This window comes from Mus musculus, chromosome 19 (assembly GCF_000001635.26).
Source record: "Mus musculus strain C57BL/6J chromosome 19, GRCm38.p6 C57BL/6J".
Lineage (NCBI taxonomy): Eukaryota > Metazoa > Chordata > Mammalia > Rodentia > Muridae > Mus > Mus musculus.
Genome location: NC_000085.6, coordinates 59647049 through 59707996, shown reverse-complemented (window position 1 = coordinate 59707996; position 60948 = coordinate 59647049). Strand labels below are relative to the sequence as shown.

The window sequence follows — 60948 nt, the reverse complement described above, 5'->3', positions numbered from 1 at the left end:
TTTGCTGACCAGCACCACTTATAAGGTACACCTTTGTGGTGAGGATATCATGTGAGAGCCAGAGCAGGAGTGTCATAACTAACACTGCTGCCTCCTTTCAGTATTGGCTAGTTTGTCCCTCCCCTCAACCCCTTACCACCCCAAAGACGTAAAAGCACAGTGTCCGTATCTGACCAAGCTAGATTTGGCATCTACTCTGCAACCTGTGCCTGACCTACCTTGCAAAAGTCTTTGCATTTTATCTCGCAGTTTCTTCAGGGTGCACTAACAAAGGAAGAAAAGCTACATCAGAGTTCTTGGCTGTTGACATTACTCAGCCTTGGAACCACCTTGTCTCTAAGAAATTACCCTGTCTCCAGGAAATTCTATCCTGCATGGTCTATCCCCCAGGAAGTCTGACCCAAGATACACAAGTCCCTCAGCTCATGACTCTGGTTGTTAACCATCTCACCCACCTCACGAGCCCTGTATTGTTCCAGTTTGGGTTCCCAGGTAAGGAGAAAGAGCTGCCTACCTGTTCAACAGCCGCCCTGCCCTGGGGAGAAGCTGCTGCCAGTTCTGTGCTTTGGGGACTGGAAGAGGAGACAGTCCATTGAGTGACACACGTGAGTGCCCCACCCTGGGGGAATTCCCAAGAACAGATTCCCGGCTGATACTTTTAATGATGGAAGGAAATGGGAACATTGGGTTGACTAAATGGCAGTTTAGGCCTGGGGGTGAGGAGGGATCGAGCTGTTTCCAGGGAGCTGACACCCTGTAGGTTAGCTCATTGTGTAAGTTTCTGGCCATTGTTATGGGAAGAGAGGCTTAGCCGAGGTTGGAGGTGGATGTCTTGGAGGGCTTTCATGAGAGGCAGCTCTGAGAGTTCATCTCCTCTCTTGCCCTCCTTCTCTGAATGGCTGGTTCAAGAAAACAAGGAGACCCAAGGCCTCTTCTTCTCTTCCTCAACCTGGGGTTAAGAGCAAGGGCCTATTGCTGGACAGGCCTCCTTATCCCTGATCACTTACTATCCCTTATCACTAATTCTCCAACCTTGGCAAGGGCCTTGGCCTTTGTGAGCCTTCACACGCACCATCACTTAAAAACTGAGGCAATGGTAGCGTCTGCTGAACATTCTGTGAGAGAGCACAGGTGACCTATGAGCACAGAATAAAGGCTCAGGGTGTGCTAAGTGATTTTTTCATTAAAATATTAATCTGGCCCTTTAAACCTTTAGGTTGATCTGGCAGGACAGGACCCACACAGTGAACTTCCACTGGTAAAGCCATTCTGCCAACTGAGCCAGTGGGAACTGGACCCCAGCACCCTGAAGGGTATGCAAGAGAAAGGCTCTGAAGTCAGTTTGACATGATGGACTGGGTGAGAAGACACTATAGACTACAGAGAAGAGCGAGCTTTGGAAGGCAGGTGGGGAATGCGTCGCGTGTGGGGAGGTGGTGGATGGATGAAGTGTGAGCAGAAGATTATGGGCTGCTGAGAGCTAGCACGGGGTGGCAAGGAGGGAAGAGGCAGAAAGGAGAGGCAAGAACTTGGCCAGGATCAGCCAAAGGATCAATGGTAATGATGTGCCAGCTGGGAGCAGGCACATGGGAAGCAAGAAAGGGAAATGTGAGCTATGCATCTCAATATGTCTGAGAAGCCAGAAAAGCAGGATGCATATGTGTGCCAGCGTGTGTATGAACACGAGTCCCCAAAACACAGACAGCAAAGGGTGTCTGTCCTCAAGGATGTTGGGAGTATAGTGATGATGATAACCGGGAACAACAAAAATACCTCCTCACTACCTGCTTATACACCGGCCCCACCGTGCGTACACCTCGATCTCAAAGCACAGGCGGAGTCAGCACCGTGATGTCACCAGTTTAGACATAGGAATTAACACTCAAGGCCACGGCACTGTGAGAGCCTGTGGCAGAATACAGCTGACTTGCCATGGCCCCAAACCATCCAAGGCAACAGGCATTCAGCCAGAAACCCAAACTCCCCACTTGACATTGTCACAGAATAATTGTCTTGTTATTTGAGACAGGGCCTTGTTATGTAGCAGGGGTGGGCCTGAAAGCCAAGATCCTCCCGAGTTCTACCATGTCTGACTCTCAAAATGCTTTTTAGCAATTCTACAGGAATATAGTATAACAGTTACTGGTAGGGTTTGAGAAAAGTGGTCCTGGGGAGGGCAGATAAGTGAGGCTTGGTTTGATCTGTGCATATTATATACAGAAGTAGAAATATCGCACTTAACCCAATCATGCAGGTTGTCAATGCATGTTAACAAGTATTGCTGGATGTGTATTATCAATACAAAATGAAATAAGACATTAACAAATCTTCATTTCTTGGTTGAAAGTAAATAGCCAGAGACCACAAGAGTCAACAACCAGGGTTTACACATGAGAATGAATGGTCAATCCCCCAGGAGCCATAGGATCTCAAAGTGACCCTGACATGCACAGAATATCCTTGAAGAATGAAGACACTAAATGTCTATTAGTGACACTTACTTTAGTGCAAAGGTGGTCATTAAGATTAAGTGCAAGACAGAGCTACCATGTCACAGTGGTATGATGCTCATTTCTCTGACAGGATGTCCTTAAGGGTTTATTGCACTCAGTGTGGAGCAGTATTCTCAGCCTCCTGTTAAATCATAGGAAATTGGTTGAAGCAACCTTTACAAGGAACACAGATTTGCAAACTGAATCAAGCTCAGATTGCCCCTGACTGTGGTAACACTTGTTTCCCAATCTCCACCCATTATATTCATCGTTGAAATTGGACTAATTGGTGGCCAGACACTCCTGCATTGTGATACTTGGTTGAGGTAAAACACTTCAACCCTGAGTCTTACATTTAGCTGTGTTTACTAACACCAGCCCTGGTCAGCTGTGTTGAGGGCTCCCCTCCTGTTGTCATTTCCCAGTTGGGGTGTCATATCTTAGTGTTTTACCTTCCCTGCGCCCTTTGAGAATCATAGGGCATAGGAAGCAGGGTATGAGAATAGTAGGTGGATTGGAAGACAGAGAGCCTGTCATGTATTGAGCATGGATTTGACCATCTGGTTTTGAGAAACCAAGCTCTCAGGGCTGCTGTAGGCATTGAATGGGACAGCCTATGTCCAGAGTCCAACAGAATCCTACCTGGTCACTAGTGTGTGCAAGTGGGGCTGTCCTCCTAACTTGCTTCTTAATGCTATAGAATCAGCTGAGTCTGAACTGGAACCCATGTGTTTTGAATACATTATGCTGCTGAAATATTCATCCATTGTGTGTAGAGAGGGTACGTGAGGGTATGTGTTCAGGGAACACCTGATGTGGGGGAACTCATGAGTACAGGTACACTTGCTCATCTGTGGATGCTAGGAGCTGAAGTCAGGCGTCTTCTTTAATCACTGTCTCGTGTTTTTGAAAGGGTCTCTCATTGAACATGGAGCTCACAGATTTGGTTATATCAGCTGTCTGCCAACTCCTGGGGATCCTCATTTTTCTTCTGCTCCTCCTACAGGAACACACCTCATGGGAAATCCAGTCTTTGGGCCTTGTAAACTATCTCCCTATCCGCATGTTGCTGTCTTTGCAGAATTGGGGACAGAGGTATTCATCTGAATCCAATAAGGAATATATCCCTACTAGATGTCACATAGCAACCTTACATAGTCCCTGGGATAGTCACTGCATATCAACTGACAGTTAAGGTCCTAAGGGGTAGGGACTATAGATGTTGGCACCACCTCCTCTGGACATTTAAGGAAGCCAAGTCAGATGTTCAGCTCTGGTCTTGGGATCTTAACACTCCATTTATTTTTCTATTGGCCAGTGGTGGGCATGCTGTTGGGAGGAGGAGGTAGGAGAGAGGTGTATGTCCCCTTTCCACCGTGAGAACAATGTGTCTCCTATATGCACAGTGCCCCCTCACTGAGGGAATAATGGCCAAAGACTGGAGACATCTTTGGTTGTCACAAATGGGTGGGACTGCAGCTGGCATCTGGTTGGAAGAGGCCAGAGTTACCATTAAACATCCATTTGAGGACACCCAAAGTCAAAAATAGCAAAGCTAAGATATCAGTAGTGTCAGGAAACACTGCTTTAAAGATCCAAAAATGGACCTGAGAGGCATTGAGATACCAGCAACTTAGACATGTTCACATTTAAAGAAAGGCAAAGACCCAAGGAGACCTCCATGCTTAGTGTGCACCACTTGGGACTGTGGAATGTAAGAACTTGACCAGCACTGGACTGTCCAGGTGATCACAGGCAGTCGCTGCTACCAACACTCTACAAACACACTCCCATCTCAGGATTCTGATCCCTGATGCAGCCAGAGCAAACATATCAGGAAATGGGTCAGGCCTCTAGACAGTACTTACCTCAAGCTACAGTAGCATTCAAAGTGTACCGTGTGTCCAGGCCAGCCTGTGCTACCGTGTGAAACCCTGCTTCAACAAAACAAGACCAAGGTGCCATGAGGTTCCAGGGAGAATGGGTCAGGGTGCCTTCCAAGTCAGTGTTAAATGCATGGAAAGACTAGGGAAGCCACACTCTCTACAAACGGTTAGTTCTAAGAGGGCATGGGTGAGACCAGGTGCTTTCATTTCATTTGAGCTGCCAAATCTCCAACATTAAACAGGTTTCTATCACTTATTTGGATATAATTTCAAACTTTAAAAATTAGCTACTAAGACACTTGCATAAGCCCACACCCAGATTTACAAATTGGGTGCATTTTTATTGCATATGTCCTGTTAGCCCCCTGCCTCTTTTCCATTAGATAGTAAACTGCAAACAATGGGAATATTTTTGTAGGTGAGTGGCAGGTGCCTAGAGGGAGAGGCTCTTAACCTTGATGGTTTTGGAAGAGTCTGTGCCTTGTTTGGCAAAAAATGCCCCTTGACTTGGGTTTGTCTGTTGTATCCTGGGCACTATCAGGTTATGGGTTTAAAACAGGAACATGTAAGTGTGTTCTTCTAAGTCATCAAAATATATAAGACAGAAAAGGCAATGGAAAAGATCCAGTTTGACCTTTATATGAGGCTCCCTTGCTGCCAGCCCTCTCAAGTCTCATTTGTACCAACAAAGGAGCTTGGTTCTCTCTCCCTATCCTGCGTTCTGACTGTGTTGAGAGTTGATCTATTTTATCCAATCCCCTCCATTTGGTCGCTGTGTCTGGAATACTAGCTCTGTCCTAGCTTGGGCTATGACTATACCCCAGGCATATGAGGCAATTAGCTTCTTACTGAATTGAATTATGGCTTCATGCCTCATCCTGGCACATTTGTGGAACTTTCTGGGGCCACACATGGTCTTTTCTACCTCTCCCTAAATGCCCACGTCATAACACGCTATCAAAATATCAGTCACACTGACTGGTGTCTCTTTTCAGCCATGAAGAGGCCTACCCAGAGCCCAAATCACTGCTGATGCACATGTCCAGAACACATGACATTTGCACATCCACCCAGCATGGGGGAGGGGGTGCATTGCACCCTGAAAGGTCTTCTTGAGAGCTGGCTTCTCTGAACTAATCAGCATGGGATATAATTCTGAAGAGGCCAGTTGCCACAGTAGAAACCTGTAGTCTCTCTATAGTGCCCCTGTCTCTCTGTCTCAGTCTCCCTAGACTTGGTACTACCACCCAGAGCACATGTCTTAAATCAAACTGGCCCACTGTGCCCAGCCTGGTAAGTTCTGTGCCTCCTGCATCTAAGGAGTGAGCTATCATAGGGTTTCTTTTTATTTGACTAATGTTTGTCTTTTTGAAATCTTTGTGTGTGTGCATGTTCATGTATGTGATTTCAGTCACTTATGTTCTGTGGAACAGGTGTGGAGGTCAGATACACTAGGGTGTCAGGGCTCACCTTCTATCCTATTAAGGCAGGGACTCTCATTTGATGCTAAGTATGACATGCCCAGCCCGTGAACTTCTGGGGTTTCTCTGTCTCTACCCTCCATCTATTCATAGGAGTGCTAAAATCACAGGCATGTACAACCAGTTCTTGTTTTTGTCCCTGTGGGTTCGGGGAATTTGAACTCATGTTCAAACACTGTAGTGTTTATCCACTCATTGGTGTGGGTGTGTATGTGTGTATGCATGCATATGTATGTATGTATGTATGTATGTGTGTGTGTGTATGTGTATGTGTAGATGTATATTGTATATGTATTTGTATATGTATATTGTATATGTATGTGTATGTGTTTGAACTTGCCTGTGCATGTGGGGTGGACACTGAATGTCCTGCTCCACTCCATTCTGTCTTATTCCTTTGAGACAGTTTCTTCTCTCTGGTGACCAGCAAGCCCCAGAGATCATATTGCCTTTACCCTGTTCAATATGGGGCCCTGCTTTTTATGTAAGCACTGATATTTGAACTTATATTCTTATCTTTGTGCACAAAGCACTCTTACTCCCTGAATCATCTCTCTGCCCCTCCTTGCTTGACTTTGGAGAAAGGCTCTTTTATAGTTTAGGCCTGCTTCCAACTTCCTGTAGCTGAAGCTGGCCTTGAACTCATGGTCCTCCTGCTGGCACCTCCCCAGTGCCGAGACAACATGCCTGTACCACCATGAGTGGCAGCAAGCATTTCATTAAGTCACAGGAATTTGAATGTGGCCATTCTTAAGCTATCTCTGGCACGCAGAGCCTTGCATCTTCATTTTGTAACTACCGGTTTTTCTGGTAACATTCTTCACTTTTAACTCTAAGCCCATGCAAAGTAAATGGGAATGAACTGCTTTAAATTAAAGGGAAGAAAGAATTAGATTTTGACAGTTTAATTGCGTTCTTTCACCAGCCTAAGTTTCTAAACAAGGCACTGTACATATCAAGTACACCAACTGTATTTTTAGATTCTCTTACAATTAACAAGAGTCCCCAAAGGAAACAAATTAGACTTTGTGTCCCACTCTTGGCTCCTCAATGGTAAGACATGGTCTCAGAAGGCTCCGAAGAGCGATGCACACCCAGTGGTAACTGCGGGATGGTGGGTGGAGTGCAGAGTTCCAATCCTTCATCTTTTTATAATCAGAAAACAAGCAGATGTCCCATGTCTTTCTACAGAGTCAAAATGAAATAGCACAGTCATGGAAAAAGTGTCAGACTCTCCATAAACTAGAATTTGAGCAAAATATACCTCTCTATGTCACCTAGCCTCTGGTATCTTGTTAAAGCAAATACAAAATAAGCTAACAATTCAGCATTGATTGAGTACCTTCTGTATACAAGCACTTTGCTCCGAGGTAACAAACTGAGACCAGATCTTGCCTTGCAGGAGTAGAGCTGAAGAGACAGGAGATGACCTCCTGAGAGTTCAGTGCAGGGTCAAAGAGTCGTGAGAATGACAAGGAGGGAGTCTGCTCAATTTGGATAGCTTCATATCCACCCCTCACCCATTCTAGAAACAAGGGAATTACTGGTGTAAGGTGTGAAATGCTGGTGAACAACAGGCTTGAACCCTGTTCTCTACCTCCTCTTTCTACAATGCCTCGCCACTGCCAGGAGCACTCCATGTGATTTCCCTACAGTTAGCACAAATGCCAAGGGAATATTGAGCAGGTGCGTGTTGTATTCACACCTGGGGATTAGCGAAGGCTGCAGGTGCATTGTGAAGCAATTTTAAAGGCTTATGTTTTCAGCATGAGGCTCCTGAGTCACACAAGAAGAAGGGGAGTATGAGCACTGAGCCAACAAGACAGGGAGCACATGGCCAGAGCTAGAGCTGCCTGACAGAATTGCATTGGCCCTGGATATTTTCAATCACATTAGATGTGACTGTGCCCCTCTGTCCTAGAGCTGCATGGGCTTCTCCAGGAATAAAGATGCCTCTGTGTGTGTGTGTGTGTGTGTGTGTGTGTGTGTGTGTATGCATATATGATCTGTCTGTCTGTCTCTGTGTATACATATGTAGTCTGTCTCTGTGTATGCATATGTGTGTCTGTGTGTATGTATGTCTGTATGCATGTGTCAATGTGTATGCATATGTGTCTGTGTGTATGTGTCTGCCTGTCTGTGTGTATATGCATATGTGTGTCTGTGTGTATGTGTCTGTCTGTCTGTGTGTATATGCATATGTGTGCCTGTTTGTGTGTATATGCATATGTGTGCCTGTCTGTATGTCTGTCTGTCTATATGTTTCTGTATGTGTGTAGGGTATGTGTGTATGTGTATGTCTGGCTATATTTCTATGTGTCTATGTGTGGTGTGTGTGTGTATGCATGTGGGTCTGTGTGTGTATGTGTATATGTGTATGTGTGTGTGTATTTGCTTCTGGAAGCTAAAGATCAACCTTGATGCTTTTTTAGTTACTTTCCACTTTGTTCTTTTAATTTTGTTTTTATGTGTGTGTGTGTCTATGTATGTGTGTGTGTGTGTGTCTGAGTATGTTTATCTGTGTATGTATTTATGTCTGCATGTGTATGTATGTGTGTCTGAGTGTCTCTGTGTGTGTATATATATATATATATACTCAGACATATATATATATATAGTTTCTGAGTGTGTATGTGTATATGTGATTTATGTGTGTATATATCTATGTGTATGTATGTATGTGTGTATGTATGTATGTATGTATGTAGTGTGTATGTGTGTGTATATATGTGTGTGCCTATGGGAAGGGTGTCAGTGGGGGAAGTTGATGGTTCTTATTGTTTGTTTGTTTGTTTGTTTGTCTGAGTTTTCTTTGCTTACATGCTTCTTGGATTTTTGTCTACTTTGTGTAAGTGTCTCTCACTTTTAATGGGAACTAAATGGTTTGGCCAGACTGGCTGGCTAGTGAGCCCCAAGGAGCCACCTCTCTGCCTCACCAGCTCTGGGATCAGTACATGCCACTACACCCAGCTTTTAAAATCTAGATTCTGGGGATCAAATTAAGGTCTCCATGTCCCCAGCCCTTTCAGCACTGTTTCCATACATGTGCTTAATTGTTCTTTTTTTACTTTTGACAAAATAACTGACACAATGAGATTCCACCTGCAGAAACGACAATGAAGATAAAATTCAACTAAAGTAGAAGTAGACCATTTTGTCTCCATTGATAGGGAGAGCCTGCTGACCGTGCTGCCCCTCTACTCCGTGGTCTGATGGTACCTGAGACCATCTCCTTTATTTGGCTCAGAGAAGCTGGGTTCCTCCAGTTTCTTTATCACTGTTAAATATGGCTAAGAGGTAGGTAAGATAAAAATCTTACCTTGCCTTCTGAGCAAGTGAATTGTTGCTCACCAAAGCCTTCTGCCACTGCCTGCACCAACCAATCCCAGAATCGTTTCTCCTAGGAATAGCGGCTTCCTGCACCCTGCTGGCCAGTTCAACACCATTCCACTTACACGTCAAACTCACTCAGGCCTGTTAGTCTGACCGCCCCACAGGCCATCAAAAAGAGGTACCAGATTCTATTATAATGTCTCTTAGCACTTTCTGCACTTCTGTGCCTTGCTGGTGGGATACCTGGCTGAGTGACAGGGGACTGCAAATGGGATTAGAAGCATAACATCACCTTGTCTCTCCCTCCAGCCGGGGGGTGGGGGGGGTGGGGGGGGGTGGGGTGGTCACATTGAGTGATCATACACATCCTTAGCTTCTCCCAGAGGTCTTGTGCCAGGTCTACAACCTCCGAAGTTCCACTCTGGCGGATGAACCAGCAATCCTCCACTTGGGGCTGCCACCTGGGGCTGCTTAGCTAGGACAACTGTGGAAACTGAGTCACATACATGAATCAGAGCATTTCTATGTTCTCGAACCTTATTTCTGCTTCATCTGTGAGTCATGGTGGTGGTGTTTGTGCTTGGGTGAGGGTTTTTTTTTTCTTTTCTTTCCAGTGTCTGCAACAAAAATATGTTAGTCTAGAGAGTGGGCAGGCACATGGTTCTCCTGTAAGCTGAGGCCAGGTTGGGGGTGGGGGTCGGGGAATAGCAATATAAAAGAGAAAACAACAATAGTTTGCACAAGTCACTGGGATTCATCTCTGGGATGGGAGGGGGAGGAGAAGGAAAGAGACCTGATTTGAGTCACCAGCCTTGCCTACCCAAGTTCACCAGAGTTGACAACTTGAGGTGTACTCTGTGCCATTTGGACCTTGCCCGCAACCCTCCCAACTGTCCCAAGCAGAAGAGAATAGGCCCTCAGCTAATTACCCCAGAGGCCAGCTTTCTGCTCCTTTGAAGAGCTTGCTTTGATGTGATGCAGCTCTGCTGCCAGGCCTGGCTGTGCCCAGATTAAGCACATAATGAGCAATTATCAGCCAGGCTGGAGGAGCGTGGCTGAGGCAGCCGAGTGGAAACCTGCCCTGTGTCTGCCTATTCTGAGTTTCCTCTGAGTCCCTTTGGGCTGGAATAATTCACTTACCCACTTCCCCCTGCACCCGTGCCCTTGGTACGGTTGTTCCCATCTGCAAAATGGGACCAAGAAGGCTCTGGAGATTACACATCACTGGAAAAGTGGAATGCTGAGACAAAATCTGCAGACTTGTTAGGAGGAGCCCTGGGCCTAGGGGCAGCCAGTTCCTAGTTGATAATCTGTTCACTGGCATTGTTAGGGTGCTGTCACAATTATGCACAGTGGGGTGATGTTCCTGGGGTCATTATAAGAATAAGGCATCTGAGGCACTGGCTGTCTAAGGATACATTAGGTCTGTCTGTCTTAAAGACCATTTCAATGGCCTTTAAGTTAGAAGAAATTTCACTAACTCTTTTAGGCCCTTAGGGATGGGGTCTGGGAATGCTGATGTGACTATTGGCCATTCTGACTGCTTACCTCAAGGAATGAAAGGCCCAGGTCTTCTAGGAGCCTTCTGCTCCTGAAGTGTCTTTTGTCGCCACCAGATTGATAGTCCCCCAGTAATACCCCTGTCTTTTAGTGCTGACCTGTGTCCAGGCCTCTAGCTTATCCAATGTATCCCTAATTCCCATCACCTTGTTCTTGAGTTCTTGTTCTCTGACCTGTGAAGGCCCACAGATGCACCCCTGGGAAAAGTTAGGAGGCTCTGAGCATCTTGGAGCAAAGGCCACATCTTGTCCCTGTGCTACAAGATTTATCTGGTTTTTAAAGACAACAGGTTGACATTATTCCTCTGGGCCAGATCTGGCAATGAAGATAGACACACAGAGAAACTAAAGATAGACCACCTCTCGGCTTCATGGAAAGCCAGCTTTTGCCATCTTGTCAGGTTCTAGAACGTTCTGTCTGTTCAACCCTCCAAGGCTCTGCCTTTACTCCAGCCCTCCTTCTGGACCCTCAAGTGAAACACATGCTTCCCTTGTCCTGTTTCCTCTCACAAATCCTGCTGCTGTTTGCGTTTGTTTCCAACTGAAGTCCTTCACAAAGAACCCTCTCCTTAGAACGGCTACATTTCAGGCAGCCTCCACTTCTCCCCATACCCTCTGCTTTCCCTTCAGGGTCCTCAAACCACCTCTCCATCTTGTTTACTCATGAGACTGCCCGATGGATACGTCTCTCTGAAACTCTCTTCAGATATATCATCTATAGCAGGGAGGAAACCTGGCTCTGTTCCCTCCTGGCTTCCCTGAAATTTGTGGTTGATGGCAAGAGTAGCTGCCAGTGTTACCCAGAAACCCAGAACATGTGTCATATAAACCAGAGAAAAAGGAAGGGACTTTTATCTGCCCAAAGAAGAACACCTCCAAACTCCAAGGGACCCCAGACCTTTCCCTCTACTTGTGATAAACGTGGATTTATGCTCCAGTGGAATTTTAACAATAGCCAGCACAGGAAGAATTTTCTTAAAATAGAATGTCCCCTGGCTTCTGCACGAGGGTTGGATTTTTGACACTGACCTCCTCTGGGGTCCGTCACATCCCCCGTACCCCAACAGCCAGCTATCTCCACTCTGACTAAACCGAATGCCACATCTAGGAAGCCAGAGAAAGGGGGAGGGTGGTAAGTGTGTGGGAGAGAAGGCAAGCAAGCAGGTTTTCACATCGTGATCTGAGATGATTGCCTTTCTCTCTTTTCCCCGTAGGTGGGAAGGTGTGTTATGAGCTGGTGACTTCAGGCTGGGTCTAGAGACAGCCACAGCAGTAGTCAGAAGCGGTTAGCACATCCCTCCACACCTATCACAACTGAGTCCTGGATCGATCCACAGCCCATCAGCAAGTCTTTATGAAGGCTGCTCTGGGGCCTACAAGGGGATGGTCAGTGGGCGCCCCCAGGGAAGGAAGGGGCCTGCTCCACATGGGATGTATGGCCTTAGAGAAAGGAAATGTGACCCACTGAGGAAAAGTGTCCCCACTAGAGCTCCCTAATGCTTTCAGAAGGCACAGATCCCCTCATAAGAAGTCATCCTCATGTCTTTCCCTCCATATCTTTGGAATCAGATATTTGCTCTAACACATGAAAACTTCATACATTAATGGACATAATGGAGTTTAAAGGACAGTTGAGGGTTCAAATCCACACATAACCACTAGCAGCCAGATGATATTGAGCAAGCCACTGTTCTCTCTTAGCCTCTTTCCTGTGGTCACATACATCCTCTGTGAGGTTGATGTGATGGTTATGCGTGTCCACTCCATGTGGCTAGCATGAGGACACACTAGGTGGATAGCCATGGCTTTGACTGGGCTCTGTGGTTGCTCTCCATGTCCTTCCTCCTCAAGACAGAAGTCACTTGTCCTTTCCTTGAGCCTGAAGCCTGCTGTTGTTCATCTGAGAATTCACTGTTCCTTTGCACCGCAGTGTTAGCACACAGAGAGAAATATGTGTACATCACGCCATGGGATCCAAACCCAGTACCTGCATCCCAAACAGTGCCTCAGAGTCGACAGAGCTCTTCACAGATGAGCCACTCAGATGAGCAAAGCAAGGGGTTTTGTTGCAGTAAAGGTAAAAAAGAGGTGGGAGAAAATCAGTCAGAGGTCCTGAGCCAAAACACAGCCAGGAGAAAGCCACTCTCACAAATGAGGAGTGTGCCTCTGATTAGAGGTGTCCTCAGAGCAGCCTATTTTCTTTGTTTGTTTTGGTTTGGTTTGGTTTTGGGGTTGTTTGGTTGGTTGGTTGGTTTTTGGTTTTTCGAGACAGGGTTTCTCTGTATTGCCCTGGCTGTCCTGGAACTCACTTTGTAGACCAGGCTGGCCTCGAACTCAGAAATCCTCCTGCCTCTGCCTCCCAAGTGCTGGGATTAAAGGCATGCACCACCACACCCAGCTTTTTTTTTTTTTTTTTTTTTAGCAGCCTATTTTCTTTGTCAGCCACATCTAGGGGCCTTTGGAGAGGCTGGAGTGCAGGCCCTAGCTGTCTATTTGTCAATGTTTCCATACCCAGGCTCTTGCAGAAGGAGTTGGTATGACCTAATGAAAATAAAGAAATGCCCATGGACAAGTGCCTCTTGCTGTTTTCAATAGCAGCAGGCATGCTCGTGACAATAGTCCCAGAGGATCATAGTGGAGATGAAAGATCCCTAATGTCTCCTGAGTACATAGACCCCACAATGTAGCTTAAGGCACTCCTCACACCTTTGCAATTGCAATGGTAAATGCAAACACACTCCACTGTGAGGCATATAAAGGCGGAGCCTATATATCTCTATATAAAGGTCATGTGCCTATGTGATACTGGGTGTTAGTAACTGATACTGGTCCATACCTGGCTCCCAGTGGCCCAGTTTATTTGTCACCAAGGGGCCAGGTAGGGTAACAAGGCCCACAACACCGAGGCTTGTAAAGTACAGGCTATGATGCTTCCATGACAACAAGACTCACCTGATGACACATTTCTTAGAATATGCCCTCAACCTATGAGTGTACACATGAGAGAGTATGAGGAGGGGGGGAGGGGAGGGAGGAGGGGGAAGAAGAGAGAAGGAGGGAGGGAGAGTTCACAAGCAAATGAAATTAATAGATAAAGAAATATTAAGGAGACATAGAACCTTATTTTAAACCTGGGTGAGCCTAAGGATTCAGGTCACAGAATCTGGAGCCCTGTGTGGAGTTCCCTGAAACAATGATAGGGAGAGTCAGGCTTCTCAAATCCCAAATCCCATGGACCAGAGCAACTGCAGGCAGACACAAGCCACAAGTCTCCACATGGCTGGGTCTCACCTCACAATAACACTTTACGCTCTACAGTGAATTTGTTTCTTGACTCAAAACCCAGACACTAACTACCTTTAGGGCCTATGGTCTCAGGCATTTTTTTTTTTTAACCTGGTAATTTCCTAACCCAGGTTTCAGACTACTTCCAGTCCTGGGGCGCAGTGTATCTCAGCTTGTGGAAGAATGAGAGTATCAGGCACAGCTCAAGTGAATACTGTTACTCAGGTGTCTGCAGTTTTGCAGTGTGCCTGTGAGCAGAGACACGCGAGTAGCCTTCTCCTATTCTCAAGGAGGCCTGTCTCTAAGGACAGTTGCATTTTTAACTCTTTCCCAAGATGACTTGGTATCCTAACAAATCCTCAAAGACGAGTTTACCATTGGGGGAATGGGAGTGGTACGGTTTTGTTGTGTCTTTAACATCTTTAAATCCCTTAGCCATGTCCTTTGTGTGGGAGCTTCTTCAGCTGTCAGTGAACTTTCACCCTGATAGCATCCCGACTTCCTTCCTTTGTAAAATGGAGCAATACCGATACTCATACTTGATCTTAGCCAAAAGTCCGAGAAGCGATACTACTGATACATGCGAGAGTTAGCATGTGGTCTTAAAACAATGTATGCCCAGTTCTTCACCGTGATGTCACTCGGTAAGTGCTTGCTGAGGTCATTCAGACTGATTTTGTGATGATAATACAGCTGTCAGGCAGTGTCTCTCAACCAGGGGCAATTTAACCTTCTGGGGATCATTTCAGTTATCACTAACCCTGAGAGAAGATGCTGTCAGCCCAGGATGCTGGTAACAACATACAATGCACAAGATAGTCTCACCACAAAGAGCTGTGAGGACCAAACTGCCAGGGAAGCAAAGATTAAGAAACCCTCTGTAAGGCATAAGGCATTTTAAAAGGCCCAGACCTAAATTCTTGAATTTCCTTTTTTAAAAAGAAATTCCATTCCATCACTTAAAGAAAGCAGATTCTTAAAAACTAATTGATTGATTATAATCTAAGTGATTTAATTTTAATTAATTAATGCTTAATTAAAATAAAAAGGTAGATGGGCTAGGGAGATGGCTCAGCTGGTTAAGTTCTCACCTTGCAAACAAAATGACCTTAGTAGATGTCTAAAATCCAAGCAAAAGCCAGGCATGGAAGCATGGGCTTATAATTCCAATATTAAACACATGGAGCCTGGGATGATCCTGAAGTTTGCTGGACAGCTGGCCTAGCCTATTTGGTGATTTCCAAGTCACTGAAAGACCTTGCATCAAAAAAGGAGGTGGATGGTCCTAAGGAACAACTGAGGCTGTCCTCATCATCCTCCCCACAAATGCATGGGCCTGCATAAACCTGCACACACACACACACACACACACATACACACACACACACACACGAGTGAGGTTGGAATACCATTGTCAATGCACTAAGTGGCTATGTAATTTGACTTATTCTGCTCGTGACTCAGTTTACCACCTGTCAAGTGGTCTGGTAGTGTTCATAGATTTCTAAGTATCCTTCTGGCCCCAACTTACTCAGCCTCCGTGATTTTAATTTTCAACAGCCCTCTTTGGAGCATGAAGGAAGAGGGGCCGGGCAGAATCCTGCCACACTCAGGAAAAAATATAAGCTCAATCGAATTCCTCCTGGCAATAAATCATCTTTCCATATAAAATCTTCTGAAGACCATTTCGAGAAGAGTAATAGGGCTGCCAGTTCAACACCTGCAAGGTGGGTCATAATTTACTTAGCCCACTGACTTAGGGGCAGGTCTTTCTCTTGATAAATGGCCCAATTAAGCGTCTGTTAATCAGAGCCCTATCTCGTCGGAGGGTAGAATACCTACATCTCCTGAAGCAGTTTCTCAGAGAGATAACATCACAAATTCCCAAAACTGTGAAGGGAAGGGGATGAGCGAGCAGCCTTGGGAACAGTCGGTCCGATGGTCTGTTGGTGCCCCTGCCCTCTCCAGGGCTTCGGTCCCTGCAGGTTCTGGGAATAGTCCAGTGCCCAGGCCTGGCCCTTCCCCCAGCAACCTCCGCATAACCTCGGCTCCTGAACCCTTGTGTTCATCTGAGGCCTTGATAATAAAGCGACATCTGCAGAAACCTACAAGAACTTTACTGCGCTTAATTGAGTAATTGAAGCAAGATGCAGGGAGGGGTGATCTATGGGCCTGAGTTGAGGCCGAGAAAAGGAGACAATAGATTTATTGCAAAGGCCGTGGGCGGCCTTGGGTCCGGGCCCTGGTTCACGGGAAGTTTGAGGTCATGTGGGATTAAAATATCTTTAGAAACAAATGGAATAATTTGACTGAGATATCAGGAGTGCTGTGCCAGTTCATGCCAGGAGACTAGATATGATTTATTCTCTCATGCTCAACACTTTTTTTAACGTGTCCCTATAGTTTAAATGTATAAATCGGAGTCCTTTGTGTCTGTCTGTCTGTCTGTTTTTGTCATTCTGTTGGTTACATGAAGTCAAGCTTTGTGGAATTCGAGAGAGAGTTATGCCTTAAAGGGACTGAAGACCTGAAAACCAGAGGGGGTAGGCAGAGCCAAAGATATTTACAGTCTAGCAGTTGGATTTGCTCAAAGTGTCTTATTAGAGCGAATTGGCATTGGTGGTAATATCTTCTTGTAATCTGAATAAATCCATAAATCTATGTGTAAGCATAGTTCACCACCTTGAAGTCATTGGGAAAGATGTAATTGACTTGCCTGCCTTGCGAATGCCAGATAAACCCGTTATAGATACATTAACTTGCCGGTGTGAACACCTGGAGTGGGCCCTGGCCAGGCAACCAGCCTGGGCGCATGACCCCAGTGCATGGGGAGACTGGCTTGGCTGAAGCTTATTGTTCCTTTTGTAGTTTCTCTGCTGTTTTATTAAATCCCAAATTCCTTGCAAAACTGTACAATTTTAATAACTCAAATCCGTGTGGATCATAAAGCTGTCTAAACATAGCTCACGCCCGGGGTATCAGACAAATCTGAGGGCGATGATGTCACAGGGCCTGATTAACCAGAACAGGTCACCCGACAAGATTTTATTACAAGTGTCATTTAGGTTTCTGACAGCTTTACAAGGCTTAATGGCTTTTTATTAAATACATTGTGTTCGAGGAAGCTGACAGTTGGGGATGCCTTGTAAATACAATACAATGGAATTTCCTTAGAAGCTTCATAAGAGAAAGCAGAAAGGTTACGGGACATCCCTCCCTGTCCCCAGTCCCATTGCTCAGGAGGCCCTGGGTTCACTGCTTCCTGAAACAAAAAAAACGAATGACCCCCAGATACCAACCTCTGACAGCTCTCTAAACCTAGTGGGTCTGCCCAGGTCAGGCCAGCCCAGATGTCTGTATTGGAAGCACATCAGAAAACCAAATTCCTCACTTCAGAAGGTAACCCTCACGAGAGCCCCTTCCTGCCATCCTCCCCAGAGACAGGGGAGCTTCAAGTAACTGGATTTCCTGAAAATTTTTCAAGAGTCACTTGGCTAAGTTGTTTCTGCCTCACACCTGGAAGGAAGACAGGAGGAGAGATGGATGAACTAAGCCATACCCAAACTGTCACCTGGGGTGTTGGATTCCAAGCTGGATGTACCAGATAAGTGGCTTTGCCCAGTGTGTACATGTCAATGGCAATACCCTTTGCCAGCAGCACCCAGAGCAAGAAACTGCCATAGTGGCGTGTAGTAAGCCCATCTGTGGCAGCTTCCGGGCAGAAGTGGCTGTGGAAGGCTGGAAATGGTGCCCTGGACTTTGTGAATACTACTGATTGGCAAAAGGGAAGTGGTGTCATTCTCCACCTTGGGTAGTGCCATTGTATCATGAGATGTCAGTGAATATGTGACTTCATTTGTGCAGTATCCACAGTTAGGCTGCCAAGCTAGAAACCTCGTCACTCTCCTAGAGACCTGCCCAGAGAGGGCAGCTTAATCAGAAAATTATTACCATTTAACATGAAGCTGTCTCCAGGAACCCTGATGGGCATACATGCCACCTCCAGGTTCCTCCTGTTTTGAAGGCAGGCTTAGGAGAGAACAGGGCATAATCCCCAAATATTTGCTCCCCATTCAGATCATCCCATAGCCTGTGGGGCTGAGGCAAAAAAGGCCATGCCTCTCCTTGCTATTTGCCCTATTTCTGTTCTCTGGAGTAGGTTAGTATCATTTTACTAATGTTTCTCAAACTCTTGAGTTCTAACACGTAAGGAAAGGTAACTCAAGGTCCTAGAGATTTCCTTTCAGAACTTGACTTGACACATCCTGAAATGAAGGTTCAACCTAGCAGAGTATCGTTGTATCAGAAATTTACCCAGATGTCTGCTTTAGAGAATTCATTGTTGTTGTTGTTGAAATAAAAACATGAATTTTCAAGTTTGTGTGGGACTTTCTGACAATCTAAGTTTGGAGTATACTTTGAGAATCAACCTAAGAGGAACCTGGAGTGAAGAGGTCACTCAGTACAGGCCAAGAGAGCCCACAGGGACAGCTTAAGCCCTGTTCCTGTCACTCATCTTTCTCCTCAGGGAAGGAACACCTGGCCAGAGCATCTATGGCCACCCCCCAGACTTTGGATGGCAACTTGGGGCTGATACCTGTAGTTCTAAATCTACCTCCCACGTTTGGCAGGCCAAGACCTGTCCTCTCTGTCACTTGGAGGCAGGTAAAGTCTTTGTGTTCATTTCCTGTCTCCTGCAGAACAAATGCCATCCATAGGTCAAGACCTTCATGTTAGCAGCTTAATCAATAAACTGGATGCTTTCAAAAAATACCCAGTGTACTAGAAATCATAAAGTTGGTGATATTTACAAATAACAGATCTTCTGAAAATATGGGCTTCTAAATCTATGTTTCTACATCTCCTAAAATAAGTCACACCTGACCAAACCCTCTGTGCTGTGTGAGGATGGGCAACCACCAGCCATGTGGCACCAACAACCTCAGAAAGACCCAGAAGCAAATTGGGCCCCAACTCGCACTGAGATTCAGTACAGGGTGAGCTCCACCCTGAACCTCTGGATTCTATTCGGACCACTCGAGTTATCTTAGGAGGTACGGGGGGAGGGACAGTGCTCCTTAAAATCTTCAAGGTGCCAAGCAAAGGACCAGCACAGAGTTGAGACTCAATGTCCTCTCTCTGTTCCCCCGGAATTGGCTCTACAGGCAGAATGGGGTCTTTATATGTCCATTTAAGTGGGAAGAGTAGTCCATCTAGACAATACACCATCCAAGAGAATGCTAAATGCCAATTTCGTGGAACTTGTGTCTAGGGATTTTGACTTTTGACAGCTGAGTAGTAAGCCCCACGTTCCCTGTCTTGGTCTCTTACAAGTCAGAATTGCTATGAGCTCTAGCACCTGTTCTTATGGCCCCTGGTCCCTGCATCTCATAGCAATTCTGACTTGTAAGAAGCCAAGATAGCGAATGTGGGGCTTACTACCCATGGCTGCCTGGAATAGCTTTTATAGAATGCATGTCTACAGTCCAAAAAAATTTTTTTCTTGGTTTTAAATACCCTGAAGGATCGAGTCCAAAGATTTAGTTAAATCCCATTATAGTTGAGAAAGGCATACCTTCCAGGTATCTTCGGAGTTCTTTCTTCCCTGTGGCTATTGTCTACTTCCCTGAGTTCTACCCTTAAGGTGTGGTTCACCAAATTACCACAGTCATGTCATTAGGGACACTAAGGGACTGTCATGTCCTAGGACCTAGCCGTGGGTGTAGGTATCTCAAATGTCCCCTGGCAGCACATGCATCTAGACTTGGTCCTGCTACCAAGCGTCCCTCTGAAAGGCCCTGGCAATGTCAGACTCCAATCTGGTCACCCTGAACAACGCATGCTAGCTGACGCCTTGCCCAGCATGCTTTGGTTTCTGGGTATCTAGCCTTTTCTCAAGTATGCTTTGACTTGTGGGGTATCAATCTATTTGTGTTGCCCTCTCTCCTCTTAAAGATCATTCATGCTTTCCTGCTATGTTCAGACACATTTCAAATTTTTTCTTTTCTGCCCTTTGCCCAGTTTCCTCCTCCACCAGTTTACAGTTTAAGCTCAGACATGGCCTCCTCTGGGAAGCCTTCCCCAATGCCCTTCCATCTCCCACAGCTGGCTGTGTGCCCCAGCAAGGTATCCAGGGAGTCCTGCATTCTGTGACTGTCCCCTGCTTGTCTCTCTTGTTGACTGAGTTAACGTACTTCCTAGGATCTGGTATTGAACCCTGAGTGGAACCATCTATAACATGAATAACTTAATAGATCCTCCATGGCTTCTTCTGTAGCTAGTACTCAAAGTTCTCTGGACATCTCAAGACAAGCATCTCAGAGTTCCCATGATGCTCTGGGAGATGTCAGAACTCTCCAGGGTCTGACCCCAGCAGAGGCCTGTGGTTTCACTGCCTGTGGAAATTGAGCTGGCAGATCAAAGGCAGCGGTGACTATAGTGCAGATTGCTAGCAGCCAGCATTATCAGAATATCAGCATCCGCGGAATTGATAGTTCAAAATTAAGTGAGTTAATGATTGACGTCCATTCGTAAAATCTGACCTACTGCCTCACCTCCTGCAAACAGTGCCTTTCCTACTCTGCCCCTGCTTGTAGGGATATGCCACATAGAAGTTCAGTTCCTGCTTGCCCTGCCCAGCTCTGCCCAGGCCTCAGCCAGGCTTCACAGCTACCCTGTACTCAAGTCCCCGCATCAGGCCTGTTAGATGTCTCAGGAGAGTCTTAGCACCTTCGTTGCCTTTCAGAGCTGAAAGCTCACAAATCTGACTAAAGGGGAAAAGCCTGGTGCAACTTTGCACCTGTAAAACATGAGTCACTTAATTAAAAAAATACTTCCAAATCAGGTTCATGATCCTCTCTGTGTGGGCAGGAAAGTGTGGTGCTGGTGTAGGTGAGAAATACCTTCAGCTGCATGGCTTAGCAAAGGGTGACCTGGGTCTGCATGTTCTCTGGCTGCCTGAATTTTGGAAAAGAACCCTCTTGTGTCAGGAAGTAGGGCAGGCAAGGCTGTTTCCCGTTTCTGTTCGGAAGCCAAGGAAGGGAATGGAAACCTCGGGAGGAAGAGCTGGGACTCACCACATCAAATGACGTCATGAGCACCCCTCAGGGAAATCTGTAGCAGAGTATCCCTCATGAAGACAGCCAGCATAATGGAACTTGTAGTTCAGACAAGGCTCCAGTTCTCTAGCCACAGGGTCCTCTGAAAACTAGATTGGTCTGGAATGACCCACTGGCCTGACACAGTCCTTGGCAGCACTGTGTCTTCTTCTGCAGAATAGGGATAATCTATCCATTCATCAATGGCGAGCATTCCTGCAGTGAGGTCAGCTACGTGAAGCCGTGCTGGCACCCTGAGGCAATGCCTGGTTCCAAGCCCACTCCCCTCCCTCCTAAGGGTTAGCCATATTCATTCTTAATGTCTGCACGGCACAGGTCACCTGGAGTCACTCCAGGAATGTGTTTCTTTGTGGCTTGTCCTAAACCTTTCTAGAAAATGGGCCGAGGACATAGGAAAGCAGGGTCCCAGGTTCTTTGTCACACATCGTGTCTAAGGGACATCAGGGGTCCTCCCCCAGAGTTCTGAACTACTGGCTGGGCTGATAGCATAGATGTGGGAGGTCAGAGCAACACAGATGGCAGGGAGCAGAAGATCACCGCTAACCACGCCCTCGGGTCCTTTAGCTCAACTTGCCTTTTGGGACCACATATTAATAAAACAATGGAATTTTTATTTCTCTTTCTCATAAATTACATAATTCAAACCTTAAAACACCTTTAATGAACAGTGAGTACCCATGTGACACTTAATAAAGCGGGCTCAGCTCAGTTTCTGCTTGACAGGCTACCAGCCGTGAATGTGCCTTGGGAGTAAATGATTAAGAGGTAGAGGCCTTTCCCGGGCTCTACTATTAAACACTTCAAAGGTTTCCCAAGCCAGAAAAAATGGAAAGCAAATGTGTCCACCACCTCTCAAATGCCTCGAATGTTTTAGCAGGTGCAAGCAATGAAGCCTTCCGTGGCGACGGCGGTTTGGGGTCTGCAAAGTGCACCCAACTGGATTCTGGGAACTCTGGACCAGATTCATAAAAATTCATGATTTCCACTGAGGAGAGATGGTCGTCTTCCGAGCCCATCTGCATATGTGGCACAGAAGGAAAATATCACAGGGTCCTCTGGGTCATAGTTCAGCTAAACCTCTTGGGTTCCTGGCTGGAATGGCAAGCCTCATTTATGCTGGAAGACATGGAGCGATTTTTCAGTTTGGTCTAGAGTTTCCTTTTTGTCTGTGTATGTGGGGTGGTGGTGGGGTGGTGATGCATATTCATGCAAGTTCGTGTGTGTGCGTGGGTATATGTGCATATGTGTCCATGTACACGGGAAGGTCAGAGGACAGCTTCAAGTGCCATTTCATTGAACCATTGTGTGTTTTGAGACAGGGTCTCTCATTGGCCTGGTGCTCTCTAAGTAGGATGGGCTGGCTGACCAGTGAGCATTTTCATGGCAGATGGACCTCAGGTCCTCATGCTTATTAGTCAAGTGAGTGACCAACTAAGCTCTCAGCCCAGCCCTGGGATTGTTACCTAAAAGCACATTTATGTTCAGGTCAAAGCCATGTTGTCTTTTGTTAGTCTGGGGACAGGCAGGTATATGAGGATCCAGGTATATTTATGCATGAGCTAGGACCACTCTGCAGACTAAAACCAGCACATTTATCACCCAGGACATGATTTTATCCAAATCCACTTCTCTGGCTTTGATTGGAAAAATGGTCTGAGCTTCTCATAGAAGCATTGGAACCACATGGCAGAATTCAGTATTTGTTCTTGGATTTTCTTAGTGTTCCAAGATGAAAACAGTAGGAGAAGTTAGCCATCTGCCTCTTTACCTTTAAATTTTGTTGTAATTTAGCTTTATAAGTCATAGACATCGCTCACATAGACATATAACATTTTATAATTTATAGTGGACATTCTGAGACATCCCTTCATCCTACTCATCAACAGTGACGCCAGTGAAGAACTGAGGGAAGATAACCATCCATGGACGAATGATCTGTCCTGCTTCAGCTCTCTTGCTTAGAGTGGGACCCATGAATTGGATCACTGTGTACTCAGGGCACCCATCTGTGAAATGGGTACAGACAGGCTCCATCTGCCCCTGGCACTCACACGGGTGTCTGCTCAGTTCTCAGAGCTCGCTGGCCCTATCTCTTCCCACGTTTTCTTTCTTATTCATGCAGGAACTCAGAGCTGTTGGCATATCATCTCCAGGATCTGGCCGGCACCTGTTTAGGAGACCTCAATTTTTATTCTTCCCCTGTCCTAATGAGCAAGGTAATGAAAGGGCATTCCAAGAGTCAGTGAAGGGGAACCCTTTGATTCTTTCCTCGGGGAATAACTGAGCAGCGATTGCTATCAGAGAACGTTCTGACTCCCAAGCCACGCAACGACCTGCCTCGCCTCCTCCCCCACTACACTCACTACTCAGGGTGTATCCCACAGTTCATGGAGGCTTCAGGGTATATCCTCTAAGCTCTTCCTCATCTTGTGGGTACAACCAACAGCCCCAACCCCACTGGCTTTATGCTTACTGAGTACTCTCTGGCAGAGATGTCTGGAACTGGGATATCCTTCCTTAAACTCTGGGCTGAAGTTTTGATTCAAACTTTCTGCCTTGCCTTACCCAATACTGGAGTACACTAGGTCCAGAGTTGCTTCTGCCTTTGGTCTTAGTAAATGTCATAGGACTTGATTTCAATCATCAGAAACCATGCTAGGAACTGTATATTAAAGTAATATATATGTGGGGGGAAAAAGAACTAATTGGGATGTTTGTCACAGCATTGTTTATGAGACAAGGAAGAACAAAGCATCTCCCAGAACAGCAATAATGAAAAGTGCAGCACACTTACACCTCAGTCTTCAGCCAACATCTAAATAAGACACAAAGAATTTTACATGATATGATAAATAAATGACAATGACTATATGACGTAATTAAAAAATTAAGTATATGGTAATGCTATACATATGCTATGACCCTATTCTAGAAGTACATATTGTATTTGCTTATTTTACATGAGTCAAAGCTAGACTGAAGAGATAACTTGGCAGTTAAGAGTTTTCTGTTCAGTTCCCAGCACCCATGATGTGTAGTTCACAAGCATCTTTAACTACAGCTTAGGGGGTCTTCAACACCTCTGAGCTCAATGGATACCCACACTCATGTGCACATACCTACATGCAGACACACAAATACACATACACATGTTTTCAATACCTCTGACCCAATGGACACCCACACTCATGTGCACATACCTACATGCAGACACACAAATGCATATGTATGTGTGTATATATATATATTTTTTTTTTGAGACAGGGTTTCTCTGTGTAGTCCTAGCTGTCCTGGAACTCACTCTGTAGACCAGGTTGGCCTTGAACTCAGAAATCACTTGCCTCTGCCTTCCAAGTGCTGGGATTAAAGGTGTGCACCACCATGCCCAGCTACACATATATTTTTAAAATAACTCTTAAAAAACAATGAACCAAAGCTTTTATTTGTTCATTTCTTGCTTCCAAAGAACTCTTCCATGGCAACCTGGGCCTGAGGTTCATTGCCAAATTCCTTAACCACTATAGCCAGCCACTTTACAGGGGTTCCCTTGCAGTTTTATACAGGTCTCTCCCTAGCTTCCTCACATCTACTTGAACAAGAGCAGTTTGGTGTTCAGCACAAAAGGGCCTCTACCAACTTGACAATCATGTGGCTCACCACAGTTGAATGCAAGCACCCAAGGACAGGCTTGGTGCAAGTCCCAGATGCTTCCGTCTATTCCATCACCTTAACACAGTGCTTGATTTGCTAACTGGATATTTTCCATACAACACAACGTATTTCATTCATAAATACTACACATGAGGTATGCCTAGTTTTGGAAGCCTATAGGACCATGATACAAGTCTGTAAGTAATATTTACTTCTCAGAAATGAATATGAGTTGTGACTTCATATTTTTCCAATCTCTAGTCTACCCATGAGCAAGCTGCATACAGCCACCTCCTAAATATTGTCACCTGACTCAGAAGCCAGAGTGCCTCAGACTGCACCTGTCTGCATTCCTTTACCCCTGGTTACAGCATACAGGGTTGAGGCCAGGGACTGCTGGGCAGATTTCAGCGGAAATGTTTGTGTTCCTCTCTGACCATAGGCAGAAGCCCTCATCCTCAAACAGGTGGGCTTTGGAAGCAGGGCCTTTGAGTAGCAGATGCAATGCTCACAGAATGAAGTTCCTCAAAATAAGAACAGATGTATATATTAGACCTATGTGTCATCTGGGCTCTCCTGTCTCTTCTGCATGAAGACCCGACCAAGATGGTGCTGTCCATGAACCAGAAAGAAGACTCTCTCTGGCCTGAGCCTGTTGACACCTCAGCTTCCAGAACTGTGAGAAATAAGTTTGTCACAGCAGCCCCAGTGAGTAAGAATGGTTGTACCCATAGACAGGCATTGGGGCTCTGCTGGCCCTCACCCAGCCTTTCCTGGGGGCTCATTCTGGTTCAGCTATGCGGTTAACGAACAACCTTGCCAATGCATGGATTGAGATCGTATCGGCCTGTTTTAAGCAAAGTTTGATTTGGTTTGACTTAGTTTTCTAAGTCCCCAGGCACTTGCAGTCTGTCTCTAACTATGTGATCCATTCATTTGTGCCATGAATGTGGGAAGTGGCTGCTCTGCTCAATTGCAGTCATTTCCATCAAGAAAGGAGGGAATCTGCGTTCCAAGAGACCACAATGAGGGAAGTGATCATGTGAGCGGACTGAAGGTGAGAGCAACTGCCTGCCAAGGAGGCCCAAAGAACAGATGCAGAATGGTAGGAACAGTGCTCACCTCTCAGGAAAGAGGACTTCGCAGCCTCCTGTTGGCCCCTCTGCTGCAATCCCTGGAAATGGGAGCCAGAGCATGCTAAAGGGTAAGGTGAATGTCTTATGCAGGAGGATGTTTTCTTTTTGAGATAGTTTCATTTAGCTCCCTTGTCTTATGTCACTCCTGTATCTACCTCACAAGTGCTGGGATCACACGCCTGAGCAACCACATCGGTTTATTCAAACTGGGATTAAACTCAGGACTTGCACCAGGCTAGGTGAGCACTCTACCAACTGGGCCATATCTCAGATCACCGTGAAACAATATAAGTACTTGTGGGACCTATTGTTCTGACTCTGACCTCAGAAATACCCCAGGGATGCTTGGAGCCATTTAGGAACAAAGGCAAGCAATTCTATTGCAGGCCATGCTCTAACTTCAGAGGCCTCAAACTTGGGGTTTATGCCACACAAACCATTTCCTGGTTTTCTTTTCAACCCTTGAATGATCCCAAAGTCTATGAATTTTCACTCCAAGGAAGCACAGTTGCTTTATGACAAGCATTATAGGTAAACACCTCAAAATGGTTAGCCACCTGTGTTTGTTGTAGAAAAACAAATAAATCCACAGAATAAAATTATTGCTCTTAGCAGGAAATCATTCAAAAAAAGTTTAATTCCTTCCCCCTGGAAGAACCCTGATCTTTGACTTAAGTAGGATTTCCATGATCCACTGGTGGGAGGAAGGGAAGATGCAAAACAAACAAACAAACAAACAAACAAAACAAAACCAAACAAACAAACAAACAAAAAACCATAAATCAGGCATGAATGAAAGGCATGTGTTTATATCATACATTGGTTCATTACGATATGGTTAGAGACTAAAGAGGGGGAAGAACATGCTAGCCCTGAGTTACAGGTAGAGACTGTAGAGGGAAGCAAGGTTTTTGAAAGCCTGTGTTTAAACACAGTGTGTGAACATTGTGAGTGGAGGCAAGCATAAATGCCAAGACTAGGAAAGAGGTGGCAGGACAAGACTGCCAGGCTTGTAGAACTGCCAAGCCCAAGTTCAAATCAGGGTAGATGGGGAGAAATGTATAAAGTGTGATTCTACCTCTGTGAGACCAAATGAGACCCCTAAGGATGCTTCACAGGCTAAAGCTGCATGGGAAACAGAACTAGCCCTGGAGACCCAGGTGTGATGGGACTTAAGAGAGCCTCATGTTTTTCTTTACGCATTTCTTCCTGTCTTGCTAATACTTTGAAACCTGTTATATTTTTCATTTGCTCAGAAGTTTCAAGTTGACAGATGATTTTGTGAGGCACTGTTCCTGCTCTGGTGATTTTAGGGACACACCAAGTGATTTTTCTGTTCTCAAACAGGTGGTTTGTGGATCCACCCTTGAATTTAGAAACAGCCTGAGCTGGGTGTTTTTCATGGCTCCTCTGAGCAGCTGGGTCCCACTTCCAGTGACCTGGTGAAGAGCTGCAGGTGTCTCCTGTCAGGGGCGAGGTGAGGCCCGGATGTGGTACTGGTGGAAATGCATTTCTCTTCAAACCCAGGGAAGACAATATGCCCTTTGGGGTCTTTGAAGAGTCAAAGAATGCCAGCTTGGCCTGCTCTAGACTGCAGGCACCTGGAATCAAACTGTCGGCCCTGTCGGGTCTTGTTGCTATGATGGTCCCAGATGGAGGTGCCATTATCTGAGGAAGCAGAACCAAAGTTTTGACAGAATTACTTACCTCACCTTGTGCAGAGCTTAGTCTCAAGCAGTCAGCCTAGGATGTTTTACTGTGGTGTGTGCAGAGCAGGCATGAAAATGGCCAATATGAAGGGTGTCTTGATTTCAGGCTCCCGGACATTCTCACATAGAGAGGAAAAGTTGATGGATAAGTCTCCAGATGCAATTCTGACAGACTTGACAAAGGTTGATGGAAGACACTCGTAGCTACTACCCCAGAGAGAAAGTGCCAGATTCTCACAGGGTGCTCTTACAGGAAGTCATAAGAAGTACTAGGCTCCCACAGAAAATGTCAGCCATGCTATGGTAGGCTTGGAAGTCAGAACCCCATCCAGCCCCGAGATCAAACAGGCAGCCCTCCACCTCTGTGGCACACATACATCCCCCAGCCCTGTGAGTGCTCTGAAGCACAGACAACTGGCTCTGCAGGACAGAGTGAATGTTCTTCCTAGAGAGTTGTTATTGTTATCTATTGCTTTTCAAGATGGTGGCACAAAGGGATTAATCAGCTTCCCCCAAATCACAGAGTTCTGGAGAATGTTCCTTGTGGCTAGACCACTGTGTTCCAAATAACACCAGAAGAATCACCTGTCGCTGTATCCAAAAACATCACCATTTGGGCTTGTATTCTTGGGAGCTAAGGTTCCAAGAAGCATGCATATAAGTGGGGTCGCGTCTTTCTTTATACTCACACCACCTGCCTTGTGGATTCAATAAACGTCCTATGTCCTTCCCTGTGAACACAGCTCAGAGTCATTCCCCCCCCCCAACACTTTTATTCTTTTTTTTCTCTCACTGGGCTAGAATCGAAACATTATTGTAGTAACTATTAGTTTCAAGGAAAGATTGTAATTGCTTCTAGATCCACTCACGAGTTTCAAGAGCGATTTAACCTTTAACTTTCTCAGTACAAAGGAAGGCTTGCTGCGCAGTGAATCTAACAAGACCATCATTTATCGCTGGCAGAGTTCATTAGTCAATCGTAACAGTTTAATTATTAGCATTTTAATGCATGAGCATTTAACCACACAGAACAACAATCTTGGCACACAGAACAAGACTTCTTAAAGGGAGTGGAACCAGTCTGTACAATTGCTTGTATTGTAATGTGTTATTAAAATGAGATAATTAAAATGCAAGAAACAAATGAGTCCACGTATTTCACCAGCATTCTGCTTCCTGGTGTGCATGGTAAGGTTGTTTTCGTTTTATTTTTTTTTAAAGCTTGTATTTTTACTTTAAAATTGTTTTCATTTTTCTGTTACAGGTCCACATGCTGTCAGGAACACTGGCCATGAGAAGTAGCTTTTATAAGAAAGAGGGAGCCGGGGCGTGGTGGCGCACGCCTTTAATCCCAGCACTCGGGAGACAGAGGCAGGCAGATTTCTGAGTTCAAGGCCAGCCTGGTCTACAAAGTGAGTTCCAGGACATCCAGGGCCATACAGAGAAACCCTGTTTCAAAAAACAAAACAAAACAAAACAAAACAAAACAAACAAACAAACAAACAAGCAAGCAAAGAGGGAAACCCAAATCAGAGAGCCTACAAGAGGCCCTGAGAAGGAGCTGGAAGGTCTTGTGGCTGAGACAATGGAGTCTGCCAGGGTATGGGGAAAGATTTTCCTAGAATGCCCCACCCAGGCCATGCTGTCAGGAAAAGACATCGTATGGGTACAGAGTAGATAGAGCCCAGGAAGATGTTTAAGCTTTTCTTCAAACTTTGTGTGTGTGAGAGAGAGAAGGGGCGGGGAGGAAGGAAGGAAGGGGGGGGTGGGGAGGGAGATGTACCCAAGAGTGTGACTATGTGATAAAAAAAAAATTATTGTATGCATAAAATGGAACTACCAAATGGATGTGTGCATCCAGGCAAGTGTAGCAGCGAGAAGATCCCCAGCGTCCTGTTCTATCACCCTTTACCTTATTCACTTGAGAGGGGGTCTCTCCCTGAACCTGTAATGCATGTAAGAAGACATTAGATAACACCATGTTATTGGCATGGTGGGGTAGCCAATAGGAATGAGGTCATCAATCCTCCTGTCTCTACCTCCCCCAAATGTAGAGTGCTGTGTTAACAGATACTAGACACCATTCCCAGCTTTTCGCTTGGGTACTGGAGCTTTGAATTCAGGACTTCATGCTTGCAGAGCAAGCTCTCTTGCCCCTTTAGTCACCTCCCCACCCCCTGGTAAGCCATTATCATGTGAAGCCTGTGAGCTCCCTTCTACCACATGAATTTGTAGCACCTCAGCTATATTGATGAGAAAAGAACACAGTTTGCCATTGCTCAGAGAGCACTCTTTACAACAGCCAAAAGGGAGAAAAAGAACTGTGTCCACGGAGTCAGCATAATGAAAGAGCATGCAGTACACACATATAGCAAAATGTACTCAGTTGTTAAGATTGATTGAAATCCCAGTACATGCTGCAACATGGGTGAACCTTGAAGGCACGCTAAGTAGATATTCCAGGTATGAAAAAAATGGTTGCCCCATGATCCATGTATGAGCTTCCTAAAACAGTGAAGCTCACACAGACGGAGAATATGTTAGAAGTTATCAGGCTCTGGGGGAGAGGGAACATGGTGTTATCTAATGCCTTATTACATGCATAAAATTATAGGCATATCATTCATTATATGCATAACAATGGTAAATTTTATATCATGCATATTTTGCTATAATAAAAATTGGGGAAAGGGGGCTAACCCTCGACATATTAACTTTATAGAATCACTGTACAAACCAAATGAGATCGTAGATAGAAGCCTTTTTAAGCCTGAAATGATACACTTGTGGAGGTAGTAGTGTTCCTTAATTATTTGTTTTAATCATATTGTTTTAATAAGAGGCTACAATATAAACAACTGAGAAGGTTAATTAATAATGTCAAACCTAAACGAGTGTAATTAATGTCACTCAACAAAAGCCTTCACTCGACTCAAAACATTTTTCCTCTAGGGTAATCTCGGCCTGATTTTTTCTAAACAGTTTCTCCCTTGACTTGGGTGGGAAGCAGTGGAAAGTCTGGTGTGTTTCATTGGAGGCTAAATAGACGGGTGATATCCGTACTCCTCCCTTTGGTTTAAGGGTAGATCTGAGGCTTGAAGGTCTCAGAATCACATCTCCTGTGATAAGAGACTGGGAAAGCACAGCCAGCCATAAGCACAAGAGCCGACACTGAGGATACGCCAAACGCCAGGCTTCCAAAGGACACAACCAGGGGTGACTGAGAAGGAATGGGTGGGGAGGGGTAGATCTCTCCATTGTGGAGCAAAAGCGAGCACATTGGAGAGTTGTCTCAACAACTACAGACATGTGCCACAAGATCCACTCCAACCCTCAGAGAACACAGTCGCCCCTGCCCCTTGCTCCTGCTCTCTCCCAACTACCATTCGGGATCCTTCAGCCTTTTCTCCCACAGTGCTTTGCCTCTGGAATTTTAAAAGGCTAAATCTTGAAATAATCGTGTGTGTGTGTGTGTGTGTGTGTGTGTGTGTGTGTGTGTGTGTGTCCATGTGTATGATTCAGAGGACAATGTTGGGTGTTATCCTCAGGCACCATCTTGACTGGTTGGCCAGCAAGTCCTAAAGATCATCTGCCTGTCTCCATCCCCTGGTTCTGAGATCACAGGCACCACCAACCCTGACTTTTTAATCACAGGTTCTGGAGCTCAGGTCCCTCTGCTTTCAAGGCAAGCATGTTGCCAACTTCAGCTGTGTCCCCAGCCCCCTTCTTCTGACTTTTTGTGTAGAGCTTCCAAGTCCAAAGCTCCAAGCTAGAAGCTGTATACCTACAGAAGCTGACAAGGCCTGGGGCAAGGCTTCCAGTGCACAGTGGCCCTGTGCTTTGTGGGAGGGCTCAACTGCTCCACCTTCTATTGTAACTTGGGAGAGGTGCTGCAGAATTGTGACTCCAACTGTCTACAGCAATTGCTGGAATATGCCAGGGCACAGCATGTGGAGATCAAAGGAAGCCTCTGGGAAGTTGCAGCCCTTTATGTTAGAGCACCGGTGATCCCACAGTGGGAAATGTGGGACTACCCCACCTCTGCCAGTTCCCTGCCAGACAATCTAAGATGACTAGAGGGATTTTCAGACAAGACTGCTGTCCCTCCGTGGAAGATGGAATGGACACAGAGCCCTGAGAGAAACTATAACAGAAGTGGAATGTCATGGCTCTTCATTTGAGAAAGTGAGTCTCAGATCCACCGTTGCCATGAGGGACACCAGCTGAGAGCTCAACGAGCCATGAGTTCCAACACCCTTAAAGTAAGAATCAGTCTGCATGATGCTCCAGTCTTCCAGATCTTAAAACCAGAATCTCTCCCCAAGTTCCCATGGGAAACTCCAAACACCAGGCTTCCAGAGGACACAACCAGGGGCGACTGGGAAGCAGTGATTGCTGTCTTCAACCAGCTCCAGGAAGAACTCCATATGGGTTTTCTAATATTCCTCCAGAAGATGCAGGGCTCTGCCTGAATTGTGTCTTAAAACCATCCTTTTCCATATAGCAGCTGTTCACCACTGCAGTTACTTTTGTTAAGGAAAATAAAAGCTGCTGTGCACGTCTTAGGCACAGCAGCCCTCTGTGTCTGTCGGCTACTACAGTGCACAAGACGTGTAGAATTTTCCCGTCGGAATGTTTCATTTGAAGTCTCAAGATGAATCACATCCTTGCTGCCACCCTCTGTCACCTGTCAGCTTTGTGTACTTCCTGTTTGCTGTCTGGTACCCGCTGCTCTAACGTCCATATCCACAGGGACATGCTTTACCGGTGTGAACGGCAGACAGAACCTCCGGTGAAATGAGACCACTAGGACACATGCCAAAAGGAGGGCCTCTGCTGGTGTTCCAGCCAGGAAGAGATGGTGTCACCCAGGCCAGCTCTCCTAAGCATGGGACCTTCACTCTAGGCTGCACCCACTCTGATAGGCCACAGGGCTCTAAAAAGTCACCCCCTTGTACGACTACTTAATTTGACCTGAGAGGTTGAAACTCTTCCTTCCTTCTTTCCTTCCTTCCTTCTTTCCTTCCTTCCTTTCTTCCTTCCTTCCTTCCTTCCTTCCTTCCTTCCTTCCTTCCTGCCTTCCTTCCTTCCTTCCTTCCTTCCTCCCTCCCTCCCTCCCTCCCCCCTCTCTCTTTTTTCCTTTCTTCCTTCTTTCCTTCCTTTCTTTTAACGTAAATCACAACTTTGTTCTTAAAACGCCAACAACAGCTGTAACAAACACGTGGCCCGTTTCTGGACTCAAGTGATGCCAAGATGTCACAAGGATCTTTGCACACAAGTGCCATACAACATTATCCACAATTTTTATTTTAAATGAAGGACATTTTATTTAAAAATAAATTTTCACATAATATACTCTGATCATGGTTTCCTCTCCCTCATCTCCTCCCAGATCCTGTCTATCTCCAGACCCAGCCAATTCCACTCCTTCTTTCTCTCTCTCTTTAGAAAAACAAACAGGCAATAAATAAATAAATAAATAAATAAATAAATAAATAAATAAACAGAAGCAAAGAAAAACCATGGGAAATACATATATACCTACAGAGACTCACATGCAAGCACACATAAACCCCATAAAAACACAAAATTGGAAACCATGATACATAGACCAACAAGGTAAAAAAAAAAAAAAAAGTCCAAGCAAAGCATTATGTATAGCTGGACTTTGGCTACTTTGTGGGCTCATTTTTCTTCCACCTTTCCAACCCCCTAACACTAGATAGGAAAGAGAAAAAGGGACAGAAAAAGGGGGCAACATTATTATCAGACTGCTTCCTGCTGATTATTGCTGATTAGAGGCATCAAGTTTCTTGATGCAAGTTTGATCTTCACTGTCAGGACATCTAATTTCTTCTTCCTTTGAAAAGTCCCTAAAATTCCAAATGTCATGCAACCGCAGAAACTATCTGCCTCTGGCAAATTCACGCCCCTCCTAGAGGACGAGGCAAATCATCGACGCTCTGAACAATCTGAAGCAGCCCCACATCCCACACCTGGGGTTAAAATGAAAACATACTTACAATATTTCTGTGCTTTTCAAAGAATCCAAAACTCCAAGACTGTCACTAACGTTATAAGGAAAAACAAACTACAAAATATGCCATTGTGTTAATTTTGTCATATACGTCTAGGTGTGGGTCCTGCCCTTAAATGTGATTCGTATACCCAGCAACACTTCATTAGAAAAAAGTAATGTTTTCTTTGTAAGTGGTTGACACATAGATAGGTTCTGAGTTAGGGATGGGACCTCATGGCCACTTCCCCTCTAAGCACTGAGACCCTGTCTGCTTAGGCTGTGTGTGCCCCACCATCTCTGTGGTATACTTGAGTGAGCCTTATTGCGTCTAAGAGGCCTTATTTCCTTGGTGCCTTCCTTCCCCAATGGTCTTTCCACCTCCTCTACCACATGGCTCTCTGAGCCATGAAAGGAGAGATTGATGAAGACAGCACTTTAGGACTAAGTATTCCAAGGTCTCTCACTCAGCTTAGAGGTCTCTTAGGCTTGTGGAAGGCAAGGCCTGTTTGGATATTCAGTAGTCAATAAATGTTTTCACAACTGTTATTTGCAAAGACAAAAGTTCATGGTATCTCAGAAGCACCCTGTGTCCTGGCTGCCTTTGAGCAACAGAGCCTTTTGGTCTATGATCTGAGGTAAATCAGCTACAAATGAGCCAACTGACAGAGACAGAAATTAGGTGTCACCTACCATGACTCTGTGTGTGCATGTTTGTGTGTGTGTGTGTGTGTGTGTGTGTGTGTGTGTGTGTGTGTGTGTGTGTGTGTGTGTAGAGGCCAGAGATCAACAGTAGCTATCTTCATTAACCCTTCTCCACCTAAGTTTTGACACAGGGTTTCATACAGAACCCAGGGCTTGCTGATTCTGCTAGCCTAGCTGTCTAGCAAGCCTCAGAGATCCACCTGTCTCTGCATCCCCAAACTGATGATTACAGTGTGCACCAGCAGACCTTTGCATGGATGCTGGGGATCAAACTCAGGACCTTGAGCTTGAGCCATCTCCCAAGATGCACCTACAGCCCTAGCTCTCCCTACTTCTCATATGCTGATTGTCTGAGCAGCATTCTCCCAAGGAATGACAGTGAATGGATTGCCTTCCCTGCCAATCTGGATCAAGCCCATGGGCTATTCTACTATCTGACTGAGCAATACCACATGATTTACCACATGACGTACCACATGATTTCTGGTCTATCCCTTCTTCTGAATCAGGTTTAGGACATTGAGTTGTAAATGAATGTTTTCATAACTGTTATTTGCAAAGACAAAAACTCACATTACCCTACTTCTAAATTCCAAGCCTGTCTGTCTTCCATAACTGACTCCCAATTATACATTCATTCTACCATGCAAATGCAGGCAAACCTCCACAAGATCAGGAAGCTATTAACCAACCTTCTTTGGCCTAAACAGACTCAATGAAACAGGGGGAAATGATAATACTTTAATGCCAAAAGCTGGTTTTTCTCATATATGAATTTTAAATGTAAATAGGACCATCTGTCTGGAAGACAGAGGGAGAAAATGACACAAACAAGGGCATCCATGCCACACAATGCACAAGGAATATCACAGAAGAGAGCAGAAGCTTATAAGAGCCGTGGTCAAGGAGACATGGGGTGAAACTGTCCTCTGAGCTGCTGCAGGCATGAATTTATAGCAGCTGTGACTGCCTGCACAAGATCTATATAGGATTCAGCCAGGTAACCCCATCCCTAGCTGAGGAGCTATGGATAGTTGATAGCTGCTAGAGGAGGGAGAATCAGTTTGCTCTAGGGTTGTGGTTCTTCCTGGATTGTTTACACCCCAGTGGATGACCTCATACCCATGTGACTCAATGGGATATACATATGACAGGAAACTGGGAGGGAGAGATGCTGGAGAAAAGATGCAGGAGAGCTTACAGGGGGGAATAATATAAAATTCTTCAAATGGCTGTTTGAAAGTCTCAAAGAATAAATATTCCACAAAATATTTATTTTAATTCTTTTTTTCAACTATGCATATGGTGGGATAGCGCTGATGCCCAAGGAGGCCAAGGTATTGAATCCTCCTGGAGCTGGAGTTACAGGTGGTTGTGAGCTGCCTGTGTGGCGTCAGTTAAAACACTTATTCTTTGGGTCTGGGAAGACAGTCAGCGGTTAACAGCAAAAGATTCATGATTTTATCGAAAGGACCCAGATGTAGCTGTCTCTTGTGAGACTATGCCGGGGCCTAGCAAACACAGAAGTGAATGCTCACAGTCAGCTATTGGATGGATCACAGAGTTCCCAATGGAGGAGCTAGAGAAAGTACCCAAGGAGCTAAAGGGATCTGCAACCCTATAGGTGGAACAACATTATGAACTAACCAGTACCCCAGAGCTCTTGACGCTAGCTGCATATGTATCAAAAGATGGCCTGGTCTGCCATCACTGGAAAGAGAGGCCCATTGGACACGCAAACTGTATATGCCCCAGTACAGGGGAACGCCAGGGCCAAAAAAAAAAAAAAATGGGAATGAGTGGGTAGGGAAGTGGGGGGGAGGGTATGGGGGACTTTTGGGATAGCATTGGAAATGTAATTGAGGAAAATATGTAATAAAAAATAAATAAATAAAAATAAATTAAGAAAAAAGAAAAAGAAAGTGTCCCCTGCTTCATAGGAAGTATTCATGTTCTAGGTGTGTCTTCATAGGCTTTGTCTGGACCACAGTCTGTTTTTCAAAAGAAATATAGAGTAGAGTGTCTAGTTTTCAGGCTTAGCAGGTCAACCCACAACATTCTACTTAACTCATAACACAGCCAAGCCATGCAACTAACTGGCCCACAGCCCCAAGTGCTAACTCTGCATGTTGCTGGTTTGACACACACTGGAATGTCCATCCTCTTGTGAGCACAGCTCCCAGGGAAGAAGTCATTGGCCTCTCAGTGAGCTGAATGATGACAGAGGAGGATGCCTGATGGGATGTTTGAATCCCAGGCCACCCACATTTGGAGAGCGTTTTAAGCTATGGCCACTGTAAGTGTATATAATTGGCCATCCACGGATGAGATCACTGGTGGTTGGAAAAGGTCTTCAATGGTGGTTCCTCTTTTTTATTTTGATTTACTTGGGGAAAGGTACACAAGTCGTGGCATGAATTGTGAAGGGCAGAGTACAGCCATGAGAATTCATTCCCTCCTTCTATCTTGGTCCTGGCAATTGAACTCAAGTCATCAGTGTTGGCTGCATCTGCCTTTGCTCACTGAGCCATCTCACTGGCTCCCAATAGCACTTTCAATATCTGCTGATACTGCCTATGTCAGGACAGCATCCCATTCCATGTAATGCTTGCCTTTATGTGTGTGTTCCATGGTACACACATACATGTTTAGTGTGAGAAGTAGTCAAGGGAATCTCATCCTCCATACACCACACCAGGCCATTGCTGTTGTGCAAGGTGTTCCCTAATTCCACCTTTCTCTACTTTGGATTCCAGCTTAAAGCACCTGTCTTTAAGGCACCTTTACAGAACTCGTACAACATCCAGAAAGGCTAAGCTAACAGCCTCAGTGTTGGGGCTCCCTGTTCTCTGCTGTATTTATCACACCTATGATCCATCTGATGGCAAGGACCATGGATATAGGGATGTTGTCTTCAAATATTCTAACACATCTGAAAATCTCAATAAATCCAACTGATTTTTTGAAGGGAAATTGTCAACAATACATTTCTATGAAAACATTGCATTTATATACATGTCTTTTTCTAGGATTGTATGTGATGTGTGTTTTCCTTTTAATATCCATTTTTCAGAAATTGTATATTGTTTTGTTTTGCTTTGCTTTGTTCTGGTGGTGTTAGAAATGGACCAGGACCTCATTCATGCTAGGCAAGCATTCCCTACCCCAAGCCACACTGCTAACCCTTTGGTTTGAAAGCTTTCTCTGGTAAAGCTGGATGAATCTCACAAGTGTAAATAAAGCCAAGAACACAGCTGTGGATTTTTGTACCACTGGAGTATGAAGCCTGTGTGGCTCTAGAGATAGCTCACAAAACTCTGGACCAAAAATACAGAATCATTCCTTTGTGTCTTGCTAGTCCAGATGTCTGTCTGTACACACCCTTCTTGCAGCTGTTATATTTTATCTGCTCAGGAATCTCCACAGCTGCCCACTGAGTATAACACTGAGCAAAAACCTTTGCCTTGAGAGGATAGCTCCTAGTTAAGAAGGCTGAGAGAAGAAGGAATTAGAACTCAGGCCTTTCTGGTTTTGTAAGCCCACACCCATTTCAGTGCATGTGTAATTCTATATTATCCTATCCCAACACTGACCACCAAATATTGCTGTAAGCTCTCCATAGCACAGTGCAGAGAGCCTCCCTCAAGATAAATTCACTCTGGGTGGAATGCAGCACTGTTATTGAAAAATAGTACTGAAATCAAAGGACTTTGTGCCACTTTATTTGCTGGTTTTATGGTCCTCCAGGATTTTTGTGGGATTTGTTTTTCATTTTACTTCTGTAAGCCTGCCAATGCTTTAAAGCAATATTTCAATCAGGGAGAGAAAAAAAAAAGTCTTCCCTGCAAAACTCCACAATGGTTTCCATCCCTCTTTCATAGGTTTTGGGAACTCCTTCCCTTTGCACTCACCCTCCTCCCCAGTGCCCTCTAAGCGCAAATTGAATACTTAAACTACCGTTTAAAGGGCCCCTAGTGTTCAAAAGAAATTCAATTTGCCATTGAAAAGTTTGGAAATGATGATCGTAACCCCAGCACCCCTGCCCCACAAGTCACAGATCACCCCGGGGCAAACACAAGAAAAACTCAACTATGTAATTCCAGGAACATCTCTGTCACCCAAATCAATAATGAGCGGCAACGGCAAGGGGTATCCAAGGACCCAGGAATAGGACTCCTGAATCAGAACTAACTTTTGACCACATCCATCCACTGGTCTCCTATGATCTTCACCGGCAAGCGGCCTCAGGTCTGACATGTTCTTGAGCAGTCGATGATCCAGGCCAGGTTCAGGACAGCAAGGTTTCAAACAGTGATTGAATCCTACATGTGTCCATGCGTCCTGTAGAGCTGCAGCTGAAACTCTTAGTGATATCCGGAGGTGCCCTGGACTCAGTGGGATGAGAAAGAAGTATGGATTCTTCACACACAGTCTTCAAGCAGAGTAGCTATGCCATGGTCTCTTCCATGTACCCGAACTACCTACAAGTACCATTTCATTCTAAAGAAAGAACAATACAGCCTAAGGCAAAATGTTTGGGATCAGAAACAACTACACAGAAAACTCTGAGATAGAAATATGAAACGGTTTCATGTTCATGAGATCATATTAGCAGCAGAAGTGTTTTCAACCTGCAGTGCCCAGAAGGACCCTCCCTGGTCCAAACTCCTTGGATAACAGGAGAAACTGAGGCCAGAGCAGGGTCAACCATGCACACGGTCACAAGTGAGCAACTATTAGTATCTGTTGCTTCCCAGCAAGAAAACTCGGCAACATAGTTTTCATAAGAAAATTGCGTTTCCAAAACACATTTCCTCATTTATTCCTGCTTTATTTCAAAATGTAGTAAATAAAAGAACTGCCCCACCACAAGGGCTGGCTCTATCACGACATGCTGAAATTCCCTTTGAGCTTCCTATCATTCCAGGTAAAAGGAGAGCCCACTGTGCCCCAGAGTTCTCAGACACTTGTGAAAAAACATCATTTTTTAAGTAGGGTTATTTCAAGAAAAATAAAATGTCCTAATGTAACCTCATAGGGAAAAACAACCCAGAATATTATTTTGAAAGGAAGATGCCAAGTCCAAAGACACGAGCTTTGCCATCTAAGCTGACTCATTTGGTCAGTTTGCACGTTAACACATGAACTCACCCCACGGCTGCTACAACTGGCATTAAACATGAAATCATTAATTTTGTAAAAGGAGAGGTTGAAAACTCTTTGCTGGTTTTTTTCTTTCTTTCACCAGTTTTTAGGGCTGCCATAAACTTTGCAATATCTGCACCCATAGATGCAAAAAGCATTCTCCCCCCCCTCTCTCTCACACACACACACAAAGGGAGACAGAGAGAGAGAAACACAGAAAGAGACAGAGAAAGACTCCATGCAGAGAACAGAACAGAGAAGGAAAGAATGAAAACTTTTACATGGGTGACTCCACTGTTCTGTGAGCTATCATCTCATGGCATCAGCTTCCACTGTGAAATTCTTGTCCACTGTAGATTGTCCCCTCCCTCAAGCTCTTTCCTGATAACAACGTTAAGTGGAAGTGGAGACTTCATGGACACACAGCTGGCTCTAGAGAAAAGGTTCACACTGAAGCCAGGCATGTCCTTGCTCACTAAATTATCACCTCCCTAGATCCCGTCTTCAAGAACCTCTAATCCCATTCATTTGCCTGCAAATTTCACGATGTCCTTGTTTTTAAAAGCTGGATAGTATTCCATTGTGTAGATATACCACATTTTCTTTATCCATTCTTCAGTTGAGTTCTAGGTTGTTTCCAGTTTCCAGATATTATGAGTAAAGCTGATATGAATATAATTGAGAAAGTGTCCTTGTGGTAGAGAGGCTCATCTTTTGAGTATATGCCCAGGAGTGGTTTAGCTGGGTCTTAGGGTAGAACTGTTCCCAATTTTCTGAGAAACCACCAGATTGACTTCCCAAGTGGTTGTACAAGTTTGCACTCCCATCAGCAGTGGAGGAGTGTTCTCCTTGCTTCATATCCTAACCAGCATCTGCTGTCACTTGAGTTTTTGATCTTAGCCATTCTGATGGTTGTAATGTGGAATCTCAAAGTCATTTTGATTTGCATTTCCCTGATGACTAAAGACACTGAACATTTCTTTAAGAGCTTCTCTACCATTCAAGAATTGTTGTGAATTCTCTGTTTTGCTCCCCATTTTTAATTGGGTTATTTGGTTTGTTGTTGTCTAATTTCTTGAGTTCTTTATATATTTTGGATATTAGTTCTTTGTCAGATGTAGGACTGGTGAAGATCTTTGCCCATTCTGTAAGCTGCCGTTTTGTCCTATTGATGGTATCCTTAGCCTTAGTGTTTAGTGAGGTAACCCAAACCGCAAAAGACACAAATGGTATGTATACACTTATAAGTGGACATTACCCATAAAGTACAGGATAACCATGCTACAATACACAGACACAAAGAAACTAAGTAATGAGGAGGTCCTAAGGGAGGATGCATGAATCTCACTCAGAAGGGGGAAACTGAATAGTCATTGGAGGTAGATGGAAGGAGGGAACTGGATGAGAAAGAAGTTGAAGAAGGGAAAGGGTATGGGGATCAGATGTTGAGATGGGGGCAGGAGAGGGATAGGAGTGAAAATGGAAATTGTTGGGGGGCATTTCTGGGACTTTTGGGAGACCTGGGACAGGGGAGGCTCCAGGGAGTCTACAGGGGTGACCCTATCTGAGATTCCTACCATTGGGGGATATGGAGACTGAAGTAGCTACAGAGAGCTTCCAGTGGAGAGAGGGGGACAACATCCCACCCACAAAACCTTCAACACAAAATTTGTCCTGCCTACAAGATGTGCAGGGATAAAGATGGAGCAGAGACTGAGGAAATGGCCAACCAAAGACTGCCCCAACTTGAGACCTAGCCCATGTGAGAAAGCCAACCCCGACACTATTAATGATAACTCTGATATACTTGCAGACAGTGTTATAGTATAAATATCTCCTGAAAGGCTTCATCAACCATCAAATGGAAACAAATGCAAAGACCCACAGCCAAGCGTCAGGTGGAGTTCAGGGAGTCTTGTGGGAGTAGGGGATAGAATAGAACAAGCTGGGGGGGGGGGTCAAGGATACCACAAGACCTACAGAGTCAACTATGCTTGACCCATGGAGGCTCATAGAGATTGAACCACTAACCAAATAGCACGCAGAGATGAATCAAGGCCCCCTACACATTTGGAGCAGATGTGCAGCTTGGTCTTCATGTGGGCCTCTTAGCAATTGGAATAGAGACTGTCTCTGACTCAGTTGCCTGCCATTTTGTCCCCCTCCTCTAGCTGGAATGCCTGTTTGGGCCTCAGTGGAAGAGGGGGTGCTTAGTCCTTTGGGGACTGGATGTTGGTACCCAAGCAGGCCTTCCTCTTCCTTGAAAAGGGAAGGGGGTACTGGGGAAGGGATTTATAAGGGTAGGGCTGAGAGGAGAGGAAGGAGTGGGGCTGTGATTGGAAGTAAAATGAAAGAAAGAAAGAAAGAAAGAAAGAAAGAAAGAAAGAAGGAAGGAAGGAAAGAAAGAAAGAAAGAAAGGAAGGAAGGAAGGAAGGAAGGAAGGAAGGAAGGAAGGAAGGAAGGAAGGAAGGAAGGAAGGAAGGAAGGAAGAAAGGCAGGCTGCAGAGGTGTCTCAGTGGTTAAGAGCACTGACTGCTCTTCCAGAGGTCCTGAGTTCAATTCCCAAAAAACAAATCGTGGATCACAACTATCTGTAATGGAATCAGATGCCCTCTTCTGGTGTGTCTGAAGAAAGCAACAGTGAACCCATATACATAAAATGAATAAATAAATCTTTTATAAAAATTTAAAAATACATACATACATACATACATACATACATACATACATACATACATAATCTCTGTCTCAGTATAGGGCAATGATTCTCAACCTTCCTAATGGTGTGAGCTTTAACACAGTCCCCCATGCCATGGTGACCCCAACTATGTTATTCATAACTGTAATTTTGCTACTAGTATGAAGTATAATGTTAATATCTGTGTATTTGGATGGTCTTAGGTTGAGAACCAGTGGTCTAGTGATGTTAGCAGTGAGGAAAAATGTGTGAGAAGGCAATGAAGAGAATCGTACACTGTCACATGCTGGAGAAGCATCAAAGCAGGGTATGAGGTGGAAGGCTACTGGGAAGGGCACAACAGGCCTCTTGGCAGCCTAAAGAGCTCTAGCTGATCAGGAATGGTCACTTGGAGGAGGGGACAGGTCTGGGGACCTGACTGCTTTTTCTGACAACCCTATGAGATTTCAGGTCTGTAGCTCAGAAAGGTGGAGTAAGTTGATGAACACCACACAGTCAACACTGATAATCTTAGACCATCAAGCCCCAGTTATGCTCTTAACACTCACATGCACCAACACTGACAATTCAGTCTATACCGGACCATTCTTAACTAGTTGACTATCTACACAGGTTTTCAGTGTGTGTGTGTGTGTGTGTGTGTGTGTGTGTGTGTGTGTGTGTGTGTGAGTCTCTGTGTGTCTCTGTGTCTGTATGTCTCTGTGTGTGAGTCTGTGTGTATTTGTGTGTCTCTGTGTATGTCTCTCTGTGTTGGGAGCCGCCCTCACATTTGCCATTATAAGATGGCGCTGACAGCTGTGTTCTAAGTGGTAAACATAATCTGCACACGTGCAGGGGCAGTTTTCCCGCCATGTGTTCTGCCTTTCTCGTGATGACAACTGGGCCGATGGGCTGCAGCCAATCAGGGAGTAATACGTCCTAGGCTGGAGGATAATTCTCCTTAAAAGGGACGGGGTTTTGCCATTCTTTTTCTCTCTCTTGTTCTTGCTTTTTCTCTCTCTTGTTCTTGCTTTTTCTCTCTCTTGTTCTTGCTTTTTCTCTCTCTTGTTCTTGCTTTTTCTCTCTCTTGCTTTCTTGTTCTTTTTCTTTCTCTCTCTTGCTCTCTTGCTCTCTTGCTCTCTTGCTCTCTGGCTCCTGAAGATGTAAGCAATAAAGTTTTGCCGCAGAAGATTCTGGTTTGTTGCGTCTTTCCTGGCCGGTCGTGAGAACGCGGGTAAGAGTTGGTGCCGAAACGCGGGAAGAAAGAACCCGGGACGAAAAAACCCGGGACAAGAAAACTCGGGGCGGGAGTTAACCATCACCGGCGCAAGGAAGATTCTTCATTCCGGAACGAGAAGTGCGGGTCATGGTAATGAAGTGTTCCCACAACACAGACTGTTGAGAAGGATTCAACTGCGTGAATTCAGAACTCTTCAGCTGGGGAATGGTGGTAATGAAGTGTTCCCGTAAAACAGACTGTTGAGAAGGATTCAACTGCGTGAATTCAGAACTCTTCAGCTGGGGAACAGGGTACCCGTAAGTATAGCTTTACAAGGTAAGTCTGGTCTTGAACTTTCTAACGAAATTCAAGACAGTCTATCAGAAGTAAAGTGGGAAATAGCTTTACAAGGTACGTCTGGCCTTGAACTTTCTAACGAAATTCAAGACAGTCTATCAGAAGTAAAGTGGGAAATAGCTTTACAAGGTAAGTCTGGCCTTGAACTTTCTAACGAAATTCAAGACAGTCTATCAGAAGTAAAGTGAGAAATAGCTTTACAAGGTATGTTTGGCCTTGAACTTTCTCTAGTGTTAGGAGCCTTTTTGTTCCTTTTCACATGTTATCAAGCGGTTAAGGCAGGGCTGAAAATTCTGGATGAAATTCAGGGCAATCTATCAGAAGTAAAGCGGGGAGAGAGAGTAGGAGCAAAGAGGAAATATGGTACACAAAATAAGTATACAGGCCTTTCCACGGGTCTTGAACCTGAGGAAAAGTTTAGGTCAGGTAAGAATACCTGGGGAGAGATTAGAAGGAAGGAGAAGGAAAAAGAAAAGAAAAAAGATCAATTAGCGGAGGTCTCTAGGAGAAGGAGCCTATACTCATCACTAGATGAGCTCAAGGAGCCAGTTCTTAATAGTTCTGAATCAGATGAAAAGGCTATTAGGGCCTGGAAGGCGCTCTCCGGAGCAGGTGAAGCCACTGGACAACTAACAAAGATCGTCCAGGGACCTCAGGAATCATTCTTAGATTTTGTGGCCAGAATGACAGAGGCAGCAGAGCATATTTTTGGAGATTCAGAGCAAGCCGCACCTCTGGTAGAATAGCTTATTTATGAGCAAGCTACACAGGAGTGCCGAGCGGCCATAGCCTCAAGAAAGAACAAAGGTTTACAAAACTGGCTTAGGGTTTGTCGGGAGCTTGGGGGACCCCTCATTATGCGTTACTTCCATTCAGTATGAGAAATTTACTAGGGCAGCTAATTTGTCAAAAAGTCTTTCTCAGTATATGTTACAGAATTGGACGGCTGAATTTGATCAGACACTTCGGGAATTGAGAATTGCCATCATTCAGGTCAACTCCACGCGCTTGGACCTGTCCCTGATCAAAGGATTACCCAATTGGATCTCCTCAGCATTTTCCTTCTTTAAAGAATGGGTGGGATTGATATTATTTGGAGATACACTTTGCTGTGGATTAGTGTTGCTTCTCTGGTTGGTCTGTAAGCTTAAGGCCTAAACTAGGAGAGACAAGGTGGTTATTGCCCAGGCACTTGCAGCTCTAGAGCATGGTGCTTCCCCTGATATATGGTTATCTATGCTTAAGCAATAGGTCGCTGGCCATTCAGCTCTTGCACCCCACGAGGCTAGTCTCATTGCACGGGATAGAGTGAGTGTGCTTCAGCAGCCTGAGAGAGTTGCACGGCTAAGCACTGCAGTAGAAGGGCTCTGCGGCATATATGAGCCTATTCTAGGGAGACATGTCATCTTTCATGAAGGTTCAGTGTCCTAGTTCCCTTCCCCCAGGAAAAACGACACGGGAGCAGGTCAGGGTTGCTCTGGGTAAAAGCCTGTGAGCCTAAGAGCTAATCCTGTACATGGCTCCTTTACCTGCACACTGGGGATTTGACCTCTATCTCCACTCTCATTAATATGGGTGGCCTATTGCTCTTATTAAAAGAAAAGGGGGAGATGTTGGGAGCCGCCCTCACATTTGCCATTATAAGATGGCGCTGACAGCTGTGTTCTAAGTGGTAAACATAATCTGCACACGTGCAGGGGCAGTTTTCCCGCCATGTGTTCTGCCTTTCTCGTGATGACAACTGGGCCGATGGGCTGCAGCCAATCAGGGAGTAATACGTCCTAGGCTGGAGGATAATTCTCCTTAAAAGGGATGGGGTTTTGCCATTCTTTTTCTCTCTCTTGTTCTTGCTTTTTCTCTCTCTTGTTCTTGCTTTTTCTCTCTCTTGTTCTTGCTTTTTCTCTCTCTTGCTTTCTTGTTCTTTTTCTTTCTCTCTCTTGCTCTCTTGCTCTCTTGCTCTCTTGCTCTCTTGCTCTCTGGCTCCTGAAGATGTAAGCAATAAAGTTTTGCCGCAGAAGATTCTGGTTTGTTGCGTCTTTCCTGGCCGGTCGTGAGAACGCGGGTAAGATCTCTGTGTGTGTCTGTGTATGATTCCATGTGTGTGTGTCTGTGTGTGTCTGTATCTTTGTGTATGAGTCTGTGTGTGTGCCTGTGTCTGTGTGTCTCTCTCTGTGTATAATTCTGTGTGTGTGTCTATGTCTATGTGTCTTTGTGTGGGGTTCTGGGTGTGTCTGTATGTCTGAGAGGTCTAGAGGTCAACAACCAGTGTCATTCCTCATGTGCCATCCATCTTGTAAGTTTTCTCTCACTGACATGGGGTACAGTAGTCTCAACCTGGCTATAAGTCCCTGATACTAGAATCACGGTGGGCTCCATCATGCCCAGCTTATCATGAGATGCCGGAGATCAAACTGTACTCATTGTGCCATTTCCTCAGCCTCCATCTATATATTTTTCCCTTCCTGTTCAGCCTCATTCTAAAAGGATTTCAAAGCCTCTGGGCTTCCTGTATTACTGAGTCTTTAAACACAGCACTCAATGCCTCCAACTGGGCTAGTGGTACAGAAATCCAAGGAAGATAAATCTTTCCAGAGTGCAGGTCCTTACATACAAGGGTGCCTGGCTCTACTTCTTCTGCCCCTCTGGGTGCTTGGGATGCTCTGGTCCTCTGCTGAGAGGACCTCGGGGTTTCCACAGAGGAGGAGTTTCATCATATCATATAGCCATCATCAATTTTCCGTGTTCTTAGATGACTTGGGAAACTCAAGTTTGTCTTCCATGCCAATCCTCCCACCCCACCCCCAACACACAAAACCACCCACCTCCTTGATGATAGATCTGGTGTCCCCCAAGGAATCAAATGACGAATGTGTGCTCCGTGGCTGCATCTGTCTCGGTGAGTGTAGGATGGCATCACCACACAGTGTATGCCCTCTTCTCATCGCTGAAGAAGCTGCACCTTGGAGATGGCAATTCATAGAAGCTATGGCTGTTCCTTCTGGCTGTGGGCCAAGGTTGTGGGTTGATGAAACAAGTTGCAACAACCTAGTGAAATGCAAGTAAATGGGCCACTTCCCGAACCTCTTGCATCTGCCAACAACAGGTATGTTACATCAGGGCCACCCAGGACCTGCTCCTTTCCCAACCAGATGTGAAACTAAGGATCATTCGTTCCCGAGTTGTTTGCCAGATGCAAAAAGAGGCTGCTGTTCTGGGAGCTTTTATGGGCTCCGTATAGATGCTTAGCCTTACCAAAGGTCAGGATCTCTTCCCAACCATTTTATGCTCGGAATCTCTGCACAGGTGAGAGTCGTGGCCATGAACATTTAATAGCTGAGGAAAGGAAGGCACAAAGAGCTGGCATGACTAAACCAAGACCATCTGGCTAGAGAGGAAGAGTAGGAGAAGGAGGAGGAGGAAGAGGAGGAGGGGGGAGGGGAGAGGAAAAGGGGGAGAAACTGTGTCCAGGGAAGTAAATACCACACAAAGTAAGATGCAAAAGTCCCAGTCTCCATGTAAAAGTCAGGACTTCCTCCCAGCTGTCATTATAGGCCAATGAGAAAAAAACAGTTGTCAAGTTGACATGGAGAGAAAGATTTTGATGCCTAGTTGCATTTCCTAGGTGCACAAAAGGCACACGTAGCAAAGGAAGTGAGGAGAAACAGATAAAATTATCTTAAATGTCCGTAGTTACGGGCCTGAGCTAGTAACTGCTAGTATCATGTTGGTACCCTGGCTCTGATCAACTTGTAGTTTGTGGGACAGCACAGCTATTCCCAGACCCTCCAGGGAATCAAGCCTGTTCTATTAGTGACCCTCAAGGAGAAGAAGCAGTTAGAATCTTTGCCCCCATATTGACAATACCACTCAGAGGAAAGTCATACCCCAGGCAGAGTCTCAATTCTGTGCTGTGGTGTGTAGCATTGACTTTCTTACCTGAGGAGTTCTGAATGAGGCAGAAGTTTGTCTTCATCCAGAGAGGCAATGTCAAGAAATCCTATTCTGGGGGTGAACACTGATTGCCTCCCCAGTGACATATTTGACTCCTATTAGTTCTGAGAGAAAAGGAGAGAAAAATCAGAGACAAATACACACGTTCTCCCCTCATATGCCAGTCATGCCTTGTGCTAGCAGGGCCCTCAAAGGGCCTCAGGGAACACACAGTGGACACACAGTGGGCAGTCAGGGATGTCAGGGAACAATCAGACTCCTGAATGCTCATGTTCAGAAGGGTCCTTCAAAGACCTTGCTTGGCACATAGAACTAGAACATGAACTGCATGGCTTATCTGAAATATGTTACTTTAAATTTTGATCAGAGCCGGGGTACTAACATGGTACTAGCTAGAGTGGAGGAGGACAGGAAAATGGAGGAAAGGGAAATTTTATTCTACTATTCTATTTATCTCACTATATCTAAATATTAATTCACCAGGGAAATGATTAGGATACTTTCTATTCTTTCTGTAATATTGTATCTCTTATTTATAGGTCATGGCAATTTGGACTTAATTAGCTACTTTCACTTGATACGTTCTGTGAGGAGCAACCACATTCTAAGACTATGAAATTCCCTGGGACCCCACGCTCCCCTTGATGGGTTGCTGCAAGATGTTTTAAACACACCATGAGAATCATCTATCTCCCATCCATGTGGTGTGGTCACAGCTGTTAGGAAGACTCTTTTCTTTATTTACTGTGCATGTGTGTGATGGATGTACATGTGTGTACATGTGTGTATGACCAATCCAGCCTGCCTGGTGGAGGCCAGAGTTGCAGGTGACTTCCTCACTTGCTCTCTACCCTACCTTTGGAAAAAGTTCTACTGAATCTGGGCTTATTGTTTCAGCTAAACTGTCTGGCAAGGAAGTCCCAGGGACCCACTTGTGTCCGTGGCAGCAACTGGACTTATAGGTGTATTGGCATACCTGGTTTTTGTTTTGTTTTGTTTTGTTTGTTTGTTTGTTATTTTGTGTGTGTGATGGAGTTCTCCTACATGTACCACACAGACTTTACCCATTGAACAATCTCCACAACCCCATCCCTAGACTCTTCCTGAAACTTCAATCAAAACCCAGTGTCAACTCCACCTCCAGTGATTCATTCTTACACAAAACCCCAAGGTCCACATCTTCAAATGGGCATCAATGTAAGAAAAAGTTCTCTCCTTTTTTAATAGGTTGCTATTAATGAGTTAGGCTTAGCATGACCCGGAAATTGACCCTCTAGGCCTTGTGTCACAGCAGTGGAGTGTCTGAGTTTTATAGATGTAAAAACAGTTGTCCTATAAACACAGTGAACTTTCCCAGGAGCACAAGGCTGCTCAGCCAATAACTCGTCTTCAGCCCACATCCTTCACTATTCCAGAGTTCAGAGCCACCTGAAGCTTTCTGTCTGCTGCTGTTCAAAGGCCACAGGGAGCCCCCAGGACAGTATTGTTGCTGCTAGACAAAAACTATCTCCAGTAGCATGACATTCTTTGTGGATCTAATCCATTACTGATTACATCACCTCTGCCAGTCATTGTTTGACCTATTGCATGAATTCAAGGCTACTGCTCCTTGTCCACTTAGAGCCCTCCCTACTGGAGGTTTAGAAGATCTTTGGAAACTGGCAGCTAAGCAAACAGGCAGAAATGCACAGAAAGACCTGGGATATCATCAAATGGCTCAAAGGCTTGAGATTTCCAATAAAAAGGAAGCACACGGTTCAAAGAATTAGGTAAGATACACACCCTGTGTGAGTGTGCCACAGAACTTCAGGAGCTATCAAGATAGCAAAGTACAACAGGGTGTACAAACGTGAACACAAGCCAGAAAACCTGTAAGGATCGAGACTCCACTGATGCTATGTGTTAGTAAAACCTGTGCTGGTCATCTTTCCATCACTACAATAAATATCTGAGCTAATTAACTTATAGAGCAGAAAGGTTCACTTGGGTTCCCAGTGTTGAAGGTCCAGTCCAAACTGGATAGATCTGTGGCTTTGAAGTTCCTGGTGGGGGGTGGGATGGGTAGATAGCTCATCATGGTGGGAGCTTATGGCATAACAGGACTTCTCACACAATCGCTGGAAGTGAGAGAGAGAAAGAGGAAGAGACTGGGGTCCTACCACACACTTAGAAGTATCCCAACAACTACAATGATCTCCCAGGATGCCCCACCTCCTCATGTCTACCTCCTCCCAATAGTACCAAGCTAGGATCAAGCCTTCATCATATGTGTCTCAGGGGACCTGCCAGATCTAAATTGTGACATCCTCAGACACCATCTGTCTTTCCACTAGCATCTAGATCTGTGTGGAATGCATATTACCAGATTAGAGATTAGCTGTAGTCTCCATTTAAAGCATAACTCTTGTCTTGAGTAACAGTGGAAATTACTAGAAGCACTTATTTATGGCAAATCATTTTGTCTTTTATTTGACTACAATATTTTTCAACTTACCAGGAAACTGGGAATCATTGTGCATTTGAGGGAGGTGACCTAGAAGACAATTGCGTTGGTTGGAGAAAGGTGGAAGGAGTGGCCCCATCTCAGAGTCATGACCATGAAATCTGAACTGAATATTTTTCTGCCAAGCTGCTTCTACATACACAAACTACCTGAGTTGATGGTGAAAATATATTCAGGATGGGCAGACATAAGAAAGGAACTATCTGGAATTCATAACTGTCACTTGAGGGACTATAGGAAATCTCAATGAAACACACACACACACACACACACACACACACACACACACACACTTAACTGCTCATAAGGAAAGCCTCTTCTATGTCAGTTCATAAAGGTATACACACAAAGATGCCAGGATCAAAGTCAGTGATCAGTAGTTTCCAAAGGGATGTGCTATAATTAATAGCATGGTCTGGGAACAGCTCAGATGGTAAAACATTTGCTCAAACCTGCAGAGTCCATGTAAAAACGCCAGGCATAGTAGTGTGTATTTGTTATCTTGGTATTAAGAAGGCACAGACAGGAAGAGCTTTGGAGATCCCTGGCTAGTCAGCCTAGACCAACTTGCAATCTCCAGACCAGTGAGAGACTATCTCACACAGAAAGGTAGATAGCACCTGAGAAAGAGCACACAAGAGTGGTCTTTGGTCTTCACATGTATACTACACACAGAGAGACCTGTACATACCTACATGTGCACGCATGCACACACACACACATCATCCATACACACACACACACACACACACACCCATGCACACACCCATGCACACACCTGCACATACACGCCTGCACACACCCCTACACACACACACACATCCCTACATACACACTCACACAGACCTGCACACAAACACAAAGTCTTGACAATACTATCTGACTTACAGTCTGATTTGTGGTCGCAATTGTCCTGATGGGGTTATTTTTATGGCTACAGACACCTGAGGTACTTAAAGATGGTTGCTGGTCCTCCGCTGTAGTTCCGCTGAGGGCTGCCCCCAGGGAACTACAGCATCTGAACCACAGTCCTTGTTCCTTCTTGAACAGCACACACCACTACTACTCTGGCTTCTAACATTTCTAACAGCACACACTACTATCTACTCTGGCTTCTAACATTTATCTGTCTTAGTGGGTTTGGGAGTGGGATCAAACCCTCAAGAATGAGAGTCCAGGCGACCAATCAGGGACACAACCAGTCCAAGTCACCTTGGGTCCTCAAGACCTAAGTCTCTGAGATTAGACATTGAGATAAACTGGTCAAATGCCCAAGGGCATAACACCTTCTGAATGTCCACACTTGTTGCCAGTCCCCCTTCAGTTGATTAGAGTGATCTTTGTCCCAGACAACATCAACACACCCTGCACCCTAAGAATACCAGGAGTGTGGCTGTCATTTCTATCTTAGCACAAGGGGATTAAGAGACTAAATCCAGTATCACTCCCTGTACCCCTGCATTCCCAGGCTAGAGTAGAAAGCCAGGACTCAAAGCCAGGTCAGGCATCTTATTCCTTCCCAACTACCTAAGTGAGACAACATACATATTTTCGTTCTGTGTCCACAGATGCCAACAGGAACCCAAAGTGTGTATTCAGGGGAGAGGAGAGACCATTGGCAGCAGGGGCCTTGCAATCATGCCTGGGTTTAACGTTCTTGCTCCCTCAGAATCTGTACAGCCCTTCGGCATTGAGCCCTGTGCACTAGGAACTGGGCAATAGGCTCACAGGCACATCAAAACATGGCACTAAAATGGACTGAGTTCTGCTCTGCTCACACGGCTGAGTTCATCAGTAAGAGGGTGTGGGGACATCACAGACCCTATCTGTCCCTAACAGCTTGGAAGCTGGACAGTCCATGCTGCGTCCCAGTGTATCATGGAGACCAAATGTGTTGGAGGCGTGCAAAGGCTGTGAGATCACTGTGTGGTGATGTCATTGTCACTTCAGGAGATGAAGGCAAGACAACCCCCTCCAGGACACCCTGAGTGTCCCTGTCATGTCTGAGTGTTCTGTGGGGCTCCCTCCCAGATGATGGGTTTTTAGAAGGCTTGAGATGGGAATGCTTGTCATGGCCACATCTGTACAGCAGCTAAGGAATCCCATGACTGCCTCAGAGATTGAATTTTTGTTAAGGGATTTGGAGAGCAGGACTGGAGAGATGGCATAGTGGGTAAAGTGCTTGTTGGGCAAGCATGAAGACCTGCGTCCAATTTCCAGCACCCATGTTGAAAAACTGGGAATGGTTTCAGACACTTCAAAGTCCAGTTTCAGAGAGTAGAGGCAGATGTATTGATCCCTGGGTCAGCCAGCTTAATCAATAGGTAAACTCCAGATCTAGTGAGACACCATCTGGATAAGATAGATGGCTCTTGAGAAATAATATCCTAGGTTGACCCCTGGCTACACAGACATCATGTTCATGCACACGGGCATACACACTTATATGCACTTGTACATGAACATGCACACACAGTACACACACAGTACACACACAGTATACACACACACACACACACACATATTATATATATATATATATATATATGTATATATATATATATATATATATATATATATATATATATATATATAATAGAGAAAATCTCAGGAGATGCTCATTTCAGCCAATTACACATGTGCCAGACCTTGACTGTTGTTGTCTGGGTTACCGTGGTTCAGAGGGTTAAACAAACTCACTGAGTTTGCCTGTGACTTGCTCCCACCCATCTGAGTAGCTCACACCCTAAAGGATGTCTTTCTAGAGGCTCTTGCTGGACTCTTCCTGTAGGAGAGCCACTCAGCATACCCACCTCTCCCAGCCGTGGCTCGGGCTCTGGGGACAAAGCCTCAGAGGAACCAATTTTCTGAAGTGCTGTATAATTAAAGCCTCCCAGAAGCAAATCTCCACTCGTCACCAGGAAGGGAAAACAGCAGCATTCCTGTAACTACTTCCTACCTGTGCAGAACGGGTTCATTCTGGAGCCGACTCCAAGTGCTTGGTTGAGGGCCTTGTCCAGAGGCTGCTGTTTGCCAGGGTGGCTTCTCAAGGCTCCTGAAGGGAAGTCGTGGCTTTTTCAGTGTGCCAGTCCAGTGAATACAGAATCCGCCAAAAGTGCTGCTATTAATAGAATATTTTGGGCAGGCTTGGGGCTTTGTTTTACTCTATTTTGTTTTGTGAGAGAGTAACTGATGTAGTTCATGAAATGCCTGGCAGTCTGGACAGTCTTAAGTATAATGTTTCTACATGAGGGATTATTCATTGAGCCACTAACCATTTAGTGATCCTCTGATGTCCACAAGACAGCTGGGTAAATGCTGGAGAAAAAAATAAAATAAAATCCCTGCCTCTATGTATTCTTGTGGGAGAGAGGAACAGTGATAAAATAATAAGATACAGCTGTTAAATATGATTAATAATAGATGCTCTGCCAAAAACTAAAACAGAAAGGTCTAATGCTGTAGGGCTGGATTTTGGAGGCATGGGGTTTAACTTGTGCAAATGTCCTGGGGCAGGACTAAGTGCAGCTGAATTGGAAATGCTGACATTTCTTGAAGCAATGGGGCTGGAGGGTGGTGAACAGGGTCCAGTCAGTAGCCCTGCTCTGAACGTGGTTCCTTCAGTATGGCTTACTCAGCAACACACTGTAACAGATCTCCCCCACCTCCATCCCCCTGGGGTACCGTTCTGAAACTCCGAAGAAAAATAACACCCTCTGGCCACCCTCTGCTTTTCTCCAGTAGCTTCCACAGCGATGAAGAGACTTCATAAAAAGAGTTCCCTGGATAAGTGTGTTCTTCGTACTCTGTCAAGCCAACCCGGGGTGGCTGCTCTCAGTACACCACCTCGGTCGTTGATAATAATTGTTGCATTAATTGGTGCTGTCCGGACCAGACAGAACGTAAAAGATCCCACTGTGTCCAATAATTAATGTTTCTTCCCTCACTGCAACGCCATTAATAAGGGGGCTCTTCCAAGAATCGGGTAATTGGCTGGCTAGGCGTCATTAGAGTATTTATAGATAAGCTTGGGTCTAGAGACAGAGAGGAAGGCTGACTGTGTTTATTTAGACACTATTATCTATCGCTAATGTGCTATCTGCGTGCCGATCGTCCCCGTTCTCTGGGCTCTAATGATACAGAGCACACTCACAGTGTGACTTCTGTGACCTGCAAGTTGCCTTTGTCTCTGCTCTCCACAGCGGACAGAGAAGGAGACGCAGGGCTTGCAACAGCTCCTGTGACTCTCATTCTTTCCTGGTGAACCTCTCCTTTCCTCTGAGAAATTTAGAATGAGGATCTCAAACTACCAGAAAGACAGTTTCTCCTAATTAAACCTCAGAGGAGGGGAGCTTTCTGGGCTTTGTGATTATCTGAAGGGTTTTTTGAAAATGGAAATTTTGTTTCTTTGTAGGAAGAGGAGGAAGAGGCAGGCAGCTTGGATTTCAAAGTGTCTCTCCAGCAATGAGGGACTGGAGCAGGCTGATCAAGTGAGTGGAATCTCTCTCTCTCTCTCTCTCTCTCTCTCTCTCTCTCTCTCTCTCTCACACACACACACACACACACACACACACAAGTGTGCATGCGCACATATACATATACATGTACATACATGCATACACACATTCAAAGAAGCACACACACAAACCTACACACACATTTACACAAGTACACACATGTGCACACACACACACACACACACACACACACATACACACATCGCTGACAGAGAAGAGCTTCTTGGATCCTGGGATGGGGGGACCATCACCATCACCAGGACAATAGTGAACACACGCTTACTGACATGTACACAGTGAAATCATCTCCAGAAAAATCAACTCACAATCTGAGTCCAAAAGTCATTTTAAAAAGATAAAAAGGAGGCAGGCAGAGGCAGGCAGTTCTCCATAGGTTCAAGGTCAGCCTGGTCTACATACCAAGTTCCAGACTGGCCAGGGCTACACGGTAAGACCCTGTTTCAAAAAAAAAAATCAAATAAATAAATAAGTGCTCTAACATTATTGATATCTAATATTAGTGTTAAAAAATCAAAGTACCCTGTAAATTATCCCTTTTGTTAAAAAAAATCACTCAAAATCTCTCTCTCTCTCTTTCTCTCTCTCTCTCTCTCTCTCTCACACACACACACACACACACAATCAGTTTTTAAATGCTGAAATTGTGACTTGGGAGATAGCTCAATCTGCAAAGAGTTTGATGCATGAGGACTGAGTTCAGACCTCATCACCTCACCCCCACCCCTACCCCCACAGCTGTATGTGTTGGCACACACCAGTTCTAGTACCAAGGAGGTGGGGACTGGGCACTGCTGTGAGTTGCTGGCCAGATATTCTGGCTGAATCTTTGCGCTCCAAATTCAGTGAAAGAATTTGACTCAAAGGTAATATGACTCAAAAGTAATATGGGAGAGAGTAATTGAAAAGATAGCGGACACATACACAAATCACAAATGGACACTTTGTAGCAACAACCTATTAAAAACAAATCTTGCTATGGGGGAGATGATGCTCTTTTCAGATCCACGGTGACTTGATCCATCTCATCCACTTCCAACCTGGCTTGATCTTAAAGCTGTTCTCTCCTTGTTTTTTGTTTTGACTTTTCCTTTGTGTGTGTCTCTGCTACATGTGTGCATGCATATGCATGTATTTGAAACAGGGCTTCTCGTGGGTCTATAGCTATAGTTCATCAATTGGTTAGGCTGTCTAGACTGTTTCTACTTCTCAGTAAAGGGAACACAAGGCGGCACCACTACACTTTTAACATGAATTCTGGAAATCAAATTCCAGTCTTCACATTGGTAGGGCAAGCACTTTACCTACTGAGCTATCTCCGTGGCCGAGATTTGTTTGTTTACAACTGTGGATTCATGTAACCTGGGCTATTTTTGAAGTTGATTCATATTGGAGGATAGCCTTAAATGCCTGTCCCTCTTAGCTCCACATCCCAAGTGCTGGATGGGGTTAGAGGTGTATACCCCCATGCCTGACACTAAAAGCTCTTCTTTTCATGGTCTGTCTCTAGCCACATACGGCTTCCACAGCTTTCCCCTACAAAATAAAGCCACCAGATTGTGGACTAATGATTTCCCAGAAACAGGACTGGACAATACATGCATGTAGCATCACCATCTATAACTCAGCAAACACTGCATGGTGCAAAACCCTGTGCTCAGGGTTAGGCACTGCTCTGTGTTGCATGGAATAGTAGGGAAAAGGAATACAGGAGACCTCATGAGCTCAGCACCTGCCTCTGAGATGAGGCTGGGGCTGATGATGCTCATGCTGTGGGGTTGGACTTGAAAGAAGAGGGCAGCAGGCATAAAGGGGGGACTCTGCCTACACATTCATGACTCTCAAGCAGGAGCACATTGGCCTCATCTTTGAATGCATCTGCCTGGTAGATCCTCTCTGCTTCTCTCCTGTCTCCCCTCTCTTCTCTCCACACACACAGTCAAGAGCTTGATTTGTCTCTGTTTTGGAAAAAAAAAAAAGGCTCCCAGAATATTGACCTGTGTGTGAACGCATGATGTAATTTGCAAATTAAGTATGTAATGCTTTTAGCAACAATGTGGCCTTTCCTCCTGTATACCCCACCACTGGGACCAGCTAATTTGCGGGCACATCTGCTGTAGGTGTTGGGGAATACTCTGGGAGATATTCTTAGCTCCTGGCCTGGGGGCTAAATGTCGAGAGGCTGGCTCCTGAGATACAACGATGCCTGAGGCAGCAGTCAGGTAACGGGACCAATCAGAGATTTACAAGACATGGGCAAGTGGCCTGCGTAGATCAGAAAACCAGAATAAGAGTCCTACCATTGCAAGCAGGTAACCGACAGCCACGGTAAAGGAGAAAGCTGTTCCACCAACAAGCAAAGCGTGAGAATGCTCTTCTGATAGCACCTTAATTTGCATAGTGGCTGCTGTGTAGGTGGCTTCCTGCAGCTGCCAGAGAGAGGGATGCAAGGGAAGAGAAAATGAGATCTAGTCATCATGCTTGTCTGAAAGAACCTCCACTCCCACCCTTCAGATTTAACCTTGGCTCCTCCTTAAAGTTCAGAGATGACATAGTTTGTGTACATTTAGAATAGTCTGAGCAGCATAGCACCTTAACCGTGACATAGAACCAGACAAAATGACACATGGCATATTTCCATAAGGGTATGTGCTAATGTGATGTCACTAGTGCACCCCAGACACGATTTAGGCACACATGCTTAGGTATGAAATCAGAGTGCTATGATACAAACTGATAAGTATATTGCTTTGAGTGAGGTGGCAAGATAGTTGTTATTTAAAGTGCTTGCTGGCAAGCCTGAGAGCCTGAGACTCATGCCTAGGGCCCACATGGCAGAAGAGAAAACTGAACCTGGCAAACTGTCTCCTTCCTTTCACACGTGTACCATGGAATGCCCATTCCCACTCCAAAGACACAGGCACAGATACAGACAGACAGAGACAGAAAGACAGACAGTCAGACACACACACACACACACTCTGTAACAACAGAAAAAGTCACAGATGCCCAATATTTCCAACACAGTGACTGCAACTTCGCCTAGCTAAAACAGAGCAGCTTCCTTCTCTTCCACCAACCATGGACATTGTACACTGTAGCACACACTGAATCCGTGAAATAGAGCAGCCTGGGAAAATGACAGAGTCCCCTCTCTGCACCCCCCCAAGACAGTGAGGACAGGGACAATATAATAACTAGCCCCACACTGATCCTATCCAAGAAGTATAATCGGTGGGAAGAGAAACACCCTTCTTCTAACCAAGACCTTGGAAATACCTGCAGGTGGGCTGGGTAAGACAGGAGTCCCCTCCACAGGCCAGAACCTTGCAGACCTTTCTGAGGCTCAGCTCAGGCTTCCCACAAGGATCAAGCTTGGTAGTGCCCTGTGGCTCACCCAGAAAACCCCAAGCCTGTTGAGAAGCAGACAGACCTTTTGGGAGCTGACAAGAGAACTCATTTCTCTGCATGTATCTTGATCTAGCACCCAGGCCAGGAGGCCTAGGAAGAGAGACCAATAAATATGATAAGCAGAAAGGGTTTCTCAGCCCATCTGTGGCCCAAAGACTTTCCAGATCCTCACAGACTGCTTCTAACCAGAAATCAGGGTGCCTGTGTGGGGCCTCTGAGCAACGTGTGGCACCCGGCCTAGCAGCAGCGATAGACTCAGGGAAGCTTCTCCACCTTAGCATCTTTTAATGAGTCAAATCCTCTAGCTGCTGCTGGGGCCTCAGAGACCAGCTATTAATGAGCGCTTGGAATAGATGGAGCCTGTTTTATCCATGTACGGTGGCCTGGGAGAGACACTTCAATTTCCATCCCCCATCTGCTGCCATCTTCAAGTATCTCCTTAAGGGCAGGAGAACACTTTACCAGTTTTGTCTTTAAAGAGACTAGTTCAAAGAGCGCCGTGCCTCCACCAGCCCCATTCTATATGTGAGCTTTTTTTCAATTTTCAAAGTATATATTTAGATTGTATACTGAAGCCTGAGACACACGGCAGGCAGCAGGGCCCCAGCTGTACACATCTCTTTTTGCCTGCTGGGCCTGTGGGAACTGGGTGTGCCCAAATGGTTCTTGATTTGAGTCTCACAGTTGCATGTATGACTCCTAAATTGTGTGTGATAAAATGCCTGTGGAGGTGAAGCCAAAAGTGTACCCAAGGCCTTCAAAACACTATGAGGCCGTACAAGGGGTATCTCTGACCCAGGTCACAAGAGGAGTCCAAGAGAAAGGACTATATGTAGGCTGCAATTTCCAGGAGACCTTCTGAAACTAGAAGAATGTCCTGAATTGATAAGGAGGAAAAAAGAAAAAGAAATATAGACCTTAGAAGAAAATGTTGCTAGGAGGTCCTAGGACAATTGTGTTGTTCCAGAAGATTGTCATCTAACATAGGAAGTGAGGGTAAACCTAGTGAGGGGACAGTCTAGTGGTGTAACACAGAGTAGGATTTCTGGCTCTGACATTTGCCAGCTGTGTGGTTTTGGAAAAGTTGCTTAGCCTCTCCGAGTCTCTGCTTTTAATACATAAAATGGATACTAATTCTTCTGTCTACAGAACAGTTAAAAGTATACCCAGCTAGCTGGGTACAGTGTGTGTGTGTGTGTGTGTGTGTGTGTGTGTGTGTGTGTGTGTGTGTGTGTGTGTGTGTGTGTGTGTGTGTTGAGACTGTGTCACACTATGTTCATCTCTGTGGTCTGGTCATCATCAGAGCAGCAAAGCACTTCAATCTCTTTCATGCAGGGCTCTGAGCATGCTACTATGGAGAGGTCCCTGTGCACCCACTCCTGTTTCCTGCTGCAGTCCGTGTGAACACAGTTCCTCATGCCTACAGTCCTTCTCACACTTGATTCTCTGTTGTGGGTCTTTCAAGGGATTGGTTCACAAGCTTAATCTCAGAGGACAGAGACTGAACACAAGGACTTAGACAAAAAGAACTGTAAAAGAGTTGCATGTCCAACTGGACCCAGAGCACTTGTAGTTAACCAGATGTGCAAGCAAGATGCATTGGAAGGCGTTTGTAACAGGCTGTGTAACATCTTCCTCAAACTGCTCACCTGCTAGTCCCACATAGAGGATGGCAAGGGAATGGTAAGGGACCTTGGCTGTCATGGGCCAAGTTCTGGACATGATAATTATTGTATATCATTTAATTCAATCCTCTCAGTCAGGGTTCCATCCGCACCTGGACCACAGAAAAGAGGGACAAGAAACTTCGCTATTTTGCTTAAGTTCATCCAGGAAGTTCACATAGGAAGATGGCTAAATGTATAGAACACAGCTGTACAACCTGAGAACTTGACTGTGGATTCCTAACTCAAGGATAAATGGTTGGATAGGGCAGCATCCACCTCTAAGACCAGAGCTGGGAGGCAGAGACAGGCTGATGCCTGGAACTTGCTAGTCAACTAGTCTAGCCCATCAGGGACCTCCAGGGATCTCAATGAGAGCTCTTGTCTCAAAGAATAAAGTGAAGAACAGTCAAAGAAGACACAGTGGCTTGTGGTCTCCATAAGCACACACACACACACACACACACACACACACACACACACACACACACACACACACACACACATCACATCGCTCTACACGCTGAAAGGTCACAGCAAAGTTAGAATTATCTTCTACATAGAGTCTTGGTTGTATCTGTTATGGCATCATCTTGAGCTTGACTGAAAAAAACACCATGCTGACACACCTGTAGTAGATTACCAAGTCACAGGACACCTCAGCCCACGGGGACTCATCATGGACCAACACCACTACGGGGTTTTCATGTAAAGTCTTTTATGGAAGCCCCTTCTGGAACACAGAAGGCTAAGGGTCCTGTCACCCTTCTATCCTTCCCTGATCCTTTCTGCCCATCTCTAGCTCCACTGGCTCTCTCTACTCAGTGTGCTAACCCTGGGGACTTGCTTCTGGCCCTGAACTGGCTTCACTGATCTCAGGGTCTACCAAAGTACCTTCGAGAGCCCGCCTTACTCCCCTTCAACCCTTCTCCCAAGCATGTATATCTCATGAGGAGCTGGGAGGGTACCTCCTGCCCTTAATGCTTACTGATGTGCCAAGTCACACCAGGCAGTGTAAGTCCTCACTAACTTCTTATTTACAACAATTTTTGTCACATGTAAGCAGTCTGGCTTGTGGTGGTGGCAGGGTGGGGCTGTGGAGGGGGTGGTGGTTA

General features: G+C 45.3%; 3 long non-coding RNA genes across 6 annotated transcripts; 1 reads left to right on the top strand and 2 right to left on the bottom strand.

Annotated features, from left to right (window-relative positions):
* Positions 1-413: 413 nt before the first annotated feature.
* Positions 414-29009, top strand: Gm41878. Of its 2 annotated transcripts, XR_003952854.1 has the most exons (5): positions 414-605; positions 1217-1359; positions 23277-23370; positions 25067-25513; positions 25763-29009. It is a non-coding gene; the product is annotated as a predicted gene, 41878 (long non-coding RNA). The 2 variants fall into 2 exon arrangements; XR_001782709.2 differs by having other exon boundaries at positions 25401-29009.
* On the bottom strand, positions 9628-26112 carry Gm46661. Its single transcript, XR_001782710.2, has 3 exons — positions 25928-26112; positions 14767-14769; positions 9628-9685 (listed from the first exon to the last, which is right to left on the bottom strand). It is a non-coding gene; the product is annotated as a predicted gene, 46661 (long non-coding RNA).
* A 9065-nt stretch (positions 29010-38074) lies between the features above and the next one.
* Positions 38075-53260, bottom strand: Gm19956. Of its 3 annotated transcripts, none has more exons than XR_001782707.2 (4): positions 53183-53260; positions 47706-47824; positions 46592-46814; positions 38075-38871 (listed from the first exon to the last, which is right to left on the bottom strand). It is a non-coding gene; the product is annotated as a predicted gene, 19956 (long non-coding RNA). The 3 variants fall into 3 exon arrangements; XR_001782708.1 differs by lacking the exon at positions 53183-53260 and adding an exon at positions 47022-47102 and having other exon boundaries at positions 38206-38871; positions 47706-47878; XR_386850.3 differs by lacking the exon at positions 53183-53260 and having other exon boundaries at positions 47706-47878.
* Between the last annotated feature and the right edge of the window lie 7688 nt (positions 53261-60948).